At 43.0% G+C, this 67,325-nt stretch overlaps 8 protein-coding genes, 1 long non-coding RNA gene and 4 other non-coding genes across 37 annotated transcripts; 4 read left to right on the top strand and 9 right to left on the bottom strand.

Moving 5' to 3' along the window:
• Positions 1-18,011: 18,011 nt before the first annotated feature.
• On the bottom strand, positions 18,012-20,890 carry rpl13a (ribosomal protein L13a). 2 transcript variants are annotated; one of them, XM_078090004.1, is made up of 7 exons: positions 20,645-20,890; positions 20,031-20,103; positions 19,678-19,743; positions 19,369-19,470; positions 18,823-18,908; positions 18,582-18,641; positions 18,012-18,266 (listed from the first exon to the last, which is right to left on the bottom strand). In XM_078090004.1, the coding sequence occupies exons 1-7, from the start codon at positions 20,888-20,890 to the stop codon at positions 18,057-18,059; spliced, it is 843 nt and encodes a 280-aa protein (XP_077946130.1). In that variant the 3' UTR covers positions 18,012-18,056. The 2 variants fall into 2 exon arrangements, with proteins under 2 accessions (XP_077946130.1, XP_040055980.1); XM_040200046.2 differs by having other exon boundaries at positions 20,727-20,868.
• Positions 18,395-18,468, bottom strand: LOC120833465 (small nucleolar RNA SNORD50). Its single transcript, XR_005714334.1, has one exon. It is a non-coding gene; the product is annotated as a small nucleolar RNA SNORD50 (small nucleolar RNA).
• On the bottom strand, positions 19,001-19,074 carry LOC120833466 (small nucleolar RNA SNORD50). Its single transcript, XR_005714335.1, has one exon. It is a non-coding gene; the product is annotated as a small nucleolar RNA SNORD50 (small nucleolar RNA).
• Positions 19,546-19,629, bottom strand: LOC120833457 (small nucleolar RNA Z195/SNORD33/SNORD32 family). Its single transcript, XR_005714326.1, has one exon. It is a non-coding gene; the product is annotated as a small nucleolar RNA Z195/SNORD33/SNORD32 family (small nucleolar RNA).
• On the bottom strand, positions 19,820-19,901 carry LOC120833463 (small nucleolar RNA Z195/SNORD33/SNORD32 family). Its single transcript, XR_005714332.1, has one exon. It is a non-coding gene; the product is annotated as a small nucleolar RNA Z195/SNORD33/SNORD32 family (small nucleolar RNA).
• Positions 20,891-21,506: 616 nt separating the features above from the next.
• On the bottom strand, positions 21,507-23,095 carry atp5if1b (ATP synthase inhibitory factor subunit 1b). The gene is made up of 3 exons (XM_040200151.2): positions 22,787-23,095; positions 22,124-22,236; positions 21,507-21,979 (listed from the first exon to the last, which is right to left on the bottom strand). Exons 1-3 carry the CDS (start codon positions 22,853-22,855, stop codon positions 21,838-21,840), a joined length of 324 nt encoding a protein of 107 aa, XP_040056085.1. The 5' UTR covers positions 22,856-23,095; the 3' UTR covers positions 21,507-21,837.
• A 628-nt stretch (positions 23,096-23,723) lies between these two features.
• Positions 23,724-29,006, bottom strand: zmpste24 (zinc metallopeptidase, STE24 homolog). Its single transcript, XM_040199094.2, has 9 exons — positions 28,558-29,006; positions 27,754-27,900; positions 27,306-27,509; positions 26,640-26,792; positions 26,357-26,498; positions 26,018-26,178; positions 25,514-25,618; positions 25,243-25,386; positions 23,724-25,121 (listed from the first exon to the last, which is right to left on the bottom strand). Exons 1-9 carry the CDS (start codon positions 28,663-28,665, stop codon positions 24,897-24,899), a joined length of 1,389 nt encoding a protein of 462 aa, XP_040055028.1. The 5' UTR covers positions 28,666-29,006; the 3' UTR covers positions 23,724-24,896.
• A 608-nt stretch (positions 29,007-29,614) lies between these two features.
• Positions 29,615-41,525, bottom strand: rlf (RLF zinc finger). The gene is made up of 9 exons (XM_040199093.2): positions 41,325-41,525; positions 40,897-41,130; positions 38,909-39,063; positions 37,965-38,046; positions 36,872-37,007; positions 36,566-36,768; positions 35,790-35,926; positions 35,491-35,632; positions 29,615-34,922 (listed from the first exon to the last, which is right to left on the bottom strand). The coding sequence occupies exons 2-9, from the start codon at positions 41,074-41,076 to the stop codon at positions 30,219-30,221; spliced, it is 5,739 nt and encodes a 1,912-aa protein (XP_040055027.2). The 5' UTR covers positions 41,077-41,130; positions 41,325-41,525; the 3' UTR covers positions 29,615-30,218.
• On the top strand, positions 40,394-43,163 carry znf593 (zinc finger protein 593). 2 transcript variants are annotated; one of them, XM_078090002.1, is made up of 5 exons: positions 40,394-40,845; positions 41,502-41,597; positions 41,778-41,985; positions 42,516-42,578; positions 42,693-43,163. In XM_078090002.1, the coding sequence occupies exons 1-5, from the start codon at positions 40,824-40,826 to the stop codon at positions 42,817-42,819; spliced, it is 516 nt and encodes a 171-aa protein (XP_077946128.1). In that variant the 5' UTR covers positions 40,394-40,823; the 3' UTR covers positions 42,820-43,163. The 2 variants fall into 2 exon arrangements, with proteins under 2 accessions (XP_077946128.1, XP_040055029.2); XM_040199095.2 differs by lacking the exon at positions 40,394-40,845 and having other exon boundaries at positions 41,477-41,597.
• Positions 43,164-43,961: 798 nt separating this feature from the next.
• Positions 43,962-49,747, top strand: selenon (selenoprotein N). The gene is made up of 12 exons (XM_040199591.2): positions 43,962-44,520; positions 45,099-45,216; positions 45,335-45,465; positions 45,773-45,985; positions 46,070-46,194; positions 46,852-46,989; positions 47,076-47,157; positions 47,279-47,467; positions 47,556-47,661; positions 48,031-48,143; positions 48,237-48,338; positions 48,548-49,747. The coding sequence occupies exons 1-12, from the start codon at positions 44,332-44,334 to the stop codon at positions 48,713-48,715; spliced, it is 1,674 nt and encodes a 557-aa protein (XP_040055525.1). The 5' UTR covers positions 43,962-44,331; the 3' UTR covers positions 48,716-49,747.
• Positions 49,522-60,169, bottom strand: LOC120832903 (oxidation resistance protein 1). 15 transcript variants are annotated; one of them, XM_040199584.2, is made up of 16 exons: positions 60,016-60,150; positions 59,092-59,305; positions 57,960-58,126; positions 57,706-57,785; positions 56,984-57,124; positions 56,511-56,672; positions 54,472-54,603; positions 54,198-54,382; positions 53,766-54,109; positions 53,507-53,666; positions 52,487-52,667; positions 51,486-51,602; positions 51,171-51,323; positions 50,991-51,086; positions 50,726-50,799; positions 49,522-50,626 (listed from the first exon to the last, which is right to left on the bottom strand). In XM_040199584.2, exons 2-16 carry the CDS (start codon positions 59,250-59,252, stop codon positions 50,491-50,493), a joined length of 2,289 nt encoding a protein of 762 aa, XP_040055518.1. In that variant the 5' UTR covers positions 59,253-59,305; positions 60,016-60,150; the 3' UTR covers positions 49,522-50,490. The 15 variants fall into 15 exon arrangements, with proteins under 15 accessions (XP_040055518.1, XP_040055520.1, XP_040055521.1 ...); XM_040199586.2 differs by having other exon boundaries at positions 56,511-56,669; XM_040199587.2 differs by having other exon boundaries at positions 56,511-56,654.
• LOC144388440 (uncharacterized) lies at positions 56,640-58,621 on the top strand. Its single transcript, XR_013452831.1, has 2 exons — positions 56,640-56,776; positions 56,992-58,621. It is a non-coding gene; the product is annotated as an uncharacterized LOC144388440 (long non-coding RNA).
• Positions 60,170-60,716: 547 nt separating the features above from the next.
• Positions 60,717-67,075, top strand: mtfr1l (mitochondrial fission regulator 1-like). Of its 9 annotated transcripts, none has more exons than XM_078089989.1 (8): positions 60,717-60,928; positions 61,655-61,775; positions 61,960-62,046; positions 62,183-62,292; positions 62,610-62,821; positions 63,411-63,786; positions 63,954-64,115; positions 65,295-67,075. In XM_078089989.1, the coding sequence occupies exons 2-7, from the start codon at positions 61,761-61,763 to the stop codon at positions 64,069-64,071; spliced, it is 918 nt and encodes a 305-aa protein (XP_077946115.1). In that variant the 5' UTR covers positions 60,717-60,928; positions 61,655-61,760; the 3' UTR covers positions 64,072-64,115; positions 65,295-67,075. The 9 variants fall into 9 exon arrangements, with proteins under 9 accessions (XP_077946115.1, XP_077946114.1, XP_040055718.1 ...); XM_040199784.2 differs by having other exon boundaries at positions 60,725-60,873; XM_040199781.2 differs by having other exon boundaries at positions 60,725-60,873; positions 61,939-62,046.
• The last annotated feature ends 250 nt before the right edge of the window (positions 67,076-67,325 follow it).

Below are 67,325 nucleotides of genomic sequence, written 5' to 3'. Positions count from 1 at the left end.
AGGTGGGAAGATTAACCAGACAAACATCTGTGAAACCAACAGGACTAGAAACCGTTTTTTTATGGAAATTATTTATTCAATGTGTGGTAAATAATTGAAGGGTCTGTGTCAGAGTTTGGGCATATTTGGCTAAATACAAATCCGCTGTGATGCGATTTCAAGTGGCTCTAGTCCTTTGGACCCTTTTACCAGAGCTACAAACTGCAGTAGTGTGAACAAATGTTGCTGTAATGCAAGTCTCCCTTTGTCGTTTTTGGATGCTCAAAGGTCCATTAACATGCCAAAATGCCTTTGAAGCAGAGAAGCTTGACATTTGCATCCTCACTACAACTATTTGTTTGCCTCTTTAAAATCCTTCAGCTCTTGCTGGAGAAAATGGATTTTAGCTCAGCATTTAATACGATACTCCCTCAGATCCAAGCTGAAACAGGTGGACATGTTTCCCCATCTTAACATACCAGGTGCTGGGATGAGCACATTTCCCACTAGAAAACGTACTGTTTCATTTGGCAGATGGTGAACATATTTGTTATGTTTTGGAAATGATTTATAATTATAACAATTTGTCTTCATAATTACACAAATAATATCTGATGAAATAAAGAAAAAAAACACAATTTTTTCCCAAAAAACAAAAGAGAACAATGCAAGAGAGCCTCTGAGAAGATCAAGGCCGAAGCTGCCGCTAAATAGTCATGAGGAAGCGAAGAAGCTCTCGACTCACCAGTTTCTCTGTGGCTGCAACCCTACGGTGGTTTGAAACAAAGAGATCGTGAACAGAATCATGAGCTTTCTTCTCACAGCGACTCGTCTTAGGTCTTGCCCCGGGTAATGGGATCAGCTCGGATATCAGAGGGAACTCTCACCACTCACTGCATGTTAAACACAACCATTTGAAAAGTGTTTGGGAACTTGTTGAGGTATTCCAGGCACGCGTGGCGGAGAGAAGACCCCGGGGCGCCCGGCGCCCGCTGGAGGGGTTACACATCCCGCCTACTTAGGAAAGCCGCAGGATCCTCGAGACGAGCTGAAGGACGTCGATTTGACCTTTCTGCCGAAGCAACGTGGATGACAGATGTGGTAGTAATAAACACAATTGAATGAGCTTTCTGCGTCATTTTCTGTGTGCACCATTGATAACCATTATCTTTATTTACATGTTCAATTGCATACGATATATCTCCATTTCCATTGTCCCTTTATCACCTACTTTTTAAAACAAATATTACTGTGAACTTTGTGGACACTCTTTGAGATAAGGACGTACATTGCGGTTTATGTTTTCTTTTAATGAAGGGATTTATTTTGGCTGAACAGCCATGAAACTTCAAACCTTTTTTCTCAAATTCAGTTTCTTTTGTTTGCGTTGTTTGCTGCAGAGATGAATCGTTGTAGATAAAGTATGCTTTTTATAATACAGGAGAAAGACATGGTGAGTGGTAGCAATAGAATATTGATGTTATGTGTCTGCGCTTCTGCTCTTTCCCCTTCTCAAAGCTCAAAGCTGCCCCGGGCCTCCGCCTCTGATGGGGGAACTCAGAGCAGTTAAACTTGTGCAAACTGAGGAGACCCAAATGTTGGAGTATTTTATTGTTAACCTCTCATTGCCTGAAAGATTATCCCTGAAGAACATTGAATATTAATATTGTCGTATAATGATTTTTAGAAAAAACATTCATGAAAAACTTTGCATAATGTCGCACTTCACTTGCTTTGGACTTTCATAGCAAATGATTCTCCACGGCACATTATTTACTTCGTGTGAGGGGATTTGATACCTCACACAAGAAAAACAATGATAACCTCAATCACCCGTTCCTGCAGTGCTCTAATTAATTGCTCTATAAACAAGCCTGAGGAGTAGCTTCTGAATAGACAAATACCCAAAAGCTTTGAGTCAAAGTGTGTGTCGACTATAAATTAAAAGTGCCTTTTCAATGTGATCATTTTAAATTTAAATTGAGCACAAAGAAGCTGTTTATAAGACTGCGTTCCCCTAGTTAACGGTCCTCCCACTCGGTTCCTGGTCTGGAAACAGCACACACGTGAACGGGTGAAGAAGACGGTAACGTTAAGGTCACCGCGGGCGTTTTCTGTTTCCCACCCTTCTCACCCATCACTCGGCCGTCGCAGTGACTCATAACCCGCCGCATGGCGACTTGGCACGCTGGCGCCGCTGTCAGATCAAAGCTCCGACTTCCGTTATCCAACTGAGAACTTCTAAGGGAAATTAGAAAAAAATTAATTAACATAATTTGGGTCGGACTGCCCGTAACAGCGATGAGCATTTTGAAGTCAGACCTAAAGACTCGTGATGCAATCTGTGAAACACCAGCGCTCAGTACTCTGCTCCCCGCGCACGTACGATCAAACGGTCTCATTCAATCTACCTCAAGAATACGTTCAAAAGAGCAGTTTTTTTTTTTTATTGGCTCCTCTGTTTGTTTTTTGAATGCAATATAGCGATGGCAGACTCGTCCCTTAAGGCCCCGGGCCTTAGGAAAATAAATTAACCTCTATTCCCCAACTTCGTCAGTCAGATTAATCAGAAAAAAGGATCCGCGGGAGATCAAACCTACTAATGGCTCTTTCCTGTGTTTGTCATTGAAGATCCGGAGGGAAGGACTCCTGAGGTAATACATGTATAGCTTTGTACAGCTATTTGTCTTCCTCAATCTATTTGTGTTTGGCTCGTTAGCGAACAGCAATCGTGCACACGGTTTGGTAGCATGAGGACGGAGGATCGCACGAGCGGGACGAGCCACACAAAGGCGTTAAACCGCTGTAGAAGAAATTAACTTTCCAGATCTGTGTGCAAGTAAGTGAGTGGGTGGAATACATTAGCAAGTAGTTGACTATTTAGAGGCCTAATGGATACATGTATTTGGTGTTTTTTTGTTTATAGAGTTTCAAAATGGAAGCTATTAATACGAGTGTTTTTAATCAGTCCAGTTACCGGAGTTTTAGTTTGATGTTTTCCCAAAAAATGTACTTCTAAATGAAAAGCTGTCGATGGAATAGCAGAGAGACGCACATAACGGGTCCTGGATGGGGAGGAGCCAACAACAAGTACATCTATATGTACGTGCGGGGACGCGTGCTGTTATTGGTTGGCAGCTCCAGAGAAGAGAGCAGGGAGGATATATAATATAATATTCTGGAGGAGTAAAACTTTGCAACGGCAAATCACATCCTTGAGCTGTTTACTGGCTGAAAGGGAGTTCAGAGATCGTCATTTTTCAATTTGAACTTGAAACCCCGTCAGCGTTGCAGCCGCGGGAACAAGAGCTCCGCTCTGCAGGTTTTCTTTTTCGCTTGAACGCTTGGAACGTTGTGGTTGAGCGAAATGTTCAGAGACTGAATTGAAAGTCCGCGAAAGGACATCGTCTGTGTCGTCGCTCCTGACGAAGACTGCTTCTCTCTACTAATCCCAGTCAAAGGCTCTTTCTGGTCTCAGCGCCCAGTCTAAAGCAACTGGTCGCTATGAGGTTTTATCATGCATCATGAGTTGTCAGTCAAACTTGTTTATGGGTTTGTGCAGCATAGAAAATATCAGTACAGATGTAAACCTGCCCCCAGATGTGTGAGAGAAGTTCCAGTTTATAAGGCAAATCCTGCGTTAATGTTCATCAAAACAGAAAAATACCAATATGGATATATTTCCCTGTGGTATAAGCATGCTGCTAAAATGTTGTTTTACAACCAGATGATCAGGCTGGTAAAGGCTTAGTCTATAAAAGGTTATTTATGCTTACATAAAAAGAAGCTAAATCCTGGGATGATTTATCTCGCAAAGAGAATTGAATTGCAAAAAAAAGAAAAACAAACCATGGAAAATGCATGAATCTGCTTTCATAAATACCACAAGAATCAAAATAATAAACCTTCCAAAAATTGTAAAAACATTGAGCTTCAACAAACATAATCAGAAAGTGCTGTGCAGCCGGAACTGGATTTCCCTCTTATTGCTTGTATTCGCAGGCAGTGGAAGATGTATCCAGGGTGTTGGAAGATATAGTTCAACATTATCAACTGTATCAGGTATTTGCAAGTAAAACCAAGATTTTTTTCTGTGCATTACCTTCTTTCTGCCCAAATACTAATAAAAATCATCACAAAGTGATGATCAGGAGCAAAAACGAAATTAAACTATTTTAGCTTTCTGCACTCTGCTGTGGTAAGATGAGAAAAGACTCTAACTTCATAACCAACCAAGCGCAACCTACATTCAACCCAGACTGTGGTGATCCATCTAATACACTAAACGCTCAGCCAACACTGATGGTGTCATCTATTTCTATTACGTTATGCGATAAAAATGTATTGCATAACAAAAAAAAAAAAAAAAGTATAAAACTTATCTACTGGCACTTTAAATTTACTTTTCAATGAGTGATTTGATTAACATTTGATTTTTTTGGCCCCATTACAGTTAAAACAGTTTTTCTTTATTGAGAACAGCACTGAGATACAAAATTGCTTTTTGAATGTGATTAAATAAATAACTCATTGCTTTTCAAAGTCAACCATTAAAAACCCAGTCGCACAAAATTTGAATTATATACTTACAGATTTGTGTTGGAACTGAACACAAATTACCCTAAAAATCAATGTTTCCGCCAGCAGAAATGCAACAGTCTCACACTGTATGCCAACATGTCTGCATTGATCTGAGGATGATCCCCGCCGCTGAGTGGATTATGTTTGGCTCGTGTCTTATCTGCCTGTGTGTTCAGTATAATGCATGAGGCTCACTGAATCATGAATGAGGTTCATGCTTACCGTGCCAGTTCCACACAGCAGCTCTGATTGGCAACCCCGGCTTTGAATTGCTTTCACAATTAAGCGTCTCCAGATAAAAAATTCATGATATTTGCTCTCAAGCTCGTACGCGTTCTCATTTCTGTTTTAAGTCTGTGGTTGGCCTGCGTACTAATGCACTTAATCATTGAAGTAATGAGTCGACTTTTTGCTCTCTACAGTGGTCTTAGTCCGTTGGAGTGTGAAGTGGTGTTTCCATGACCCCACATTATTTAGGCTCGTAACCAAAGCACCAAAATCATAATCATCAAAGTAGGAGGGAAAACGTAGTCTGAAGTGTAGAGAGAAGCTCAGTGGTGGTTTAGCAGTGGTAGATCAGGAAGTCTTTCGTTTCTGTAGACAGATATACGTGGAGGAGAAGGTCACTGCTGCAGTTTCCAGGATCCTCCTTCTTTTATTTATCTTTCTTCCAAGATTTCAGATACTAAAAATAAATGGATCCTGCGCTGTACAAGATCTGATTAACATGGCATATTTTTCTCTTTGAGCTTAATAAATCACAAGCAAACACCACACTTGCAGCCAATGTGTGAGTATGCACGAGTGTCCTCAAGGACACGTGCATTTAACTGCTACTTGTAGGTGATAGTAATTTCTGAAGCATGTGCTTTTTCCCCAGGAGTTCCATCACGGACATTAAACTGTCTCACGCCTGTGATGAGAGGAGCTAATGGGGTTTGTTATTATTACTCAAGGTCACCCGCATGTAAATAATCTATTCAGTGAGCTAACAATATATTCACCCTGCATCTTCTCCCTTTAGCATTGTGTCCAGATTGAAATTGCCCCTTCGGTCCCCAAAGGTATGGCTGTCCATTGTTTATGTGGATGACACCCAGTCTCTGCCAAGCCAGCGTGATTACGTATTAACTATTGGGTTACTGACAGTGATTTTACTGTACTGCATTATGGGGGAAATATCTTTTGCTGCCCAAATCAAGTCACATGCAGAGAAACAAAAACGAAAGAGGAAGACGGTGATGAGAGGTGGACAGAGAAGGCCGAGCAGTGCTAACGAGAATGTCACAAACAGGAAAAAGATGCGAGACGTCCACAACAGACCACAAGCGGGTCGGTTATGATTCATGTCTTTTGCAAAGCAGCAGCAGTTCTACTCCGAGCTCCTCACGGATGGCTGAGCTTCTCACCCTATAGCTGAAGGAAACCTGTTTCGGCCGCTTGTGCCCGTGACCTTGTTCTGTCGGTCATGAACCCTCCTTCAAGACTTTAGGTGAGGGTGTGAACGAAGATTGGCCTGTAGATCGAGAGCTTTGCCTTCCGGCTCTGCCCTCTTTTCGTCACAACGCTGCTACTCACACTCCATCTTCCCCTCAATCGCGAGTTAAGGGCACATTCCCTACCCAGAGCAGGCCATCCATCGGTTTCCTGCTGAGAACAATGGCTTCAGGTTTAGAGGTGCTGATCCTCATCCCGACCACTTCACACTTAAATAAGTATGTTTATTAATTTATTTATTTTTAGTTTAAGAGGAAAGATACAGTTATCTTGTGCCTCCATAATAACAATAACCCTTTTGTGGAACGTTGAGTTGGTTTATTTATCCTAAGGCCTGAAATGAGATTAGTTATGTTAAATTATCATTTTTAAAAACTAGTTTGGTGAACATGTAGACCAATTCCTCCATGCTAGTTTGTGTTTTTGCTTTCTCTTCCCTTTTCCTTCTTTCCTGCACTTCTTATACATTTGCCGTAGTCTTTTCACTTTCTCAATCCTTTTTTTAGGGCTCCCCGAATCGTGTGTATATGTAGCTCACTATATCTCATATATTATTTTGTACTTCATGGCCCTTCTTGTCTTTCTCAAGGCTTACAGAAGCCTGATGTTGTTTGTTTCTGACCATTGGCCGTTTGGTAACTTCTGGCTCGCCTGCTGTTCCTTTATGCTTGTTAGTGTCGAGCGTACGAGTCTCAGAGGAAATTCATACAGAAAAGACTGAAAGCACAGAAATAACGACATAACACCTAAGCAGAGAGATGGACAAAGTAAATATAAATAGTGACGGTTGGAAATGGTGCCTTTTCGAGAATGGATCGCCTGCTGTGCGTGTCCGCGAGTGTGGGAAAGACATTAAAGGAGGATGTCAGCATGCCGATGAGTATTTCACCCATATGTAGTAAATATCAAGTCTTATAGGCGCATAGATGCCAGCACATCCTCCGCCTCCATCCCTCAATCTCACCTGTGCTGGCTCTTTCCCAGTCTGTTCCCAGACTTTCAATATCAACGTTTTGTGTCATTAGACTCTCATAGATTCTTGTCACACAGTGAGATAGAAGAAAGTGAATTGCAGACAGAGGAAATGAAAAGGGCAATGGGAATTTTAAGTATTACACAGATAACAAGTCACACAGTGACACACAGTTGATTATCTGCAGCCACCGATACCTAAAAGACCTGCACAATCTCTTCACTCCTCCATCCTTCTGTCACCCGTCTGTTTGAACATCCACAAAAATGACTCGTCACCGTGTATAACTCCATCTAACAGGGGCTGAGATAGCAAAGACAGACGGCTTCTAACTGGAGTTTAACAACACAAAACAGGATTCCCGGGGAATTGACCAACTATTTCCTGTTACAATAATATATATTAGGGCTGTCACTAGATTTGAAAAAATAACAAATGAATCGTACATTTTGAAATACAGTCGCGATTAATCGCGATTAATGTATTGTTGATATCTTGGTTTTTTACACAGTGGTGGTCGTCTGTGGTCCATCGGTGACATAAGAAGGCTCTGAAGACACAAAATGTACACTAAAACCAACGTGTTTGTTAGACGAGGCTGTTCTCAGACAAATCCAGGCATTTTCATATTCCTCAAAGCTAAAGCAAAATTCAAGCTGTGTGCAAACCTCATGCTCCCAATCAATCGGTTTATGTGTCACACAAAATCAAAATCAAGATAGAACTCTGGAAGTAATATATAAAGCAACTAAACAGGTTCGGTCTATGTCTGGACGTTACATTGTGGCCACTTGTTCCACATCTGAGCCACGTTTGAGCAAACCACTGAGGGTCCAAAGAAAAAGCAGTTGAGCCGTTATTCCAGTCGAGGGACAGGAACCAGGACACTAGGAACACACATGGTTTAAATACCATGGGAAGGTGCAGGTGAGAACCATAAGGGGCAAGGCTGACAATTACAAGGGAGGGAAAAACACTTGTGCAGATATTCTGATGATACAAAAATATGCAACCCTAACTAAGTGTCACAGACAGTACTAGCATGGTAAAGTTAGTGTGAATTTAGGACTTCATATATCATCATATAATCATATATCATATATATTTAAAATCCCTCATTGCGCTCTGAACTCCAGCTAATTTGAAAAAGAGAAAGTGCCTGCTATTAAAATCCGGAACTTGTAATGAGGCCTCGTTGCAGTGATGTCATTTTACTTCAGCCTTACATCTACATATCTTCTTTAAAACAAACACGGCGATATTGCTGGTTGCAATTTTCTCAGTAGCAGCTCATCCAAACTACTTGACACTGTGTGACTTTTGGGACTTGAACAAACACGTTTAAGTGTCAATCAAATCAACGGTTGCTGAGAAAATTGAAGGAAGGGAAGACAGACAGAGAATCCTTCCATTTCAGTTAGTTGTCAATAATTTATCAAGAAGTTGCCCAGCAATCTACCTGCTAATCTATGTGTGCAAACACACTTTACTTTTGAGTTTGAGAACTAATTCCATCTCAAGGGCAATGATCTCTTATTTTCTCTCTTTCTCGGTGAGTTCGTTCTCATCTCGGGGGAAAACTGCAAAGAAATGAATGGGGGCCAGAAGAAAAAGCTTTCCACAACAGTGATTTATTCCCAGCCAGTTCCAGGGGGAAATCATGAATAAATGCAAGAGTTGGGTCAGCATTGTTACATGCCTCTCTGATTGTTTCATCTTGTCATCTTAAAAGGGGGGCAGCGGTGTTACTGTTCTCGACACGTGTTCGTGTTTTAATCGTGAAGCTTCTGTGGCACATTGGATATTTTATACCGATCACCTCTGTTGTCGTTTTGTATTATGTTAATTAAGTTTATTTTGAGGGATTTTGCAACACCTGGGAACATGAGGTACACGATTCAGAGTCAGAATGGCACAGTGCATGACAAGAAACGGGCTGCCATTCATTTCCAAGATCTAAAACTTCAGGCGCCTGTCAGGGCGGAAGTACTGCTGTGATTGGACTTTATTTAAACATCCGTGCAAATGTTTGTCTCAATGTTTATATCTGGAAGCATATAAGCAGAAAAGTACGTTTTTATTATAACTTCTCCTGGTTCTTGTGTTTCATTGAAAGCACTTTTACAGCCTATATTCAGTCTTTGTCTAAGCTCAACTAAAAGTTATATTAAAATATTGATCCATGCCGATTATTTTTGCCAAGCAGGAACATGGAAGTGACAATGTGCTCTCATCATTCACAGTTACGGATTACCCGAGATCATTATAATAATGGAAACAGTTTGCTTTAAAATCTTTGGATTGTGGAATTTAGATTTGAAAAAGCTTTTCAGAAGACAAGCTTGAATATTAGAGAAAAGTATAGACACAAAAAGGTTTCACTTACTTTAGTTTTATTGGTATTTGATGTGTTCAAAGGAAATAAATCTAATTTGGAAACCTGCCCACTAAAAATATATTGCACGGTAATATCAGGAAAGCATGGACAAAGGGACCTTCTTCTCACAAGGTCCACAGAAAATGTCTTAATGCTGTTTGAAGAGAAAATATATATTTCCATTCAGGCCAACACTTTTAAAGGGTTTGATATGGAGAGGTAATTGCCTTCCTCAATATTTCAAATATCTTCTTGTCTTTGACTTTTGCTCACATTCTGTCTATCTCTCTCCTTCACAAGAAAAAAGACGGAGTGTGATGCTTCTCTAAAAATATATGAAACTGGCTTTTTAATGAGGTTTGAAGGAACCAGTAGAAAAACAGAGAGAAGGAAGGAGAAGGGAGAGGGGGTAAGGAAACAAACAATCAGAGGACTTTCACACAGAAACTAAAAGTTGAGCGATTCATCTACTGATGTCTCATGTCTCATGGCTGTTATGTCTCATGAGGCAATGTCAATGAGTCCCATGGTGAAACTTCTGTAGCTTGACTTATGTTCTAATTTGACCGAAATTTGTGTTTTTTATAACCCAAACCAAGTTGCTTTGTTGCCCTGTCACGCACCTTTCTGCAACATGATTGGCAAGATGGGAATTAGATCTTATTGACTATGAACTCAGGTCTCCACCACTTTATCCTCAGGTCACCGTGTCCTCACCATCCTTTCTGTAATGGTGAATGATCAAAAGAGAATTTGGAATGTGGATTCCGTCTGTTCTTTTCCCACCTCAAAGTCGATTGGTACAACTCTACCGCCTTTTTTTCAATGTTTTCAAATATTAAAAAGAATAAAAATGTGAAGGAAAAGAACCTCAGAAAGAGAGAACTGAAAAGGAGGCGAGGAAGGATACAGAGAACTGACGTGAGAGGAGCGGCAGTTGACTTTAAAGGCTGTCGCGACACAAACCCTGTGCCTATTGGAGAATTTATTAATGGAGGTGAGAACAAGGAAAGAGTCCCCTGATTGTGCTGCCGAACACACTGGTGACAGAGACTCTATTCGCTTGTACAGTTATGAATGATTTGTCAAGCGGAGGCTTCATGATGACAGGAGCATGTTACAGGAGAGAAAATCAATGGCGAGTCAATGAGCGTCATTACGGATGAACACTGTCAATTTACAACACCGGGAGTGCTCCGTTGCCTCTTCCAATTCCCGTACTCACGTCACGTTTATGTTTGTAAGAATCGAGGAAAAATTAAACTGGAAGACCTACTTTGAAAATCTTTTTTCAAAGTAATTTTTGCCAGCTTGCAGGTGGGTATGTGGGAGTGCGCCGCCTCATTAGAGATGTTCATCACTGTGTGGGTTTGTGTGTCATCTAAGACGCCCTGACAGGCCGAATGCTGTGAACGGAAATGAAAAGCCAATTCTTAGTACAACTCTTCTCATTGAGCTGCAAAAGCTCGGCTATATTGGGTTTGTCAATGAAATGTGCTCGACGTGTGTCTTTTTCATTATTAGACAAAATGTCAAGAGCAAAGTAAATAGCTTTTTTCTTATTTTAAAAAACCGGCCATTTCTAAAGATATTAAGCAAACAAAAGATTGCGTTATTCAGGATTTTTAAATGTCAGTTTCTAGACAAATGCCAGTAGGGTTTTGATATTGCTTTGTTTCGTTTCCAGACTACCGGTCAGGTGCGCTTCCATGCTGGAAAATATATATGCTATATATGCTTCACATATTACCATATAACAACCAATTGATTAACACAGGAACAGGTCTTAAGATTGAAGTGAAAACATCATATTTCATTTAAATGCATCTTCTAAATGCTCCAGTGATTAGTTGAGTAACTTACACATATGAAAGCCACATTTAGTGTATTCAGCACCTGCACACGAATAATTTAGCAACAATCTGCTGTTCTGTCGACAATCCGTCACACACTCGGGATGTCATGATGTGCTTCAAGTAGTTATGAGCTTTTAGGAATCAAACTTCTCAGTGAAAGTGAAAGTGTCAGTGTTAACGCTTACAAGCACGAGGACGTTGTTGACGTTGACGAGGACGAACATCTGAAGTCTCTGTCTATCCATCCAGCAGACACAGACAGGAGACGCTTCAGCCGAAAGCAGATGGCTGGAAGTCACAAGGACGATCATTATATCCGCCGCGGCTTACTGAGAACTTGGTGAACAGGGAGCGTATGAAAGCAGCTGTTGGGGTTATTGTTTCCTGTGGCTGTGTTGGACAACCAGCACATTCACGGTGATGTGTGCACTGACAGATTTATTTAGAGCAATGCCACAACTTTTCTCATTCTCCCAGGTGGGCGCGTATATGTCGATTAGTTCTGCAGGAGGAGGAGATGTCTGCATGTTTGTGCTTGTTGTTTACTCCACAATCCTCTCAACACTGTATACGTGGCCGACATACAGCACACATCACCCGGAAATCTTGTTTGTGCAAAAATCCTACTCGTGTCTGGACTTTCCTCGGCTTGTCTGCACAGTATTTTAATCAGAACGATGGTGGGTTTTGGATTAAGTATTTGTCCCCCTTGAAATGAACATTCTCACTCTGTATCTCTCATTACAGGGGATTTCACACCAGCAAAACAGCCTCTTCAAATATATATATATATATATATAGCTGTACAGGTCACATTGAGCAGGGTTCAGATTGACTAATAAGAGGTGGAATTTGTTCTGGACGCGCTCCATCAGTCAGGGTGGTTCATGTGTGTATATTAGTTTTGCTCCAAGGTGAAGGACTGCATCTGAAGCCTTACTGGGTGATGCGCTGCGCTACTGAAAGGTCTGTTGCGCGGAAGACCAACACATTCCTAAGTACATGTTTGAATTCCAGTTTCAAAGCCCTGTTCATGCTGAAGGAGATGGAAATAGGCAGCAGGAATGGCTCCACAATCTGTGTGGAATAAAGCATTAACTCACCGTGAAATGCGTTTTCCCGGCGTAGCTTCGGGGCAAAGGGCCCCTCGAAGATCAACCATACAAGGCACTGTTTTACAGATTTATAAGAGCTAAAAACTCCTAACTTACTTAGATGTATCGGTTCCTTTAGAAGTAATAGAATTGCCTCTTTGTTTGCAGGTATAATCAGAAGTCTGAAGCGTATGCACTCCTTATATATAAGTGTAATGAAAGTTGTCTCAAGGTCACGTGTTCACAATTGAATATGAGGCAGCAAGTGTGAGACCAATAATAAAAAATAGTTTCTCAACCCTCCTTCATGTGGATAATCAGGTTTCGCAATCAATGGAACAGCAGAGCAACTTGTGGACCCTCAAATAGTCCGTTTATTAACACGCAGGGCACGTTCTCCTCTTGTGCTTATAAGAATATGGCTGAATTGAGAAAAGCATTCCTTGTACTTGTACTGTAGGTATTATCTTTCTCTTTTCTCTCTTTTCGCGGTCATTCAGCATCCATATTTTGGGTTTCATTTCTAACCCTTATTTTCTTTCACATACTTTCATGAAGCTTTCTATGTAATTTTTTGCCACTCATATAACACTCAATTATAACACTCAAAAAGCTGCTAAATCGCCTTAAGAAAGCCCAAAATGAAGTAAGAAAACTGCATTCATGTCAGTTATAAGGGTAAGTGCTTGCAAGCACTAAAGACCTCAGAAATCACTAGTGAATTGAATCAATATCTTTGTGAAAAAGACGGCACACTGTGAACTTTACAAAGCTGCTTTTTGTGTGAGGAGAACTGAAATAAGCAGAATAAAAGTTGTGGCTTTGAGAAACAGAGAGAAAAAAACAATACAGTACAATAACTTTCCTTTCCTCCACAATCATGACGGGTTTACTTTCAAAGGAGGTTGGAAAGAATAATCTCACAGGAGTCAGTCCAATCAATACATTAGAACAGTGTTTGAACAAATGGGAGTATTTTACAGGACAAAGTGCACTATAACGTAATACCTTTTGTTTAATGATTTTTCCAAAGCCCAAGATGATAATGTGTTTCAAACCTCAGTGTTTCAATCCCACCGGGATGAAGAGTTAATCATTACAGACAGAACAGCATTACTTTCCTTAATAAAAGAATTTGACTATTTCACTCTGCACAGCTCAAGATTTTAAGTTTAATTTTAAGGCAGCTTTCAATATTATGTGAGGTTGTGTTATTCAACTGATGTGTCAACACTGTGTTGTGCAATCGAAAGATCTTAAAAAACCTGTGCAGTCTTTCCTTTTAGTTGTCAACTGCTTTTTTAATACACAATGAAACACATTTCCACATAATTCAGCCTGACAGATTGGGTATCTTTGGAAGCTTCGGATCCCCCGTATCAATTGCATGTATTATTGTTATTATTTAGCTCATTATAAACCATTACCACATTAATCGATCCCCTCAAATCATTGTGATTTTAATTCAAACAGCTTTAAAGCAGTGTATGAAGCCTCGTGAGAGTCGCTAACACAACGTGCATTTAGTGATTTGTTTTCACGCTTCCTGACTGTTCAACCACACCGGTTCCCGACGTGTAAAACTACTGAAGAAAGCCGTGTTGTTTCTGGACCCTGTGGTTTGTACGTACATGGGATGTCACAGAGAACGCAAGAGCCACTCTCCCTTTACCGTGTCCTGGGATATGAGCTTGTGTAAACGTTGTGTGTGTGTGTGTGTGTGTGTGTGTGCACGTCAGAGGTGCTTCACAACAACTTGATAAAGGCCCCCGGTGTTATTGGTCGTTACCAGATCTACGTTTCTGAATCCAAACGGTGCGTCTGCGAAGCCAGTTGCAATCTGTCACTGCAGCGGTGTTGTCTGAGCTACACAGCTGCTCTTATCTGGAAATGGATGTAATGACTTCAGCATGACTGGATGAATCAATTCAATTACTCTCAGAGGTCAGTGAATATAAATAGGGCTAATCCATTTCAGGTTGGTGAAAATGCATTATAGTGCTGCACAGTGAAACCACATGTCGAGAGGTTGTTTAGATGCTCGAACGAAATCTCCGTCTTCTGCTTGTTTTTGAAAAGTAATTACGAACCGAATTACTTGTATTCCCGATACTTCTTCACTTTCCAGAGGGTTCAGGTATGGAATCGTAGATCTCGATATTATGACAAACTAAATATATAATTGTCACATTCCTCTTTCAGTACTTTCAGTGGTAGTAGAATAAATAAAGATGATCAAACTGACTCAATCAGTTACGGTTAAAGTGTCTTTCTGAATTTTATCTGAGCTGTTACTCGTTTGACCAAACTCTTTTCCAAATCGTTTTTTCTTGCTCTTCGTCTTTTCATTATACTTTCTCAAAGCCGGCCTTTGAGACGAAATAAATGTGATCCCATTCAAGGGTGACTCCAGCAGAGAGCGGCAAAACTTCTAACCCTTCGAGAAAAAAGGGCTCCTATATGCGAACCTCTTTGTAAACCCGCACACAGACATTTAGCATATATTCATCACGAATAAATTAGGTATGATATTCATACTGTGCACACTGATGTGCTCCTTTTTCGCTAATCTGATTTTAAGGCTATCTTTGGTACCATAATGACTCGAGAGCATTAGCTTGAGACGGACTCAGCAGCAATGAGACACTGCTGAGACGTCAAATAAAGGCTCAAAAAATCTAATCAGCTCCTGCCGGCATGTGGGGAAGACTTTATATCTTCCTCATTACTCACACCTTCATGTGTTGAATGAAGACTTTGGTAAAAACCTGATGAGGTTTAATGTTGCATGTGTTTCACAACAAGAGCAGCTAAATAAAGGTTAGTGTCGATTGACTAAAATGAAGCGGGACCTGAAAGTTTCAACTCATTCTATGCCGGGAAATCAGTATATATTTTTGGGGGGTTTATAGTGTGCAGGAAATTTCTACTTTCCCCATTGACTATTATTATTATTATTATTTTTTATTCCCTTTGTTGCCAGGATAGTGACACACATTGGTCCCTTTGTGTCGCCATTCAAATCACAGAATAACAGCAACGGTTTACTGTCGGTTCTGACAGCTTTGAAAGAAGAAAAGCAAAGACTGGATTACCTCCGTCTTCTGTATAACAGAATCTATGCCAAACACAGTGTGTGGGAGCTGCCGATGACTCAGCAGGTGTTAGAACATAATTGACAAGGTAACATCTGGTAGAATTAGTGGACATATCAGCAAACAAAGCTAATCAGCCTCCACTTTCTGAATGGAAGATTCTCAGCGTGGCCTGCTGACTTCCACTTTGTGACATACTGACTGCAGGCTTTGTACGGCATTTATAAGCATGAAAAGTCGTGACGGAAAAGTGTTAAATTGCTGACAGTAGGAAGTCAGCGCTGTGAACGTGATGTCTGTAATCCATGTCTGCAGGCTTCAGAGCAATGAAATAGTGAAATGCACATGAAAGAAGGTTGACAGTATGTTAAGTAACACTGCAAGTAGCTGATGACGTTTCTATTAAAATAATGCATTTTAGGTATACTCCATGTTTCAGCTTGGCTTCAAATCTCATCCAATATGAGAGGGTTGATCTCCAAACATCAGTCAGGCAAAGAAGGAAGGAGACTAGGAAGATGAAAACGTTTCTAGTTTGTGATTGTTGGAGCCCACAGTCGGCCCGGGGCCGGTTTCAGACAGTAATGGCCTTTTCACTGTCTGATTGTGTCATTACAGAGCGATCCACTGCAAGCAGCTTCATTTTCGCCATCCCGCCTGATCCTAAGTGGGCCTGAGCGGGGCGGGAGCGTTGATATGATGTATAGTGTGTACATCTATGAGCACAGAAAAGCGGGAACAGACATATAGAAAGCCTGCGATGTCGCCGATGTCATCACTTGGAATCCCCTCAATACAAGAAATGCCATGTGACACGAACACAAAGCCCACACGTGGCATTATCAATTGAAGACATCACACGTTTCTTGGAGGAGGTGCAGAGGCAGGCGCATCGTGAGGTTTTTGTTAAAGGACCCCGATGGAGCATTTGTCTCGTTTCAGATTCCAGCTTCCGAGAAGATTGTTTCAGTTGAAGTATTTTAGAGACCCGTTGAGATAAAACTGTGTTCATGTGTTTATCAGATTTATCAGAGTTTACTTAAGGTTGATGTTCAGCAGAAAATCTGATGCCAGGCAGGTTGTTATTTGTTTTGCTGGTGGGATTATTAGGTAAAATATTGACTTGATGGAAGGAGACCATGGAAGCTGCAAGTGGTGCAAGAATTTCCATCCGGTGGTTGTAATTCAGACAATAATTGTGCATCTGTGCGACACGAAAATAGGATAAGTTGAGTAACAAGCAATGTTGTTTTTTGTTGCACAACACGTTTCTTTCCTGTCCTATCAATCATGTTTTGACCTTTTACAGAGAACTCATCGCTATTGGTGTGGAACCATTGGTCACAGACAGACATCATGAATAAAAAAACGTTGAACCTTGAAATGAGTCCAAAGAACAATCACAAGATGAATAAACAGATAAATATTGGTGTTCCTCTTCCTTCAAACCACTGGGATTGCAAGTGCAGAGCGTTTTGGTGATCCGCCCTGTACATGAAAACCTACAGCTGCATCAGCGGGGCGAGTGGTTCCTCTGCAGTGAAATGTGTGAACACGTCTAGTGATTGCTGCCTCGACGAGCACACGGGCCAACGCAGATGTGATTGAGTGGATCCATAAAACGTTCCTCAAAGATGAAACTAAAATAACGTTCATGAAAAGTTTACTTTAAGATCTTTTTGGCGAACCAAAACAAATATATTTTCTTTAATTTACCGCTTTTGTAATCCAATGCTAAAACTAATAATTTCTACCATGACACCTCACGAAGGTTAGTACAACACTGCCCCCTGCTGGTAGAAAGATGATCTGCAGGAGGTAATGTGACCAGATCATGATTAAACGCCAGTTCCAGTGAAAATAATCCTATTCTCATGCAACGCTACATCGGTTACAGATGGTGAAACAGTTAAAATAACGTTCCACATAAGGCCAACATAAAGATTAAAGAGGTACAAGAGAAGTTTATTTATCAGCACTGGACAAAATAACTGGAAAAGGTATGCTCAAACCTTAATTTTAACAAACTGGGGGAAGAAATATAACCTCACTTGAGATTTGAGTCCCATATGGTTACACCTTCACTCATGACATTACAATACTGTCTACCTAGTATTTTGTGAATTTGTTATTTTATTGTGCATACTGAGCATTCATTTTATGTCATACATTCAATGTAACAATACCTGCAAATATTAGTCCCTGGAAAAACTGTATACACCAATCTAGTTTGGGCATTAGAAGTCTAAGTCATGTCTTTGAATAATTCAATGGACGAACATATACACTAAAGTTTCCCTTCCAAACAGCTCATGTTGTACAGACTCAATCAGGCCTCTGGCTTGTACAATGTACATTTGATTTGTCAGAGCAGAATATTGAGCACTCACCATTTACAAGATATGGCTCAGAAAGGATGACTGCAGTAAGTGGAGCTTCGAAAGTATCAAAGAACCAATGAATGGGTGATGCAATTATAGCTCTAAAATGACTCAGTTCTTGGTTTTAGTTTTTAAAACTAGGCCCATCTTTTAAGACCGAAAGAAAAAAGCATCACACTTTGTATAAACATTTATTTCTCTTTATTGGCCAGAGACAAGCAGCTCAAACAAGGACTCCATACTGTTTAAGAACATCTGTGAATTTTGCAATTTTGCTCTCAACGTTCTTCTCTGCCACCTTGGTCAACTTGAACAGTGTCTTTTGCTTGGTGTAGCGGAGCTTGGACTTCTCCTTCCTCTTCTCCTCCAGCGTGGCTGTGATGGCCTGGTACTTCCAGCCGACCTCGTGTGCCAGACGCCCAAGGAGCGCAAACTGTCAAAGAAACGAGTGCCAGGTCTTAATTTACTGCAGCACATATTTAAGGGGGAGATTGAGAACATTCTTTGATCTTCCATTTAAAAAAGTTTAGTTTTATTAAAGGCCCAACTTTTATGCATCTTAACTCAGGAATCAGATCCGTAAGTTGTCTCATCAATTGATGATCAGTTTCGGGATAAATTTCTCATCATAGTCAAGAACCGTTGTGGCAGGTAAATTTAAGCGGCAGATTTTATTTGTGTAATTTGCAAATATTGACTAAGTGCGATAGCAAAGACAGTCAGTACTGAACTCAAATATGAGGCTCACCTTGCGAGTGGGTTTCAGGCGCACAATCTTAAGAGCAGCTGGAACAACCATGCGCTTCCTCTGTAGAACAAAAGCCGTAATTAGATAAAGAAAAAAACAGTATGCCAAGTCATTGCTATGTTAGCATGTCTCAGTTAATTAATTTAGTTTCAGTTGTTTTTCAAACAAGGTTAAGTAAGGTATTTGTTTAACATCACAGACTGCAGAGTTTGGGACTTTGTGGTTCATTGAGATCCATCACCTTGTCGTAGGGCGGAGGGATACCGTCGAACACCTTCAGCCTATCCAGAGCAGCCTGTCCTCGCTTGGTTTTGTGGGGCAGCATGCCTGGTCAGAGAAAATGCGTGCAGGTTAAATACGTTTTCAAATAGCAACTATTGAATTATTCAAATTGAATTTGCCCAAGCACAAATCTAGTCAACTCAGCAATCAGATCCGAAAGGTTTGTCTCATCAAAGGATTCAGTTTCGGGATAAAGTGCTCATCACTGTCAAAGAACTTGTGCTTGGTCAAATAAACAAATCCTCTATAAGAAGTCAATTTAGAATAATATTTTAATTTAACCCAGGATTATAGTTTGGTTCTTTTTATGCCCCGCTAAAAGAAGCGTAGCTACATTTTAGCAACACCCTTTGCACATTACCAAACAATATATGGCAAGAGTGATGTTAAATTAAAAGCCTCCATAAACTAAAGAACATTAACTCAGTGTTTGTGATTTACACTTTGCGAAACCTTTTGTCAGTTGTGCAATAATCTAATTTTTGTGACAGCATTGCAAGCTCACCCCTGACAGTCCTCCAAAACATCCTGCTGGGAGCTCTGAAGTGGTACGGTCCACGGGAGGGGTTGGTGTTCATCCTCTTGCGCAGAAAGGCCAGGTACTTCACTGTAGAGCGGCACGTGGCAGACATTCAATCTCAGCAACAAACACGTTGAGGCACAAGACATCACTTCGGTATGCCATGTCTCAGATGGTAGTGCATGTAAGGTAGTCTCATTGTCATTTAAACTCGAACAACAGGGTTAAGGAATCATCACTGACAGGCATAGATTAAAAAATTAATGTAATTTAAGTGATAAGTACCCTACTTACGCTTGTTGCGGTAGAAGTTTCCTGAGATGTTGATTCCTTCACATCTCACCACCACCACTTTGTGTCCTGAAAGACGACATTACGGTTAGTTATAGCGGGAGGACATCTTACAAATCCAGCCATGGTAATAATGGGATTGCATTCTGTCTCAGATGGTAGTGCATGAGAGTTTTCTCATGGTCGTTAAACTCAAGCAAAGCTGTAAATGTATCATCAACGACAGACTGAGGCCACGAAGAGCTTCTGCGAACACTCCTGCTCAGTAGTTAATGCTCATGGGAACACACCGCATGGCTTTAGCTAAAAACAGTTATTAAGTTAACGTTACTTTAATATCCTTACATGGAACTTACCCAGCAGAACCTGTTTAGCCACAATGGCAGCAAGCCGACCGAGTAGGTGGCCCCTGCCATCAAGCAGCAGAACCTGAGGATTAAGAGAAAGAAAGTTTAGCGTTATAAGCTTTGTTTCACCAAATGACGCTGGGTTTTAAGCGCTATACTCGATTACTTCCGCAAATCAAATCAAACTGGTACTTTAAATACATTTTCTTGTTTCGGCCCACATTGAATAGGGAACGCATACGTAAGCAAGAATTGAAACGTTCAATAAACTCGTGCTTCCGACATGTGCCTCTGAAAAATGCCGCATGGGACGTGTCGATAAGGACCTAGCATTAGCTTAGCATCAGCGTGACTTTGGCTTGGATTATTTCTTAAACGTTAAATAAAATATACAAAATGAAAGCTGTATGTTTAGTGCAATTATATAAGCGCGTAAATCGACCTACCTAAAACAGGCTTAAGGTAGCATGTTAGCGGCATTGAATTGTTAAGGTGGCTGCCACGATGAAGGCATGCAACGTTACTCGGCTTCTACAAGCCGTTTGAAAACTGTCGTGAAATCTTGTTTTAAGAGTAACACGGATAACATATACGATAACGCCAAGAAGTATCGTAGTGATCACCTGCAAAGTATCTATAAATCGACAGATTAAACTTCCACTAAACAGCAAAAAGAGACAATATGATTCCGCAGCGGTAGCACACCTTATTGAACCGGTCCGCCATGATGTGCGAAAAGAAAGGGCTACGGGGTTGCTCGTCCTAAAAGGCACGGGTAGGCGGAAGTGACGACATATATATTTCTTGCTCGTGGGAAGTGTGAGCAAACGTTCTATTGCCGCCGTTTGTATGGAGGTAGAAGTTGACATAGAAATATATCTATCCATCTATCCATCTATCTATATATCTATATATCTATATCTATATATATATATATATATATATATATATATAATGTAGTGTTCTCTTAATTCCCAATTGAGAATGTAAATGTTTGGCTATTTTCAAATTGGCAGTAATGGTCTAATATAAATACTCAAATAGGCTTTGGCTCAATTGAGAAAAATATTTTACTGTGTAACATACTTGTGTTGGGTCATGTATTGCACAATGGAGTTATACTTATGGTACTTATTTTGTTGGGAAATTGGTTTTGGAAGGATCCAGTGTATTTGACCTCTATCCTTCAAGGACAAATGACCAGGCCATGTGAGTGACTACTCCAAGGCCCTCACTGCGACACTTAGTCATACTCCTTCATAAAAAGGTGTATAAAATTATAAAAGATGTTGATCACAAGTTTCCAGAGGCCAAGGAGATATCTTTAGACTATTTGTTTGTCTGACCAATGGTTAACCTTCACCAGTAAATTGAAATTACAGAATGTTGTCATTTTCCATATTAAATTATAAAAACAAGTAATTGATTCTCAAAATCGTTGGGTCTTCAGTTTATCATCTCATTATCTAAAAGAAAAGCTATCAGTGCCATTTAATGTACTTATTTATTAATACATCAAGTTTCTGCCAAATGAAAGCATTACAAATATTTGTTTTTTTTCACTTAGGTGTTTTTGGCATGCAACACTACTGATCACCGACTCTAGAGGAAGGGAAAAGGCTGGAGAAAGTGGTACAACTTGAATCAGGTCAACACAATTCCTTCAATGAACGGTTTTAATAATTCAAGCTTTCACAGAACAACTACTCAGAATTGAATGACCGTCCTGGTGACACAGCGCATGCAGCCATCTGAATAAGTAGTAAAGGAGATTCGTCAGTTAGATGACAATACTGGAACCCCCAGGTGGTTTCACTCAGTCGTCGTGCTTCAACTTCCTGATTTTTCCCTTGTGGCGGTCGATCTCGCGTTGCATTCGTTCAATCTCCTTTTTGTGGTGGTCAATTTCCTCCTGGTGATGCTGCTTCAATGCAGCCAGTTGCTCCTTCTCCTTACGCCTTATGAGTAGGGGGGCAGATGAAGGAGGGTGGGTGGGGGAAGAGCAAAACAGTGAGGGGGGGGGGGGGTCAGTGGCTAATAAATAGATAGCGGGGCGAGCTTGGTGCACATTTGGTTGCTGTAAAACAAAAAGAGATGCATACTTGAAGTACATCTCCTCCTCTGCGGCCTGCTTCTTCCCCATGGCACCACCGGCCTCTCTGATGGAGCCTCCAGCACCACCACCTTTTCCTGCACCTTTACCCAGCTCGCCCAGCTGAGAGAGGGTGGGGAAATGTTTAGTACAGAAAGCAATGCTTTCTGGGGATTATTATAACAAAACAGTGACTTCAAATTACACAATTTGTGTCACTATGTGATTGAGGTTGAAGCAGTTGGACAATATTAAAATGGCCCTATTCTGAAGGTCAACAGTGCAACAAGATTCTTTGTTAGCTAAATGAAAATGGAGGCAGCTAGAAGAGAACAGAAAATGTTTAACAATGCAACCAAAACATCAGAGGACAAAACCACACACCTGGATTCCTTTCCCAAATAAGGCAGTTAAACATGCAACTGTTGGTGTTTTATTTAGACCAAACTTGCTGTGATCTAACGTTAAATGAATCCTTTCTAATTCAAGGCACTGCTGTAAAATCGTTAACAGATTGGCCTTAACCCATAATTCTTATGTCTACAGCGGTTTACCTACTATTCGGGCAAGCTTTTATTAGCTAAAATATTTAACGTAACGTTAAGCTAATTCCAAAGTGATGCTCACGCAGTAGTATAACGCTCGTGTTATGTGTTTCCAGGACGTGTTTTACCTGGTCGGATGACATTCTCAGCTGTGAGGTGAGAAAACTCCGGATGTTAGGCCTCAAAAACCTCGCCATGTTTGTTAATCACATGTGAAAACAACCACTGACAGTTGTCGAGATCGCGTCCTTCTCCTCATAGTACGCTAAAGGACGGAACCATTATTAGCCAGACAGGGGTCACGGGGGTGTGTGGGGGTGAGGACCAGCATTGCGTTGGTCTACACGGAGATATTACGGACGAATCATACGTCCTCGTACAATGTGCTGCCAACGTTAGGGTTGATATGAGTAGTGTCATTTAGTTTAATCAAAAACACCGTGTCGCGGTTTCAAAATGGTATGGTCTCAAAAAAGCCGACGTGAATCAGCACGTTCGCCACGTGACTAATGACATCGTGTTGATTTCGGATGAACGAAAACTTTCTTTACCATAAACAGATTTAGAATGTTTGTATTTTCTTCAAGCAATCAATATATTAAAGGTATTGAATAATCTATTTATACAAATTTGTCACCAATCCATATCTAACGTTTTGTATACTTTGTATTGTTTACCAGTTAAAGGAACATTCTTAAACGGTTTCTTTGTTACAAATTGTTTTTACATCTTCATTATTTTCCTCGGTATTTTTTTTCCAGACGTTTATACTTGATATTATAACTATATCATTCTATGGACAAAAGAAAGCATTTATTATATTTAAGGCTTATATTGCTAATCTAATTTAAATAGTTGCAAGTTACATGAAAAATCCTTTCATTTCACTGGCTAAGTAGCAAATGACTCACATTTCTAATGCACAGTTAGTGCATTACTTTTAAAGTATATCCCATATCACATGATTATCACTGAATGTTGCCATAATTGGACTGATACAAGACTGACACAAGCTTACTTTTTACTTTTATAACCGTATTAAAAAAAAAAAACAACAGTAAGAAATGCGTCAAAGGATTTTATTCAATGCAGTAAAGACAGTAAGCAGTCCCCTCGCTGAACAAACCACACACTGGCTTATGAGGTGAAAGGAACCTCGCGGACCCACTTCCCCACGTCCCCTGTAAATACTTTGCTTGCCAGTCAACTGTGGGCTCACACCGGCCCAAAACAAAGAGAAGAAACTAAGAAACACAGCATCAACTTAAAATGTCAAACCACATTCAATATTTTCCACAATTCACATCATACACCATTACTCTAACTCCCTTAAGTTACATATGTACAGGTACGGTTGGAACCTTGTCGGCAATCACATGCTTTAGAAAAAATAAAACAAGTTCCCCGCAGTGCGTGTAAAAATTATGTCTAACCTAAATTCAAATTAAATATTCTGCACTGCTCTGTTCATAATGCGTCCGTTGAACAAAAACAGATTATCAGAGGCACTCCCATTATTTTCACCATGTCTAAGCATCTACATGTTCTTATCCAAAACTGAGAATGATATTCACTTTTAGACTCTTGAGCTTGCTTGGTGATACTTCTTGAGAAGCAACAGTTGCACTTGAGACAAATACAATTATTGCCTGTTTATTTGCAAAACACATTATCTTGAGTTTTAAATAAAATCACTGAATTCTGTGGGATTAACCAGTTTTTAAGTTAAAAAAACTGTTGGATGTCATGTTTGCATCACAACCGAAACAATTCTTTAAGTTAAATGTCTGGCTTTTAAATCAAACTTTGCTTTATTTTCTTTTAATTGTACAAAGCAAATATTAAGAAATTGTACCGAAATAAAATCATTTCAGAAAGTAAACATTTAGGTAAATCTGCTAAACGTGATTTGTGCTGCAATAAGATCTTATCGAAATACAGATCTATTTCACCTCAGCTCCTGCATATAAGGTTTCTATGGAAAAACTGAAGACTTCAGTTCAGGCTTGAGATATGTTTAGGCTGGCTTGTGCTGATATATTTGGGTTTTGTTTAAAATAACATTTCAAAAAAGGAACCAAACAGAAGATATGGCAAGTAAAGAAATTACTCTAACAAGATTGGGTGGGGCGAGTGGGCAGATGGGTAGAAAAAGGCCAGGGAGCGTCAGAGGGCCAGGAGCGGTCTGCGGAGGCCCTTTGGGGGAGGAACCAGACGACCCTCCCCTTTCCAGCCCCGTCAGTCCTGCTTGATGCTGCCCAGTGCCCGCAGGCGCTCCAGGAGGGGAGGGTGGGAATAGTGCCACATGGAGAACAACCAGTCAGCCACTGGGAAGCCCAGGTTGTCCTTGTTGAGCTTGATGAGGGCAGAGCAGAGCTCGGAGGCCTTGCCCATGCCGCGTGCAAAAGCATCAGCCTGGAACTCGAACCTGCGACTCAGGACTGTCAGACAGAAGGACAGGACCTGCGGGGAAAATTATATTAGAAAAAAAGATGTCTTTAGTAAAATCAAATAGTATTAATAACTAATTTAACTCAACAGCTAAAAATTGTACAGAAACGATGTGAATCAATCCCACACTCGCCTCGTTGTACGGGGAGAAGATGAACTGGAAGATAATCATCAAGCCTATTAATGTGGGTTGGCTGTCATTAAAGCCGAAAGCTACAAACAGCTCCTTGCGTCCAATCAGCACAGCAAACAGGGAGAAGCACAAGAAGGAATTCATCTGCAGAAACAAAAACAAAAGATGTTATTTGCATATCAACTGACATCTCAATTGTCTGCATTTGATCACAATCAATAAAGTCAACTTCTAATTTTGTGTGAAGAAAAAAGAAGAAGAAATTAATCACCTGACTGATGCCGATGTTCTTGACCATGTGGCCAAGCTTCCAGTGGCCGAGCTCATGACCCAAGACAGCAAGGATCTCGGAGTTGTTGCAACCTTGTTTCTTGTTCTGTAAAAGTATATGTAAGGAAACAACTGTTACACAGACGGATATTACAAAAAAACAATGTGTGATCGGCGTCAATACAGGTGGTGGAATGAACCACCACCTGAATAGTTTTGTTTTTGAGCGCTACCAAACATGGAAGTCTCCTCAAAAAAAACAGAGAGCTTCCTTCTTGTCTTTGCAAAATATCTACGTTTCCTCAAAGAAAAAAAAAGATTTTTTACAGAAAATGTCTTCTAGACAAAATATAAAATTACATTTACGGGATGTGCATGTGAATGACTTTAGGGGGCTGTTAAAACAAAAACCAACAATTCTCAAAAAGACATAAGTTATGTAAGGAAACCTGGTCTGCATGAAGGCAATCAGGACATTTCTGAATACAGTTTATAGATATGTAACCTTTTGCTTGGCTTTGGATTCGTTGGATTCTTCCTCTTTCTCTGGCTCTCCGGACTGGTTGAGAGGCGAGTAGTCTTCCAGCAGTGTGTCAAACAGAACAATGCGTTTGTTCTTGAAGAAGCCGTAGAAGTATGCATTGCTGTGGGAGGAACGCTTAGAACCTGCATATACAACACAAAGTTCAAAGACAATTTAAAATAAGTTTATGTACTATCAACCTGTGGAAATATTCAATGCATCTTAAAAATAAAATATTCATAACGGGACAGTGACAAGTTGTCAGAATAGCTTGAAACGGGTATGTAGGTACAAATGGTCTATGAAGTTGTCCTACTTTACCTTCAACTACATAAACCTTCGTGAGGGGGAAGCTTATACTCTTGGCCATCGCCTCAATGTCAGTCTTCAACTCTCCTTCTGGCAATGGAGCAAACTTGTCGAACAGCGGAGCAATGTAGTCAGCATAGATTGTGACAAGCACCTAAGGACATAGGAGAAGTGGACATACATTGACAAGTCCCCTGAACCACAAAAGCAGCCAGAGTGCAATGCAGACGGAGCAAAATTGACTTTCCTTCACATTTTCTCCTCATTAACAGAACCTGTTGAACATGGCACTCACCAGAGAAACAGCCAGTGTGAAGAGCCAGGCATAGATGAAAAAGAAGTCTCCGCCAATCTTGATGATGTAGAGGAGCAGCGAGGTGACAGGCAGCAGGATACACTGGGTCACAATAAACTTCTTTACAGCATCTTTAAGGAAGAACCCCAATGTCTGAGGAGCACAGGACATTCATACATGAAATAAAGGATTTTAGAAAATAGATGTGTGTGCATTTAAATGCCTGAATAACAGTGGCTTGAGTCATACACTGGTGATATTTTAGATATATGGTAACCACACTGGCTTTCAGTCTAGTTCAGAGAGAAAGCTGCTTTGGTCTGCTGTAATCTATAATAGTTTGAATCCATTATAGAGCGAAGAAGCTTTCATAGTGAAAAATAATGAGGACGTTATTTCATCTTTGCTCTGCACGCTTTTTTTTGTTTCCAATAGTAAATGCTTTTCCAAAATAAAGCCAAAACAACTTCTATCGCAGGTTTGGATCTCATAAGAGGGTGATAGTGTGACACATCTACAAGTTGGTTATTATAGCTGTTGTGAAATCAAGATTATCCAAGTTGCTGTTCTTCCTCAGGAAGGAAATGACACACATTTAACGCATTTCAGGCCTACGGTGTGCGTGCGCGCGTGTTGTTGTTGTTGTTGTTCAGTCCGTCAGTGTACCTGCTGGTTAAAGCCATGCTTCTCCTCTATGACGAACGTGTTGTACACACTCCAGGGAAGTCCAGTAAAGGCGCTGAACAGGGTGGCAAGCGTCAGAAACACGAGCGACTGAGTGATCTCGTACTCTGAACCTAATCCCATACGAGACGTCAGGGAACCAGCAGTGTCCCACAAAAACGGGATTCCCCCCAGGAGCAGAATCAACTGAAAAGATTTGAGTACAGAATAAGCCGAACACATGAATCAAACACGTAGCAATGACAAATGTTTATTTATACGGTTGGTAAATTTGTAGAGAGGCACGAAGAAGAATTTGAAGCTACACACACACACACACACACACACATTGACACCAAGAGCTCACTTTCAACATATCCTCAGAATAAGGAAAAAAGTGTGAAAGTGCAAGTCAAGCGATGGATGGCTTTTAATCTGCTGGTTGTATTACCGTCCCCTCCGTCTCAGAATAGAGTCCAGACCAAAAGCTGAAGTTGCTTTTATCCAGCTGATAGAGACGTGACTTCTCAAATGTTTCAGAATCCATGATCCTCAGGAGTTCCTGCGGCACCTGTGTTGTTGATCTGTATGTCCTCCTCTGTGGAAGGGGAAGAAGTAAACATCCATGTTAAACATCAGTTCATTTATACCGTTACCTCAAGAGACCGAGGTCCATAACATCAGACATCATAAGGGGGAAAAGCATTTTTGATTTTGCTCCAGAAAGGATATATAGCACTCATTTCTTAATCATCTACTGCTCCTCTATTGCTGTTAAGTAAAACACAATTTTTACCACACTTTTGTACTTTGTTTCTTTAGGGAGATAACCAAACTGAAGAAACCACTGCAACCATGCCATTTGTGTACACGATTCAGAGAGTAAATGTCTCTCTTTGAAGATTCAATTTAAAATGGGATTGAACACTTCCAAACATAAAGTGGAAATGTTATTTATAGTCATTGCTTCACCTATGAATACATACTACAAACTATTTGTTACTGACAAGATAGATACAGATAAATAGTTGTGTAACTATAGGTTGTGGGGAAAACGTTGCATAAAAAGGGTCATCAAACCAATAGACTACTTTCAAATTAACTTCTACTATCAAGGACACAAAAAAATGTCAGTTACCAAACGGTAGCTCATTTAATCACTTAATTAGATTTAGTGGGTTTTCCCCTCGAAAAACACATACAGCAACAAAGAAGAACAACTTCCGAGCCCGATGCTGTCAAACGATTAGCTCACCTGTCTGTAAGAAAGGTATGCTTCCCACAGATACACCGTCCATGAAAAGCCCAAAACAGCATAAAAGATCTGCTTCTCCACCGGCAGGTCGAGTATATGTTCGACCATCTTTGCTGCGTTTCACGTCTCTGTTGTCAGAGCAGGGCTGGCTAGCTCGCTGGCTAACGATGAGGTTAACGTCACCTAGCCTGACTGCTAGTTTCAGGCTAGCAGCTATTTAGCTTGCACTCTTTCCCACAAACAGACTATAACACTAGAACGTTGAATAAATGGAACACTGTTTCCACGTTAAATCGACAGATAACGACTAAAATGTCAAACTACAAAAACTATGCGTTCAGTTTACATTTAAATTAAGGCTTTTACAGTTAATATCGCTCCATTCATGCGAGACGCGAATCTAACGGCGAGGTGTGTGGCCACAAACTCTGCCCCTGTGGAAACCGCAGCTAGAGTTTTAGTTCCGCCTTCGTTTTATTGTAATGATGTTTACATTAACCACTAGTTAGTAGTAACTGATCAGATCATTTTTACTTGGGTCTCAATCAAGACGACTGAAGAAGTTGTTCCCTTCTAAAAATGGTTGAATAAATTAAACAAGAACAGTATAAACGATAAGGTAAACTTCTTTCCATACAGAGCCCCCAAACGAATATATAACTCAAACAAATTAACACTTTAATTTACCGTTTAAGGGTTGGATTTGGGAAGATTATTGAGGTTGTTAGAAAACAATGTCAACAGTTTTACCCAAAAGAAAAAAATAACCGTTGTATTATATACGTGTTCGTGGTGTTGTGCATTGGCATTTTAAATGCACAGCCTTTGATGTGAAATATATCTCCCACTCTATTTAATATTTCAATGCTGCAATATCGTATGGCTTTGGATTTTATGCGTAAACTTTTAAATTCAAACATTTTTGTAAAAGAATGTGCACCAACCCCTAACACACAAAATAGTATACTCTACAATTCTGATAATAGCACCATATTTCATATCGTCTATAGTAAATACTAAATGTCCAGGCAGTGGAATAATTGACATACAAAGTATATTTTAAATTACTTGAGTGTATTTTCAATTTAGCAAACAGCTCCTATGCTACAATTTCATAATTACTTTGTATACAAAACAAGTTACTTACATAAGAGTAAAGGACTATTTTTCAACATGTAATTCATTAAAACGTGTCAGATACATGTCTGCCATTATCTGTCCGCTGCATCCAAACACTGATTTAATACAAACTTAAGTGAAAAATATTCAAACATATTCCATGAGTCATTTTTTTAATCAGGAAGTGTCTGTTTTAGTCACATTTTCACACAACTGAGAAGGCCTTGCAATACACTACTCAACAATTCTAACGATCTGAAAATCTGTACATCATGAATAACTACAGTATATACACTTTCATAGTGAGTTATTATAACAACAGGTGTTATTTGAATGCTTTCATATAACATTTCTAAAAATGTGCACTGTTGAAGCTTGTTATCTTAATATAATTATATAAATGTTATTAGCACTAAATTTGACAACTTAAAAAAAAAAAGAAAAAATAGCCAATACTAATATTTTTGGGAGAAATATAATTACTGGTAGAGAATGTGAAAATACAAAGCAATTTGTCATATGTTAAAAGGTGCTCAGTTCAACTAACTTCCAAGAAGCAGCTTGCTGCTGTTGCTGTCCGACGGGAAGAGGTCGGGCAGGGTGGCGCTGCACACTGGCCTCCCCAGGACCACCACGGGTCTGAGGTACTGAAGCTGCTTGATGGCCAGGTCCCCGCACCCCGCCAGCGCTTTGTCCAAGATGGACTTCAAGTTTTGGATCGATGTGACGTCGCCGGTTATAGTGTGAGGCTTCAGCAAGAGGGAATGGGTGCGCCTGCTGCGGGTGTGGGAGACTCCCAGCTGGTTGTTCTCCTTGACGGAACAACTGCGTCTGAACGAGTCCCGCCGTCTGACCGCCGCCGCGCCTTTGTCCTTCGAGCTCGTCTCCTGTATGAACTTCAGGAATGAGGACTCGAAGCCGGTCGGCTTGTAGGCGGTGATGTTGGCAGGGCTGCGAGGCAGAGGCTCCTTCAGGTTCGAAGGCGGTTCGGACAACTCGTTTTTCCGTTTTAACGGCTGCCGGACAGGAGGGGGCGGCGGGGGCATCGGTGGCGGCGGGGCCGAGCAGCTCGACGCCTTGCCGCCGTCTTGGACGACGTCCTCGGGGGTAAAGCGCAGCGAGCACGGCGGAGAGAGGTCAACAGTGAGGGGACGGAGGAGCGGTTTGATCTTATCCAAGCTTAGTCTCTCCTCTGGTTTCTGGCTGCTCAGCGTGGCTGCGGAAGTGTCCTCGGGGTCCCCGCCTGTGCTCGGCTCGCCGTACAGCACCTCGTCCGCGCCAACGAGGACGCCATTTGTCTCCACGGGCGGCGGCAGCAGCGTCGTCGTCGTCTCCTCTCCTTTTTCCTCCTCCTCCTGCACCTGGGGGAACCCCTGTGGATCACAATTAGCCTCCTCTTGTGCGTCTGCCTTGACGGGGTGTAAGCTCACGGGGGATGGCAGCCCGCCCGGGTTTTCCGGCTCCGCCTGATACTCCATTTTGTGGACTCCACTCGGGGAACACGCTCCTGGGGCCGGTGGCCTGGCGGACTTCCTCTGAATCAATTCCTCCAGCTGCTCGGCGTTGAAGACCAGCTCCTCTTTATGTCTGGAAAGCTCGAGGGGCCGCATGCCGTGAACCCTCAGGTAGTGCCGGTGCAAGCTCTTCAAGTACGTGACCACCGAGTCGCAGTCCTGGACCATGCACGGGTAGGCAGCGCGCATACAGCGATCCTGGCACATCTGCAGCGCTTCTTCGTGAGATCTGAAGACGTAACGGCTGTAAGTTCTCGTCTCTTTCGGCACTTTCTCCGCCGACGTCACCTCCGCCTTTTCCTCCTCGCCGCCCTCCTCCTCCTTCTCCACCACCTTCTCCCCGTCCTCCTCTGACCGAGGAGTCCCGTCGGCGGGCGGACTAGATCCCCCCGCCCGTGAGGCGTCAGAAGCGGGCTCTTCTCTCTGAGGACTCTGTGGGGCGACGATGAGCTTCTTTTGGCATCCGCTGATGGACTTTTTGTGAGTGCTCTGCAGACGCACCACCAGCGAGTCGTAGTACTCGCAGTGACTATAGAGTGTGTGTTTTTTAAGCGCACTGTCGTGGCTGAACGCCCTCGTGCAGCCTTCGAAATCGCACCTTATGGGCTCTGGCGGCTGGGAGTGCGAATCGCGAGTGTGACGCACTAAGCTGCTTTTTAGGTGGTAGGAAGCGTGGCAGTTGGCAAAGTGACACTTGTACTGGGGCTGAGGTTCATCAGAGTTCGGGGGAGGCCTCTTCTTGGCAGGCTCCTTTCGGGCTTCCAGACTGGGATTCGCGTCGATGTCCTTTTCTAGCAGGAGCTGAGAGCGATTGTAATGGTGGATCAGCTGGAGGTGGCGTACCAGGCCCCCCTGGGTGGAAAAAGCAGCGTCGCAGTTTTTTGCCACACAATGGAAGGGTTTACTGAATTTGTCCAGTATGTAGCAGAGATTACCTTTGGCTACCAGGCGTCTGGTGGTTCGGACCTGTTGTGTGGTCGAGTCCTCACTTTTTCCCCTCTGCTCGTCGTCTCTCTCCTTTCCCTCTGATTCCTCCTCGCCTTCCTCCTCAGAGGGAGAATGATTGTCCAAGTTTTGTCCATTTTCGCTAACCCGGGACGGGCCTTTTCCCTCTTGGCTGTGCAGCTTGGGGACGTCTTTCTTCCATACTTTCAAGTGCTGAGGTGCAGTTTTTTTAGCGTCTTTTTTGCCCTCAAACCATGTTGATGTACAGCTTATTTTTTCCACCAGAGTCTCACTTAGTTTATGTTTCTGAATATAGTGGGTCCTCAAAGCATTTTTCTCTCTGACACTCTTGGAACAAATCTGGCACACATAAGGCTTGAAATACGTTGTGCTCAAAGAAGTCAGCCGCTTGGCCTGCTCGACCGTGCGGCCGTGTTTGGTGTTGTAGTGTCGCCGTAAGCTGTAGCTCTGAGCGGTCCTAAAGTCGCAACCTTTCATCTCGCAGACGTAGGGCTTAGCGGCGGCTAATGGTTCACCGCTGCCTTCTCCATCGGCGGCTGTGGCCGTTTCCATTTGGACTGTCACTTTTTCCTCAGGGTGGGACTTCTGCTGAATCAGCACCACAGGGGGCCTCGCCATGGTTGCCGGAGAGATTTCCGATGCAGGGGACTCTGGGTTGGACTGAGGCGCCTCGCTTTTCGGACTGCCAGGCGATGGGGAGTTCAGGTCCAGCTTGCCGAGCCCAACGAGAATTTCAGTCAGGACATCTTTTTCAGCCTGAAGGCACAAAGAGTTTGTGTCGTTGCTTTCTTTTCTTTCTTTGTCGGCCTCCGTGGGTTGAGGTGGAATCGTGTCCTCCTCCCTTCCCCTCTGCTTACTGTCTGGCTCCGTTTTAGCCTTTGCCCCTTTGGACTTTGAGAAGCGCTCTTTGTCGTGTTTGTGCTCTTTGTTCTCCAGTTTAAGGTGTTCTGGGTGGGCGCATTTCAGATGCCTCTGGACGTCTCTGGCTCTGGAGAAAGTCATGCCGCACTTCTCAAACCCACAGGTGAACTTACTCCCATCAAAGCACACAGCGACCAAGGTCACCGTGGTTTTGGGCTCCTTGCCGTCATTTCCTGCGTCTTTGGGCTCGTTGCTTTGAGGCGCCGGCAGAGAGGAGGCACAACTTACTGCAGAAGCGCTCGGGGTTTCGACCTTTACCGCCACTTCTGCATCTGGCTTATTAGAGTGGACCGTGGCTTCAGTAACCGCCTTGAGGAGTTTCCGCTTTGCCTTCCTCTGTGCCTCAAAGTCTTCCTCGGAGAAGGTGATGTTGTGTGTGGATAAATGTTTCATGAATTCCTTTTTGGACAAATAGTATTTGCCACATTTGGCGCTGGAGCAGGTAAACGCCGCGTCTCTGAAATGCTGCGCCTCGTGGTGATAGATCTGCCCCAGGTCGGAGTAGGTGACGTAACAGTCTTTGAGCTCACACTGGTAGTGGAGGTGGTAGCCATGGGTGTGCTTGTGCGTGACAAGTTCATTGGAAGTCTTAAACTGAGCGCCGCAACCCATGATCACGCACGTGTAAGGCCGATCCCCGTAGTGAACTCTTCGATGTTTGCGGTGATGGTAGGCGGAGACAAAATGCCGTCTACAAAAAACACACTTCTCCCGCATGTCCCTCACCTGATGGAAATGTTTCACATTGTCGTCGCCTTTGTGCTCCGACTTCAAATGCACGTACAAGTACTTGGAATGCTTAAAAGTCCGAGGGCACCCGGTTCCTGGACACGGGTACTCCTCCCGGTTCTGCACACTGAAGTGTTGGTCGATGTATTCGAACGTCACGTGCTCGTCATTGTCCACGTTGTTCTCCTTCACGGTTTTGGCTTGTTGCACGATGTGGTGCAGCACGTCTGGATCATGCGTGGATTCATAATACTGCATTAAGGAAGGGTCAACGGTGATCTCACCGGGTTCAATATCGTCGTCCTCATCCGGCCGCCTCTGACCGTCCTCCTTCTTCACGCTGTTCTCGTGCGTTTCGCTCTGCACATGGTCCTTCAGATGAGGAACGAGATCCCTCCTTCTCTTAAAGTTCACGAGGCAGAGGGGGCAGGGGTGGCTGTCGTCCCCTGCGTGCCTTTTGGAGTGGTGAACGATTTGGGTGTCAGCGATCGATCGCTTGCATATCTGACAGCAGAACCTGGGCTTCTTTGTCTCCGAATCACCTGGAATGTCTGCCAACTCGGAAGACTGCGTTTCCTCAAGCTGCTCGTGACCATCGACACTTCCATTCATCGACCTTTCATACTCAGATTCTACTTTCACTGTGATTCCCCGTGAGTTGTGTTGTTTACCAGTGTCTTTTTTGTCTACAACTTCTTCTTCCTCTCCTTCTTCTTCTTCTTCTTCTTCTTCTCCCTCGGACTGTGACATCAACCCCAGAAGGGAGATGCAGTGATACTTTAGAGTTTTCCAGTCCCAGAATTCGGGGTCAAAGGGCCAGTATGCTTTCAGAGCTAGGAGCAGCTCGCAGCGTAGTGAGTTGGGAATGATCTCATTTTCCTGGTCATACTTCTGGTCTGGGCGTAGGTAAAGCTCCCGAAGGGACCCAAAGATGTCCTGGCTGGGGCCAATCAGGAACTCTGTGAGTAGGCAGGCTCGCGATACTTCGAGGTCCCGTGGAAGTAGGCAGGACACAGACTTACAGACAGAGATCCTCGATTCAGAGTCGTCCTGCTTTGGAAGTTGAAGGGCCTTGACGCAAAGTTCTACTGAGGCAGGTACCCCTATTTCCTCCGTCTGTAAATAAAGTGATACGGTTTTAGCATTAGTCTCTTTAAATAATCATAGGCTAATACGAAATAAACATGACTTAATGTGAAAGCCTTTAGCTAATAGATCATAGTACTATGTTATAGTATGTTCAGTTCAAATACAACTTCCAGGCTGGGGTAACTTGAATATATCATCATTTGGAAACATTAGGACTTATTCAGTTTCACACAACAAATCATCTAGTTTTCAGCCTCCCTTTCCGCATATGTGTGTCCCCATTATCATTATCCCTGAACAAGCGTTAAAGATCAAAGACTCAAATGTTTGAAAATGAGTGCATCATTTAAAAAATGACATATCATTTTTTTTTTTCCTTTTCCGACACTTCAGATGTGGTGAAAAAACAAACAGGAAGTGCACGATAAGGCTTTTAGTTCCTCTGTTTACTTCCTGTGGCTGCTCAGTAAATAGAACCACTCCTGTTTCCACTATACGTCTCTGCTCGACTCAAACGCTTAAAGGGGGGCCTTATATAACCAATGCACGCACTAAAGCAGCGTATAACAATGGACAGTGTGGATGTTGGGCTGACCTCAGTCTGAATGACACGGACCAGGCAAAGCAAATGGTGCACGGTTTTGGCAATAGCACCTAGCTGAAGGCACCGTTCCAGAAGAGACATCGACGAGGGGTCGATCCTCTTCTGAAGCTTACTCCACAACAGAGTCAACTCCCTTTGGATAGAAAAAATGAGACATTTGAAATTGCTCTTAAAACTATATCCACCACACTTGACTCACTGATGACAACAACAAAGAAAACACTTATTTGAAGAGCCCCTTTATTGGACTTGAGGCATAAATACATAATGTACACGGGTTGTGGACTCACCAGGAGCAGTAAAGGCTCTGCTGCTGAAGCTGCTGTGTCAGGAAAGTTGTGCACAAGATGAAGGCGGTGTTCTCCTCCCCCTCAGTCTCCAAATTACACGTGATCTCCAGCACATCCTTGCAGTCGAGTCTGGATATCTGGTCGAAAGAGGGGAAAAAAAAGAATGTTGACAGCTTAGAAAACAACATGACAGGCAACACATGCTGCGGCATCAGCTAAATTCAGGCTTGCAAATGAAATGTGTGATATGGGGTGTAATCAGTTCCTCATAAAAAAAAACTAAGGTAGTAAGATATTCAGTTCAATCGATGGCATGCGATCTACTCGTACTGCTTTCGACCTATTGGGCACCTCTGCCTTAAACCCATCATCTTCCAATTCCAGCAGCTTTTAGAAAAACATTTATATATTACCAATTGGGAGATAATTACAGCTGATGTGTATGTGTAAGTTAGTGTGTGTGAGAGACTACTAACTATAGATTGGACTCTGACAGCCTGCCGTGAGCGCTCCGCACACCCTGCCAGAACCATACGTCTCTTCATGCATGTTCAGCAGAGGCTGGCCATTTCAACCATCTCACTATTACTTTTAACGGTTTAGACCTCACGGTGCAGGTAGCAGGTTTCACGGCAGGCTCGAGACGTGGATACATATTTTTAATGCCACATTTAAATCGCAGCTGTCAAATTGGACAAAAGGATGATCAAATGTTTGAGCGACATGTCGGTAAGTGGAACTCTGGTGCAAGTATTTCTCCCCTTGTGTTGTAATACCTCCATGATGGCCTCTTCGTTGGGCAGCAGGTGACAAAGCAGGGAGACAAATGTTTGACGGAAGGTAGCTTGGTTGGAGATGACGCTGCATTCGGTGCAAGCTTTGGCCAGCACCACCGCCTTGGCCACTTCGCCCATCTTCTCCAGGTGCTTGACCCGCATCTCCATGAAGCCCTCGCCCTCCAAGCTGATGTATGCATCAACTAGCGACAGAATAGGACAGACGGGATGAGCAAACTGCCACGACGCAGCGAGCAGTCATGGAGCAGCGCAAAAGGACAAAAGGCATAGGAGAGTTTTTCCAACCTTCTTGTGGGTTGGTTGGCTGACCGGTGAGGAGAGATGTAAGGACGGGGTTGCTCCAGGCTCCTCCCTCTCCCGTGATCTGGAGTAAAGCTTGGAGGTCTGTGCTTCCGTACTGTAGCAAGGTATCATGGGCAATCTGCAGTAGACACACACACAGCGGGAATAAAAGTTCTAAATGATCTAATAAATGAAGCCGTATTTTGCTGGTGTGCTACACACACTTCCACTACTACCATAAGGGGAATTTCATGAGATAACAAGCTTTATACATAAATATTTAAAGGGCCATTAGTTCACATTACTAAAAAAAAAAAACTACCTTTATCTGAAATTAACATCAGGGTCCTGTTTTAATGAAGCGAAAAGTGGAAACCTTTTTTAATCCTCAAAAAAAAGGAAACTTTTAGTTCCAAAGAAAGCTGGAACTTAAACTTTAGTTACCGTGGTAACAGAGAGTTTAACCTGGTCGCTGTTTGGGTTGTATTTAACAAACCGTGATTTTATCTCAGACTTGCGGAGCCATTTTTATTTCCTCTTTGATCCAGTTGATACCTTCTCTGAATAGCTGTCAGTCGATTCCAGCTGTCACTGATGGAACAGTCACTATGTCCATATGTAGAAGAATTGCAGTGCAATGTAGTTATGAAATCAGTTGTTTTTTTGTAAATAGGGTGGTAAAGTTTGAACATATATTAACCGGATATCAGTGACTATTTAAGTTAACTACATTTCTAGCTGAAATAAACGTTTCCTTTTTTGTCAACCCCCTCGGGTTCACATGGCTCCTCATACTGTGTCGGTTATGTCCGGCAAGAATGAATTTATATAAAACTGCCTGCCCAGGATAAACTGGGTGTTATAATCCCCGGAGGTTTAGACTCAACAAAAGGGAAACACTGCAATCTGCACCAGCGCCTGGCCCTTTTTTCTCAAGCTTCTCTAGCAGACTATCACAAGGCTTTTGAAACACCTGCTGAGGCCCGGACAACCAGAACGGCATTTTGAATCTTCATCTTTAAACAAGCTTATTCTTTTTTTCCGAGGAAAGTCAGCATCCCCTCAGGAAACAATGGTTTGAAATGAGGTCGTCTACCTGAACAGAGTGGTGGAACTGAACCCAGGCTTGATATGGGATTTCATTCTCAGGCACTGACAGCAGCAGCTCAAAACAGCTCCTACAAGAAATGACAACGAGATCAAAGTAATCTCACTTGGTTGCGATCATTCTGGAGAGTTTTATTAATTGACCCCAGCAAAAGAAAAAGAAATAAAGTCTAGACATTTTAATTATTTTATATGTACATTCAAAGATTTTGTATTCAGCTACAACAACCAACATTCCTCACCCAAAAACATCTGCTTAGGGAAGGAGGTTAATGGCAGCAGCAGTACATGTGTGGTGATTAAGAAATATACATTATGAATGAGATTTTCCAATGTTCAGAAAAGCGGTCATTTACAGTATGAAGCATTTCATGTAAAACAAGAAACACCACCAACTAAAAGAAGAAAAACATCAGTCTGTATATCATCAATATTGTTATATCAAATGTTAGCGCTGTCAGAGGACTAACTATTCCATGACCTGTAACGCATCCATGCGGTTTATCACAAGTACTTGGGGGGAAAAAAAAGAAAAAAAACACTTCAAATTCAAAACCTTGATTGGCTTGTTAGTTTTTAAGAAAGTGGAAATCTGGAGGAGCCTCGTCTTTTGAAAATGGATTGAAAAGAAAACCAACAACACACTAAGCTGCACATCCATCCTTGCAGCTCTGTGAAGGGTGTATAAGGATGTCAGGGTGAAGAACAGAACCGTCTATCATCCAATTAACAGATAAGTGAAAGCAAATGCATTAACTAACACATACTCAGGCAAACTAATGACTGCATGCTTGTGTTAACTTGTAAACTTAATGAATACTTTAATGCGACAATCGCTTAACCTTGAATCCAGACGGCGAACAATTAAATGGCTTCACCAAACAGGATAAACTATAGTCACTACTACACACATATCCGTTTGTCAGTACTTACAAAGCTAGTCTCTTCAGAACAAGGGCCACTCGGTCCGACTCTGCGGTGAGGTGAGATCGGGCCGCGGCAAAACAGTTAATGGACAGACAGTAGACCTCGAGAAGAGGCAGACCATGTTCCATGGAGTTCCTGCTCCCAGCATAGTGCATCAGTGCCTACGAACACACAAAAAGCACACAAAATGACGAAAAAGCAAAAATGCTCTCAAAAAAAAAAGCTGCAATCAGAAGAGGACAGGTCAGCGAGAGATCCGGTTCCACCTGAGGGAGACACCGGTGTACACCTGGTTGATGCCAGCTGACATCGCGTCTGGTGTGAGATGCTGCTGATTGGGCCCGGGGGGACTAGACTGTACAGCATGTGACAAACCTATTCCTTAAATAGTGAGTGAAGGTGCACTAAAAAAGAAAGGGACTTTAACTTATACACCAACACAATTCCTTCCTTTAATTCAACAAAACCCAAAGAAAAAAAAACTGTCTCAAATGTCCCCAAACACAGAAGAGTGAACATATGCGTCGGTTTGTAGCCTGCTGCGTCGCACATGAACTCATCGTCTCTGTCAGTAGCCCACGAGTCCTGTTTCGCAGACAGAAGAACCATCGGGGGTTGCTGCTTGTGTCTACAGAGGCAACACCTTCATTCCCTTCAGTCTAAATATACGGCGCCGTCTCAAAGGGAGCCAGCAATAAGTCTCAACCCTGGAGACCCATATATCCGTGTACTAATTACATCCGGGCCACTTCCGAGTCCAACAGAATATTAATAAGACAAACTTCAACCCACTGTGTGAGCATGCACACAATGTACATATCCATAAAAAAACTGTTAAATGAATCATTCTATATTTATTCCAGCATATTTGTATTATTGTTTACAATGTTCACAATATTTGACTAAACAGACATTGCACGTTGTTGTTTCACTGTATGTATACTTGTCTGACATCATTCATCTACAATGAGGGGGAAAAGAACGAATGTTTTGGTTTAAATCCCCAAAAAGTTGTGCTAATATACCTGCACTTGAGCCGCAACACACCAAGTGAGAAATGCCTCAGTAGCGATGGTTATCTCATTCAATGAAAAGATGTATTTATGCAGGTAAATCTTCTGGCTAAAGGTAAAACATTCAATCACAGTGAGCTGGCTAATGAATAACTATTATCTAACGTACAATCCACTTTGGCTGGTCACCAAGTTTTAGCCCAATACAGGTGCTTTGCCTTGCACATTGAAAATCTAAGTGCTTTGTTTACATCAGTTAACGTTACCACCAGAAAGTGGAAGTTCCCATATTTTCACCGGTAATAAAAAAAAAAAAAAGAACCTGTGTTTACACCTGCTGTGATATGGAGAATGACAACGCCTCCATTGTTAAGAGACGAATATCACGTCAGGTCGGCAACATTACACAGTAACGTTTGACACAGCGGATGATCACACGGTGACTAACAGAAGAAAAAAAACCAAAATGCAAAATGATACACAAAGAAGCAACCATGAAAACGAACGGAACGCGCTTGTGTGTCTCGCTCCACCGTTAGATTGGGATAAACATACCGTGACGCCGCCCCGCCCCACGCACATGCAAACATGCAGCAATATTACGTGTAAACAAGCATATGTCAGGTTTATCTTTACGAGTGTGTTTGGAAATCGACAAAGTCACAGCTCAACCGCGATAACTTAAAAACCAGCAAACAGGCAATATGTGTCTCAACTGACAACGCAACGTTGCAGTAGCATTGGCCCACTGATGTCCACCTATAGCCGGGTATTGAAACGTGCCATTAGATGCGTACGTCAACGCCAACGCCAACGGACAGCTCCGCGGTTGTAGAACCAACCGTAAACTTGACCAGGCGGATAGCGGGCCAGCGGCCGTCGCAGAGCAGCTAACGTCAGTTAGCGGGATGCGAGAGAACGCAACCCTAGGTGAGCTAACGTTAAGCTAACCGTAGCGTCGCTGCTGCATGTATACATTACCTGACAGAAGTTGTCGCAGTACTCCGTGGAAGATGCTATGGATATTTCCTGTTGCCTGAGTACGTCTTCAAAGGCTCTCAGTGTGGCCAGCAGGGTTTCCATTGCAACCAGAGTGTCATCGGCCGCATCTAGGGCCCGGTCGCTCCATTCGTGCTCTGGTTCGACATTATTCTCCGCCATCTTCGCACTCCGCCACGGCGCGTATGCAGTGCAGTCTGACGCCGCGTTCAAGTGCTGTCGGAATATTTCTATACGTGTCAGTTAAACATCAACCCCGCACACTGGGAGAGATGACGATCTGTACAAATTTGATTTTTACCAATTTTGTATTATTTGTTTGCACGTTGCTGTTGTTTATTAGACGTTTATATTCATTCAACGCATCGTATACTCCATAAATTATAGTGAAAGACTATTTAATTACTTACCTGTCCGAATATTCATAAAGAGGGTGTTCTCCCCTCCTTCAACTCCCCTTGATCGTGAAGTTTTCTTTTATATGTTGCAAATTGAACAATAATGTTTAACTTGACCAAACATTTGGCATACTTCTTATATTTAATGGCTATAGCGTGACGCCATGTTATTTCCTATCATGTTCGCAGAATCGTGGTGTTTAGCGCCCCCCTGTGGTACTTTTGTTTTCCTACTTTCCGTGACCCGGAAATACATTTCAGTCCTCTCGGCCACGCGTGTGAAAGGTAAGAAATCCTCACTCGATAAACAAGTGTGTGTTTTTTAGAAGGAAATCTGCTATATCACTCATGTCCCTGTCCCGATTATTTCTGACGGGCAATAACTTTACTCCACCACATCCGATTTGATGACGTGAACGTCTACATTTGCTGATATCTTGGTTTCCCACGTCTTCTGCTAATCAGGATCCGCCATGGGGAAGTCCAAACAAACGGGAAATCACAACAGCGACAAAAAGAAGAGCATCTCAAAGACATGGAAGACTAAACGCAGGACCAAGGACCTGGACCAGATCCACGCGGACATGAAGCCCGAGACCGCCGCCAAGCTGCTGCACCAGAAGGTCGACGTGGATGTGACGGGCTGTGCGCAACACTACTGCTTACACTGCGCGTAGGTTCACATGCACCTTATCAGTTTGGTCCTCAAAGAGGCCTTGAGTACAGTTGATTCCCTTGTTGTTGTTGTTGTTTGGCAATTGCCCTGATTGTAATGTGTAACAACCAATGATAAGGGTGCGTCTGGTTATTGGTCATTTGGTCTGATCAGTACAAATTGTGGTGAGATGATCGTTGGTCTTTTTACTTAAGTAAAAACCTCCATATCGCAGTGTAAAATCCTTCTGCTCCAATAAGAACGCTGTTATGAAAATGCCTACAAACGCTTCCAAATGTTCTGTTCAGCTGGTAACAGTGAGGAAATTAATTTGCAGATCCTAAAAGCAACTCACCTCGTGTTGCCCGGTTGGGATTCTCCTGTGTGACTTATCTCTGTTCTTATTTCTATTCCTTAAGTCACGTGTCTCATGCAAAATCAATCTTGAACTCATTGAGATTAGCTGATTAGATAACGGTTGTAAAAAATAAAAAATAAACAGTTGGTTGCGCTTAGCTTTTAACAATGTGGCCCTTCATGTCCTGCAGGAGATATTTTGTGGACTTGAGATCCATGAAGGAGCACTTCAAAACTAAAGTGCACAAAAGACGGTAAGGCACCATATGTCTGAAAGTGGTTCATCTGAATTCGGTCCCTGATAACTATACAGTAGCCAAGTGTACCTGCGATTTTCAGAGATTCCCTTCTCTTATTTTTCCACCCAGGTTGAAAAAGCTCAGCGAGGAGCCCTACACACAGGCGGAGGCAGAGCGAGCAGCGGGAATGGGCTCCTACATCCAACCAAAAAAGGTTGAAGTGAAGACACAGGCTGTGGAAGAGGACATGGTCTGAGAGCTGCTTACTGAATCTATGGACTGATCAATTAAATTGCAGAAGCATTTACACAATTGCTTATATTCTTTCTTGCTGTGACAAATGTTCAGTGCATTTTAGGTGATTTTTTTTTGACACACTTCTTTTGTCTGTGTTTGTGCAGTATTTTTAGCTAGTGGTCATCCGGCAATCAACAAAGCAGGAAAGTCTCATCTTAATCTGGCCAATGTAATGTGACATGTGTCTTTAAAAATAGTGATCATTTGTGTAATACTAATAAGCTTTAACATATAGTCGATGGACTGCATTCATGCTTGACTACAAAGTTTGATTAAAACATTGTTTCATCAGTTATTTTGAAAGCGACTCCAGTCCACTTTGTAATCCCCCCCCCCAATTTTTTTTTGCACAAACTCCAAAAGGCATCAATAGCATTTCTTTATATATTAATTCAGCATTGTAATTGGCCAACAAATAGCCCTGATTATAACTGCAGTCTGAACCTAATTTGGGTTTGTTATTGCATATGGCTAACACACCCTTTGTGCATGCCCATCTTTCTACTTCTCAAAAGGTTATATGAAATTTGGTTATCGTCACCATTGCATTATAACACACCCCTGCTGTTGACGTGTGGAAATACCAACGGCAAGTCAAGCAGAAACAGGCCCTTCACTTCTACTGGAAATCATGGAACTACAAGGCAATAATCACAGCGTGCATTGGCACACAAACATATAGTTATGGGGTTTTAGGCGTCATTCCTTGGACGAGCAATGCTGCACTGCCCCTTTAAATCTGGTTACTGTTCCAGTAACTCATCAAGTTAGAGGGAATGTAAATAACAATTTCCGGTTACTACCTTCAAAATAAAGTAATCAGCGCCGACGCCTCAGAAAACGGGAAACGTTCATTTTATTACCGGGCATATTCATTTAAACTTCTCAATTTTGCAAAGTTATGAGTAAAGGAATACCATGTGGTTTGTGTGGAAACGTAATTAACCGTTGGTTTGTTCCCGGAAAAGGGGTTTACAAACGGTTTTCTCATTGAAAGTATGTCCCGGTGAAATCCTAACCATACATTTTAAACACAACTACTAGGTGCTTTACTCATATAACACATGTAAGAAATAACGTTTTGCCAATTTACCTAAAACGCGTACAATGAACACACCGAATATCGGCGTTCAGAGTGCGGATGAACACGCGGTGCTTTTACTTTGAAAACGCCAACGGCAAATATCCGGTTGCTCATCCTGGCTACTACTTGCTCACTTGACGCATTTTAACCGCATCCATATGTTTCAAGACTGAATGTGGGAAATAAAGCGGTGCTGCTAACTAACATTGCACAGCTGTTGCCAGCGATCGCAGCACCTCGGCTGCAGGAAAACAGAACTGCCGCTGGGTTCTCAACACTTTACAGAAAGGGCTTTTTACACCGAACGATTTCCCTGCTGGCTTCTTTTTTCGGGGCGTCATCCGACGACCATGTCCCCGTCCAAATAGTCGTGGTTGGAGGTCGAGGATGGCCGCGGACGTGGATAAAACGCCCCCCGGGAATGAGAGCAATTCGTCACGGCGGGGTGGGCGCCGGAGCCCGGGCCGCGGATCCTGGGTCTCCCGCGGGGTCTGGACGCTGCTCGTGGTCGCCGCTGTCCCGCTCCTCGCCTACGGGATCAAACATTACCAGGATGCCCAGCTCCTCCAACGTCATGTGAGATCTACAAAAACCTCTTCTGATTAACCGGGGACCTAAACTAAAAAACAATAAAAACAAAAAAGTAAAATTCCTGTCTGTGTTAATAGAAAGTTTCTATTACATTTTATGACCTAAATTTAGTGATGCACGTAATGCAGATCTAATCGTTATAATTCGATGCTGTTCAGTCAGACACTCAGTCGCCACGAAACACATCCTGTGCAGTTTTTCCACTCGTGGTGTTTTATTAGGTGAGGTGGATGCGAGTCGCAGCTGGTGAAACACTCTTGTTTGGCTAAGCAGGGGTCTCCTGCTTGCTCGTGTCCTTCCCTCCCCCTCTTCCTCTCCTTCTCCCTCCATTGTAAAGGCGCCAGGAGGCACGCATCGGTCTGAGAAGCACATGTCTCTGCCTCTGGGGCTGATCTGTTTCCAGACAGGACACTGCTGAGGCTGAATGAGGCACAAAACACTATAGTCACGTGCTTTTATATGGGCGTAGATAGGCTGCATCTACAGCAGTGTTTTCTTTTCCTGTATATCGGTGCTTGATGTGATGAGATTGCTCACTAACGCATGTGCACCCCTCCAAATAGGAGGAGAGTGTTCGAACCCTGGGTGCAGAGGGGCTCTTTCTTTTCTCCTCCTTGGACACCAACCACGACCTTTATCTCAGCGCAGAGGAGTTTAAACCTATTGTTGAGAAGCTCACAGGTACATCACTTCAACTTTTCTTGCTCGGTGTCTCATTTATTATCAATGCCGTTTCCTCGTCCACCTGCAAAAACCTCAGTATGAAGCTGCGTCTGTGCTCCCTGTGCCTTCCTCACAGGAATTACACCCCCGGTAGATTTTGAAGAGGAAGAGATCTATGACCCCGATGGAGAAACTTTGACCGTGGAGGCCAAAATGCAGCCTCTGCAGCTGGACTCCATGACGAAAAGCAAAGATGGATTCCTTGGGGTAGGACGAGGCCAAACTGCTCTCCATCTCTCTCGACAACTTGATAGTAACGAGTCTGCATCAAGGGTTTAGATAACGCCACACAATGAATTCTTAATTACCTTTTTTTCCGACGTGTCGTTTTTGTCAACATCAGCTCTTTGTCGATGGAGTTCATTCAGATTCTGTAAGCAGTCGAGAACTACATCAATAATAAAATAACCGATTGATAACTTTTAATGACCTTTAGAATTGTAACAGGTTTTTTTTTTTTTTGAAGACCGTGAATTGATTTAGTCTCCGGTCTCCTTGCTGTCCGGTCTTGCAGGTGTCTCACAGCTCTCTGAGCGGGCTGCGCTCATGGAAGAGTCCGGCGGTGCCCTTTTCCTCCTTCTCTGCCGGCCAGTTTAGGGCCCTGCTGCCCCCGAAGAACAAGGTGGAAGTGGGCGACACGTGGTGGGTCATTCCGAGCGAGCTCAACATCTTCACCGGGTACCTGCCCAACAATCGTTACCACCCTCCCTCACCAAAGGGCAAAGAGGTATCCCAAAGAAACTCCTCAGGGTTTCAGAGACTTTCTAGGTTCTCCGACTGTTTGTTGATGGCTGTTCTCCTCCTGCTGCAGGTTCTCATCCACTCCTTGTTGAGTATGTTCCACCCGCGGCCCTTCATCAAATCACGTTTTGCTCCTCAGGGCGCCGTCGCCTGCATTCGAGCCAGCAGCGACTTTTATTATGACATTGTGTTCAGGTGAGAACCAATTTGCGAGGAGACAGAAAAGGCCACCCGGGTGCTTTCCCTTCTTTGGGCCCGTTCAATTCCACATTACGTTTGCTTCACTTCAGTGCCGCTTAATTTCCACAGTTTATTGTTCATTTTAATATCCACGCTGTCATGCGGCCACAGGTTTCCTCTTAAAATCTGCGTGCTCCGCTTGACTCCACTTTACTTCGTTCTCAATGTTTCATTATTATTAAGTGCTTAAGCAGTTTTGTCTAGTTTGTTCCGGTTTTGAAAGCTCTTGTAAGGTAAAAACACACACGAGTCAGCTGCCATAGAGCGACTTATTTAAATACAGAAAACCTCCCGATGTGTTCTACATGCTGATTGATTTTATTTTGTTGTATTAAGTTTTTATCTGTAGCTCCAAATGCCAACGTCAGAATTTTGAAGAACTGCATTTCCATGTGACAATAATGTAACTCTAGCTAATAGAAAGCAGTTTACAAAGCCTACAAATGGAATCGATCTACAATTTCTATAGAAATTAGTCAGCAGTAACGTGAGGTATTACAGACGCTTACATCTCTTGTTTGGTCCCAGAGGTCGTACCAAAGTTTCCTTTGTGTTACATTCTGACCCCTCTCGCGATACAAACCCATCTCCTCGTCCTGTTCACCTCCGCAGGATTCACGCAGAATTTCAGCTCAACGATGTCCCGGACTTCCCCTTCTGGTTCACTCCCGGGAAGTTCACGGGCAACGTCGTTCTTTCTAAAGATGCATCTCACGTCCGTAGCTTTCACCTCTACGTCCCCAACGACAGGTAAATCCCCCGGGACACGTAACCGTCTCCTCTGTCTGTGCTTTTTTTTTCTTTCCCGATGCGATGAATCCCGTTTTGTGTGTCAGGTCTCTGAATGTGGACATGGAGTGGCTGTACGGGGCCAGTGAGAGCAGCAACATGGAGGTGGATATCGGATATCTGCCACAGGTACGGCTGCAGGGATCCGCGGATCACAGGCCGCAACATAGGAGATGTGAAATAATGAAAACAATATAAAAAGTTTTATATTTCAGACGGCTTGTGTTAAAATTTCTGAATACGTGCACAGTTGGAGCTGCAGTCCACGGGCCCGTCCACTCCCTCCGTCATCGTGGATGAGAAGGGCGACGTCATCGACAGGCGGGAGGGCGGAGGTGAGCCCATCCAGTTCGTCTTTGAGGACATCCGCTGGAGCTCAGAGACGAGTCGGCAAGAAGCCGACCGGCGCCTGGAGGTCGCCCTCTACCCCTTCAAGAAGGTAACGGCGCGTTCGAGCGACGCATCGTAGGCTCAAGCTCTGTGGGTTCCACAACCGTTACGTCGGCCTCCTCTTTCTCCCTCCCCAGGTGTCCTACCTGCCCTTCTCCGAAGCCTTTGAGCGCGCTGAGGCAGAGAATAAACTGGTGCATTCCATTCTGCTTTGGGGGGCGTTGGACGACCAGTCCTGCTGAGGTGAAATCATGAACACGTGTCGTCATTGTTAAAAGGAAAAAATGACATGTGGAGTCACTGTTGTCTTCAGCCAGTGGAAACATCTTCCCTGTTACTTTGAAGCCTCTCAAATCGTTTATATCAACTTACTATGAGTGAATGAGAAATTCTGCCATGTTGCGTTTGCGTGTTCGGTAAAGACTTCTAATGGAGCACAGATACTTTTATAGAATGTAATGAATTAATAGGTCTACCTTTTACAAATTAAAGGTTGAATTCACTACTACTAAATCTTTTTAATTCAACATGCGGACATCAGTGTGAGTTAATGTTCAGTAAAGATAACTTTGCTGCCTTTTCAACATCTCTGTCCACTCGTGCGTCCTGTAGGTTCGGGGCGAACTCTCCGGGAAACAGTTCTGGAAAGTTCGCCCGTCCTGGCTCTGCTCAACCAGAGCTTCATAAGCAGCTGGTCTCTGGTCAGAGAGCTGGAGAACATGCAGGTGAGCAGCGCAACACCCAGAGAAACTCAACCCCCCCCCCAAAAAGTATTCTCCATTTATGTTTTCACATTTGTCCTTTTTTCTTTTAACCAGGCTGATGAGCAGAACCTTGTGTTGAGTGAAAAGGCCCGATTACACCTGGAGAACTACAACTTCCCAGTCGAGATGATGGTGGCGCTGCCCAATGGAACTATTGTAAATATGTAGAACAACTCCTGCTGATTTGAGTGTAAAGTGATTTCATTTAAACAAGTAGAATAGGGAAAGCAGTTGTACTTATTAATGTTGCTAATCTTTCCTCTTTATAAGTGTGCCTTTGTGTTGGCAGCCGCACGCTCAGGTCAACATGGGCGCGTTAGAACGTCAGACTTAAAACTTTTCATCTGCTTCCCGTTGGGCTTTAGATCCACCACATCAATGCCAACTTCTTCCTGGACCAGACGGCCATGAAACCAGAGGAGGAAGGCGCTCCGTTCAGCTTCTCTGGAGGGTTTGAGGACCCGTCTACATCCACGTATATCAACTTCCTCAAGGAGGGGTTGGAGAGAGCCAAGGAGTACCTGGCACAGTAGCTGGTGTGAGTGCGCGATAAGAGGCGGAGAGACCAAGCGGAAGGAAATGATCATCATTCCTCTGACCTAATGATCCAAGATAAGGAAAAGCCGCCAACGGTTACATAGAGAAGCTTTCTCATCAGTGTCGGCAGCTGACATGTTTTTTATTTTTGTCCGGTGACAAACTTAACGGGGAAATATTGCTTCTCAAACCCAATGATACTGTTAATGTAGCATATTTACTTCGATACAGCAATTAGAGCGGGTCCCTGAGTGTGTAGCTTAATGCACAAAAGTCCTACATCTCTTATTTTACACCCAGTTTTTAATGACTTGAGTTTGCCCACAGACGGGGAGGGAAGAGGGGCAGCCGCCGCGTTGCCTTCAGTTGTGTTTCAGCAGCTTGTGAAGACGTTGCCTGAAATCTCTTTGGGCCGGGCGACGCCTGATGTTATTGCTGAGACTGCTGGAGGGAACCAAGCAACGCCGCCCCCCCACCCCGACTCAGGGGACAAAAGCAGCAGGATAAACATTACTGTGGCGCTCAGAAGTATTTCAGTTTGCTTTAAGTTGAAACCAAGTGTTTAGGGTTTTTTTAGGCCGCACCAAAGAGCATTTGAATATGTGCGGAAGCTCGGTGCAGCTGGAACAGCTGTCACGGTTCATATTTATACATGTAAAGGGAACCAAACGGTTACAGGTTTCATTCTGGAACGTAGAGCCACACAATACTGGACATGTTTTTTCCGCTTTAAGAATTTAGTCAAAACACGTAATAAAGGCAAATTCTCAATGTTTTAAGGAAAAAAAGGTGACAATCTGGATCTAGTATAAGCTATTTTATGTCTTTCTTTTGATTCATACATACAAACGTTTCCTCTACAGATCCTAAGCACAGGAATCAACAGAAGTAATGTTAAACAGAAACCGCAAAACTTGATGTGTGTGAATGGTCATAGATCCTCTTACACATTGAAGCCTTTAGGGAGGAAAGTTATTCTGTAAACTACCAGTGCCATTTTTTTAAAAATTAAAATGTTTTGTACAAAATGAATGGTCTTTGACATGTGCTACACAATTAACTGTTTAAAGGCTCACTTGCTGCTTTTATGAACTATAATACAATGTAAGCGTGATTTGTTTTGTTCTGGCACGGATACAGTTGAGTCAGCACTTCAAATGAAAAGCGTTCATTGTAAGTGCAGCCGTTTCATTCAATTGAAAAGCTTTTCTTTAAGTGGAATGCCAAGTGTTTGCACGTGATCATTTCCAATATTCATTTCTGCCATCTATGGCAGTAAATGAAAACCCATAAAAATGATCGGTGTGCAATGACAGGTGCTTGTGTAGTTTTCACCAGATAAATCTATTCACAAGAAGACAAATACGCTTTGTGAACTTTGAGCTTTAACTAAGCACAGCTATATGAAGGCTTTAGGCTTGGCGTCATATTCACATGCCAAATGTTAAAGATATCACGAAGTTACTGATTCACGTCAAGAACAAAGTGCAGTGTTTGAGACTTAATTCCGGGACTCAAAAGAATCCAATTCAGTACAGAGTTCACAGCTTTTCTGCCAAACCAAAATGAATGAGTCAACCATAAAACCATCAGACATTAAACCTCCACACTGAGCGAGATCGCATTGCCTGGTCAGTTCAGTTCCTCCTCAGGACTAAATCACACGGATAAATCCAGCAGTTCATGAAATGAGCACACGGCTGCATCTGTGTGATGCGGTCTCGACGAAGCAGGCAGCGATGGGAGTCGAGGGGGAAACCCGGCGACCTTTTCAGGTGAACGTCCACACCTCCAGCTCCATGACTCGGAAGTCGTTGGTTTCCGAGAGGCAACAATTGTTGAAAGTGTAACAGGGGTTGCTGCGACCCAGGTACAGATTCTCATCCACCCAGAGACCAAAGTGACCACTGAAGGTAAAGACGGAAGAAATTGCTGAAATGCCTATATAGTTCATATATTTTAGACTAAAAATGGTAGTTTGTTGGGAAGTTGTGAAAAGGCATTACCTGCCTCCGCCAATAGCGAAGGAGTCCAAGTCGCCTTTAATAAAAAAGGAGTTGTCTCCGGTCCATTTGAAGCACTACAGAGAAAAGGAACAACCAACCATTCACCACAAAACCATTTCAGGGCCTACGGTCAAACTTTGTCTCGTTGCTTTTACTAAAAAAAAAAGTGTCTCACGCACCCAGAAAAAAAAAAGGAATTTGATATTTAGCGGATCTTTTACAAATTGGCAGAACTAAAAAGAAAAGAGATGATTAGTTGTCTCACCTTGAATCGAGGATGCAACATGAAGAGGAACGTTTCTCCTGTGCCGTAGAACGTCTCACTGAGCCTCAGGGGGTGAGAGAGGAAGGCCCCGAATGTCTAGATGAATAAAAGTCACAAGAGAATTCAATTCATGGAACATGCAAAATCAATATTAGAGGAAACATCAGTGTTTTCATTCACCTCATCTAGAGCGTCCTTGATAACAACGAGCACAGGGGAGTCCGTGGCGCCGAGTCTCCTGTAGAGGGACTTGAGGCTGGCGCCGTGACGGGACGTACTGTAGGTCAGCTGCCAGCTGTAGCCGACCGTCCTCGCTGGAAGCTCCTTACACAGCTGAAAGAAGATTGAAGGAGCACAAATATGAACGGGACCAGATGCTGAGATCTAAATCTGTGAAGAAAATCAGTGACCAAAACTAAGTGTCGGATTTATGAAGAGCTGCTGCATTCGTGTGACGGGTTTGTGCGTATATGTTTGTGTGGGTTTGTGACCCACCTCTCTGACATGCGAAGCCTCTAAAATACGGCTGCTCTGTACGATATCATTGAGTCCATCTGGTTCCCTGTCGATGACCAGGCCTGGTTTGTCCCCACTCTCCTCCATTAACACCATCTGCAGAAAAACATTTGGTGAGGGTGTTACACTCCCAACCAAAGTTTGTGATATACTAGTATTTTCACAACAAAAAGAAAAAAAAATGACCAGGATGGGATACAGAGGTGCAGGTGGGACGGTCTGATAGGGCGAAACAGTAACCTGACGTACATGATCACATCATTCTTCATGTCTGGCGAGAGGAAACGGTGAAACACCTGATCAAAATGTCTTATTGACTCAAAGATGGCCGACGGGCTGATGGTCATGAAACAGGTTTAGGACGTCACATGGGATTCTAAACCCGACCAGAACCAGGGTGGCTTAAAGTGTTCACGGTTTACGCATAAGCCAACCGCGTTGGACCGCTGCTGCTGCCCTCCTGGACACGCTGGCTCAAGACGATCCGACCGGTTACGTAACAGAACTCTCCCCAAACACTCGTGAACGAGTACATTTTCCTCTGCAACAGCTGCAGCGTAGAGACAACTTGTACAGCTTTCCGCTCACTCAGATAAGTGGCAGCTCGTTTTTTTAAATGTCATCTTGGTACCTCCTCCACTCTGCTTTGTATATTTGCAAAACATCAACCGATAAGAATCCAAGCGGGTCTCAGTTCGCTCTCTCCTCTGTCAGTTAAAGTTGTCCCGACCCGTTTAAAGAGAACTCAATATCAATCAATGTTCCTCAACAACTCAAATACATCTACTCACAAGGACCCATGAAGAGCACAAGACTCTCTTGTGAGAAAGAACAAGAGGCATTTGTGCCTTTAAAGACGCTCACCTTCAGGCGAGTGTGTTCACAATCAGAGTTTGATTGTGAACACACTCGCCTCAAAGGCCGAAATGTTCAAAGGAAAAAAAACGACCTTCCTGCGAGAGTGAAATGGACCCACTCACCTCCCAGTCGTCCCCTGAGCCGCGGTGCCTCTGGAACACCTCCGCGTCCTCTTCCTCCTCTTCGTCCTCAATGACTACAAACTCCTCTTCGTCCCGGTCCGCCTCCCTCTCGTCCTCTCCTCCCTCCAGTATACACAAATCTGGTCGACAGTGGGTGAGGTAGGCGCACAGCTCGTTAGAGCTGCGGGAGGGGGGGGGAAACAAAGCGGCCCCTCAGACACGTTGAAAAAGCAAACAATCCCAACAGCTGCGTACACACGGCCAGAAGAGACGCCAGCAGGAGGAGCGTTTGAAAGCTTTTAATTGACTCGTGAATTTATTGGCAATTATATTTTTAACTGAGGGGTTGTGAGTTCAAATAATACTCAAGTACAGTGTGTGGGTAACTGTGTTTAGACAGTGTTAAATAGTTACTGTTTGGGTGCCCTTTCACTAACCTTTGTACTTTTACTGAAATGTTCACGGAATGAAAAGATTGGTTGACAGGGAAAGTAAATATTCAACTGGAGTCACAAGTAGATGAAGTGTCCTCTTGTCCGGCTTATACAGTTGATCTGTGGCTCTGGAGCAGCTTTTGTTTATGTGGCGACATCTAGATGTGATGTTTGAACAAAGTTTGTATTTGTGGGATTGAAATTAAATATTATATATAGGTTGCATTGTGGGAAATGTAGGATGAGGTGTTTTCAGGACACTAGAATTGTCCCAGTCAAGGTTACCAACATGCGCAAAAGCTCTAATCGGACATTAGTGGTAACCAAGCAACACAGTGGAATCCAAAAAGAAAACCGGTATAAATGTTTTCAACATCAAATCATTCACAATTATTTAGGTTTCAAATTAAAAACTGACATAATTTAAAATGGAGCACCATACGGGAAAATTCACATAGGAAATTAGGAAAATATTCTGCCAAACCAACAGCTGATGATGAAATGACCCTGTGCACTTAAAATGACCCTCTTGCCCCCTATTGTGATATTAAATGTCTGGAGTATCGCTTTAAACCTGCTGTAGTACCTCTCCTGTGAAAGCGCGAGCCAGGCATCTTTTCTATGGATCGGTTTTGACGCCCCCATCTGAAGGCCCCCAGCCCCCTTTGTCTTTCCCACAGACGGCTGAACCCGCAGCCGCAAAAACATCAGACCCCCGGCGTTTCCAGCTGACGAACTCCAAGGCACTGGAGGAAGTAAGCACAGAGGCAGCGCTGACTTACGGTGAAGACACATAGAAAGACAATGAGCCTTCCTGGAGACCTCTCTGGATTCACATCCATTACCTGCAGTCCAACTCTTCCCAGACGACGTCTCCGCCTCTCGATCGCCAAAAGAGGAGGTCGCAGCGCCGCTCGGGGCTGACGCTCCCAAGTCGCCGGCAGACGCCTCTGGCAGCACCTCCGGAGGGCCGCTATCGAGCTCCACCTCAGCCGCCGACACGTCCACGCTCTCGGCCTCCTTCTCCTTCTCCCCACAGACCTCTTTGGTCCGGCAGAGAGCCAGATGGGACAGATCTGATGAAGCCACAGACACCCGAGCTGGGAGCGACTCCCCCTTCGGGTTCGGGAAGCCGCCTGCTGGTCTTTTGGCGGTGTTCAAATTCTGGACATTTTTTTTGCCTTTTTTCCTAGTAAAAAAAAAAAATCTTCCATTGCCTTTTCACGTAATCCGTAATTCATGCGCGTTAGGCTTAGGAACAGTGAATCATTGCTGACCTCTGCTGGGACGTGTTGAATCGAACGTGTGAGATGTCCGAGAAGAAGGCGACGGATGCCAGACTGTCCACAGAGCAGGAGAGGAGGTATTCCTCACACCCATGTTCCTTCACAAGAGCATGCGTCTTACACGGGTCGAAAAAGATCTTGTTGGACGTCACCAATAAGATCCCCGAGACTACCCCCTAAACAGAGACAGATGTGGTGTTAGTGTACAGATGTTCTTCTTCTTAAAGGGGGCCAAAGCCGGAGCAGGAGTGCTGTTCACAGCGACCTTTCTGTCCGTGATGTAGCGGCAGAACAGTTTGAGGTACCGCATGGACCCCGGTCCCTCCCCCTGGCAGCACTCAGGGGGCAGAGCCAAAAGGCAGAGCTGTCCGTCAGGCATCGGGACCGCCTCCACATCCTGCCAACAACACAAATCGTATCGGCATTAACAACAACAACAACAAAATCAGAGCCGGAATGATTGGTCAACAGACGTGGATTTGATTAAGCCTTTAACTCGTCCCTACATCAATTCTGAATATTTATTGTTTTAGCTTTGCCAATGATAATCTTAAATTATTAAAACTATGTGGTTTGGACAGGCAATTCAAATAAATTGGCCTTGTAAATTGCGATGGGCATTTTTGATTGATTATTTTCTGACTTTTTTAAATGATTACTCAAAACAATTAGTAAATTAGTCAACCATTGTTAGTTTCAGTTCTGTGTCTATTTAAATTAGGTTTAAGGCATTTTCAAACATCACAGTTGAATGCTAGATGTCGGTATTATTCTGTGAAATAAATTCAGGTTATGTTGTGATGACCGTTCTGTGATCACTTAATTCTTTTCCACCACAGCCAATAACTGACCAGTAAGATGACAGACAGATGTGACACCATCTGTTTAACTACAACGTTATCTCACTTTTGCTTCTGCTCTTGATTCCTTTATTTAATAAATTAACTGTACTAAAACGTACAGTATGTCAGTAAATTTGAGATAGCGATCACTTTTGCTACATTGCCGTGTCAAGAGTCACTGTCAAAAGATAAGCGGTGCCCACAGATGATAAAAACCCTGTCATTCAGGTTTCTGTTAAGATCTGTTAATATCTTCTCATGCATGTTTAAATGTGTGTGTTGCACGAGGTTTATGTAACGCTCTTTGAAGTGGCACTTTGTCCGGTTGCATTTAGAAGTCAATCTGTTTTATTCATCTCCCAGAAATGCGTCAAAATCCCCTGAAGATTGTTGACGTACTTATTGTAAAAGTGACAATGCGACAGATTTTAAAAATGCATCAAGTCCTGCACGATTAACAATATTATCAGATAAATGCATCTTATAGGATCAAATTAGAATGACTCCTTATGGAATAAATTGTCCCCTGTAACCTATACGCTATCACATTTTACATTATCATATTCGGAATATTGATGCATCAATATAATACATTTACAATTGGGTAAGTTTAGTTTACGGGTTCCCAACCAAGGGGAGGAGTCCGCCCTTCAGAGTCAAAAGATAATACAGAAAGTCAGATCATGAACAGGTTGAAAAAACAGGTTCACTTCTAATTGTGTTGTGAAACAATGGATCTATTTGACCACTTTGAACATTAATCCTGTCAGTCTGGATCTCTTCCTCATTCCTAGTGGGTTTCTGTGTGTCTTCTTTTGTCCGCTGTCTGTCCTTCCTCTGCCTGCGGGTGACTCTCTCACTCTCACTCTCACTCCTGTCAATCAACCCGCGCACCCAAGATTTATCAAGCTTCTGCTGTACAACTACAACGGCTTTACACTTTCTGTCAGTTGGTCAACCTGGTTTCAACAGGGCTTCATAGTGTGTTTTTAATATGCCCTTTTCAAAGCAGCCGTGTTGACATGTTATTGAAGGGTAAACACAGGTGTAATGGATACACCTGATAAAGTTCCCATTCTGTTTAGTGTCACAACACCTGGCCCAAGCCCACTAAAATGGAGCCGCACCACAGTTATGTTTTTAAAAAATGAAACGTCTTTGTTTACCGTGCAGTTACATATGTGGATGGCTGATCTGTGAATTCATGTGTCTCAGGTCCATCCTCTGGCTGCCCAATGCCTCTGCACTCTGCTTTCCCTGCAAACTTCAAATCTACTCACTCATGAACACTAATAAAGCTGCTTAAAGACTTTGTTTAAACCCTTTGTTCAGATTCTGCTCTTAATCCCTAAATTACTCAATTTAACAACAACAATCTCAAACTATTTTTTTAAGCGTCGCTTAATTTGGAAATGCAGTTCATGCAGAAACAGGAAGATGTTTTTGTTTATTTTTAGCTTACCAGTAGTTTGTCATATTCTGCTTCTGGTGAGGGAGGCTGAGTTTGAGCAGCGAGTGTTTCCAAAGACTCTGGATCCGCCTGTCGTTTAGCTTTACAGTCCAGTCCTTGTTGAGACGATACTGGACCAGCGGAGGGGCTTTTTCCCTTCGGGACGACCAGCTGCTTTAGAATGGAAGCCATGATAAGAATAGCTCTGACATTGAAACACACACGACACGGTGATACGAGGGACTACTTCCTCTTTCTACAGGCCAGCGTTTCCCGTAGTAAGTATTGATTCCATAAATGGGTTAAAGGTGAAAGAAACGTCCTTTCCGAAAGTTAAACACGTACAGCTCAAGCAATAAGAGACATGGGGGAAATGTTTTGTGTCAGCCAAAGCGGGGTGAAAAAAAAGCTGATGGTTTAATATCCATCCCTTTCCACACGTAACATTCCCACTGTCCCATCACGGGCTTACAATTCATTTGTACCTTTCTAGGAGGGCGGGGGGCAGAAGAGGAGGGTGAATCTGAAGAGCAATTGGAGGGAGCAATATTCCCGTCTCCCCCTGAAGAGGGACTATGGCTACTGAACTGAGATGAGACGCTGAATACCGTGTCCCCACTGAGACCCTGAAACAACGACACGGGAGAAGATTCAGATCTGATCACGAACCAAAATCAAATGTATCAAAACGTTAATCTCTTCCTTCGTGCACAATATGTTATCTTCTTGCAAGCAGTAATCTATGAGAGACGTCAAGGGAATTCCGTATGAGAAGAAAATGGATGACACATTAAATAAAAAGGATTACCTCGGCCGCAAAATCTTTAAAAAAAATCACAAAAACTTTCATATTTAGCATCCCAGCGGAACAATAAAACACCCAGCAGGTAAATACCTTTAAATAAACATCTGAATGTTCATTCCTTCGGCTGTGTTTGTTGTAGAGGCGCTGAAGCAGACTCTGCTTTCCCATGACGTTTGTGGACGTCTCCAACAGCTTTGACACTCAACTCTGAACCTTGGACGCTCTTTATCAAACTTCTTCAAGCCCATAAATTGTGAAACCGACCATAGCGTACCTCATCAGACGGCGTCTAGGTTGCACCAATAAATCCAAGTCTGTCGCTTCCCCACTTCCCAAGACCATGTCTCAACTGTTCTCACAAGCCACAAGCTGAAAACAAACAAAAAAAGACGTGTGACTCACCCTGCTGCTTGTGCTGTCACCTGATGGTCCACTCGAATGCTCTTGCTTCACTGCAGTATTGTTCAGGTCCCATGGAGTCCCTGTGAGGGGAAAAAAAACAACTTGTTTTGTCACACAAAAACATCCCGAGGTCCAGCGCATCGTCGCTGTTTAGTAACAGGAGCGACGCGCTTCAGCCCGCTCGCCCCTGCGTTCGGCCTCAGCGCAAACCGCCTGTTCCCCTGCCGAGGGGACGACAAACAGAGCAGGCGCACCTTGCAGGTAGTACTGCCGTAGTTTGGGGTTTCGGATGTGCGGCGTGTGGTCCAGGGGTCGGCTCTCGGCGGCGTGGCGCGGACGCTGGACGCCGGGGGGAGTCTCCCACGGCCGCTTCGCAAACTGCGGAGGCTGAGAGACGCCGGGAGGAAGCTTGGAACCCAGCCTGAGAAAGAGCAAAGCATCAGATGGGTTTTACTTTTCTTGAGAATTGATTGTAGTTGTTTGAATGTACTTCCTCTTAAAGCAGTTGTTTAGACTCAGTTATCAAACAGATTATCTTCAATAAGGTCCCGTCTGACCCAGTAGATCTATTAATAAGCATGTGACGTGTTTAATTTGTATCTAAACTGAGCAAAACATCACTGGATCATTTACTCGTCGTCTAAAATTACACCACAAAACTATTGATCCTCAAAAAATGTCAACTCACTCAAATCTCAAATTCTTGAAACTTTTCACCCAAATATTATTAATAGTATGTAGCACAGTTATAAATCACTGGATATTAATGCAACATCGGTCTATAAATCAGATACTAAATGTATTATTTTGTGTTATCATTTCTCAATGCATTAGTTATTAGTTGGTGTGTAAAATAAAACACCTTTCACTATACAACAAAAACGCAAGGGTGTCATCTTTTATAAAAAACCATAAAGATATTTGATTTGATATCATACAAGTAAAATAAAAACAAGAGTACACATTTTCAAAGCATGGAAAATGAAATCTGAATTCAAAGTGCCTCTTTCTGTTTTTTTTCTAGTTTTCCATTATGATCATTCAAGATGGAAAGTCCACGCTACAATATACATTATATTCTTTAATAACAGGGGGAGAGTAAAGGATTAATTTGTATTAAGAATTTGAAGAGTGAGTGAATAGAGCAGATTGGAGATATTTATAGGGAGGAGTGGGTGCTGTCTGAGGAAATGTCCATGTTCTCCCCCACATGATGCTCTTTTGATGGAGCTCGGGAGTCTTTCAGTGACGCTCGACGCAACCAGAACTGAATTGTATCGTGCTTAATAAATCTGAGAAGCCATTGCCAACCAAACACGTCACATGTCTGCTTAGAGCTTTTCACCTCATTTTCTCTACAGTAATCCATGTATTTACAGGCCTGACCTGGTCTTGACGTTGCCGAAGTAGCCGGTCCTGGTCTTGTCCCTCTGGGACTCGTGGTCCATGGCTCCTGGAGTCTCCTGCCTCCTCACGGACTGAGCCATCTTCTGTCTTGCTTTAGTCAGAGGCCGGCGTTGGTTGCAGAGGGATGAGGGGCTCAGCATGCATCCTTCCTCCTTCTTTTAATCCCCATGCCTGGCTTTTGCCCCAGTTACACCTTCACAAGACAGGAGGTCATATGTCATTGGGGTACTTTTAAAAAAAAAGATCTAGGCCGAGGGAGGGAGAAGGGATGGTAAAAGCTATATGACCCAATCAGGAAATAAGCTACACATCTTGCAGGGTAATGGAGACAGGTTGACAATCGATCCATATAAACTGAGTGTGCTATCATATTTCAATTGTGAGCTTCTGATCCAAGGATGCTGACTTAGTACATGTTACACTTTTCAGTAGCTTAATATGTCTGTAATAATGGAGTAAAATAATATTACACATAAAAAGGGCTGTGTTTCTTTAAAAACAAAAGGACAACAGGCTGACTAGGTCTCTCCTAGCGCACAGCTTTGTCAAAACAACCTCAGATTATGTTCTGATCGAGACATTGAGGAACGCAACCGGGCTACATTCCTGTTCATCTCATTCCGCATCACAAGGCTTACACCCTGTTACCTCTGAATTAACAGCAACGTGCTGCTGTCCTGCATCCTTCACGTTACCCATACAATCATATTATTGACAGGATCGCAGGCTGGTACCCGGTGCATGATCGGCGTGCGTTAATCACCGTGACAGTCAGCATTTCAGACGACATTACAGAACGACCGAGTCTGCTGCTGAGGCAGAAACCAAATACGACATCAGCGGATCAACAGAGACGAAGAGTTCACGCAGGCATCGTGTTAACTGAGCGGTATATTTACCGACCCGTGCGTTGCCCAGGGATGGAGACGGGCGGCGGTCATCGGAGCCTGTCCTCATATTGCAGTGTTGTGATATCATTGCAAGTAAAGAGTAAAGAGTTACAATAGTCAAGCTCCACCCAGTCAAGATGCATCCCGGTAGGCCGGCTGATACAAGCGGAGGCGGAAGTAGGTGGGAGGGATGCATCTTGAGTTATATACAGTCTATGTTGAGGACATTTCAAAAACTTATTTACTTATTCTTAAGTCAATATTATTATTTTTAATTATTTCAGATATAATTTTCTTTCTTTATCACTTATCAGATATATATTATTTTCATTGTTTGTCTCATGTGATGTCCCTTGTTGTTCCCCAACAAAGACTACTATCTTGCCCTCTACTGCTCTAGTGCCACACAGAACAACAGAGCCTTTACAAGCATAGAAATAGAGATAGTCATATTTTGAGAATCTCGTGCTGTTGTGGAGGGGTTCAATGGATATTTCATTTTGTGCTGTCTACATTGTTGTGTATAATTATTTTTTTATTTATAAATATATAATTATGTAAACAAAACAAAAAATGAGGGCGAGATTTCATCCCACCGTTTGACCACAATAACACATTTTTAAGTTAAATGGCATTCATTATGCAGCATCTCCTCATGTCCGCCTCTGGGGGCGCTCGTGCACTGGTTCCGAATAAAGAAAGAAAAAACTGACGGGGCTCCAGCCAATCAAATCACGGGGAAGAAAGGCACGGGTTTTCCGGCCTAAAGAGGAAAAACACACATCTCCAAGCCGCAAGACGAAAGAGGAGAAGCGGCTGCTCGTGAATAATTAACCCGCGTTAACGTTCCGACTTATTGGCGTAATCTACCGTAAATTACGCGCTTGCGGCGGTGATTGCATCTCCGCGAAGGGAAGGCCGACACGGTGGGAAGTTAGCGTTAGTGTACGTTGAGGGTCAACCGGGGGGCCCTTGGTGCTGCTGCTAAAGCTAACTGACGGTCACTCAGTGGCGGATGCCCGTAGCGTTAGCTACCCGCTCACTGAGCAAAGCTATAAGGAAAACTACGCGACCCGAGCTATTTTTCTGACGATCGTCATTCTCCATCACCGGCGTCTTTGGTGAAAACGGCCAGTAGACGCAGCGTCGACACAATGAAAGCTAACGTTAGCTGTTTAACATGTAGCGTTCATGTTAAGCGGTTAGTTAGTTAGTTAGCTAGTCAGCTAGCTTATATTAGCAATGGTGATCCTCACCCTGTTGTTTAACATCTTTAATTCATGTATGACCAGCACCGATGGCGCCAACACTGTACTTTTGAAAATCACTTTATTCCCTAGCGTTAATCATTTAGTGTCTTTGAAAGTTTTTGTAGTTGTTTAGCCTCTAAAGTAAAACACAAGAATCGTTGAATGTTTTGTTGAGACCCATCATTCTCATGCTTTTTGTATCTAATGGCTTCCGTCGTCGATAGCCTACTTGTTTCTATCAAAGTATGATCATCAATCATGAAAATAATCACTACGTTTTCCTGCTTCTAATCATACTAAGCTATTTACTCGTTTGTGTGTCAAATACTGCAGTGTCCGCCTCCTGCTTGTGTCTCTTAACAGATGCTCAAACTAATGTAATAATAATTTATCTCCTGGCAGTCGATGTGCCATGGCATCCGTCCACTGAACTGCTCCATCTCAGCCGCTACAAGCACCGGGCATTGGTGTGCACCTTCCCAGTGAATGAAACTGATAGACCGTCACCATGGAAACGGATGCAGTAAGTTTGATTGCTTTGCTGTTAATGATGTCTGTTAACACTGTTTCACTTAACACTGCCTTTCTCACACGTGACTGTGCAAGTATGCAAATGCTAGACTGAGAGACTGACATTCAAGTACAACACTTTGTAGAGCGACCGTTTGAAAATATGTGCTTTACAGGAAGTTATTCCTATCTGGCAGAATAAGCCTCATGGATCCACCCGTAGTGTTGTGAGGAGAATAGGTTCCACTCTTCCGCTTAGACCTCCACAGAGAGCATGCTTCCAGGTAAATATCCAACAAGTCCTGCATGTAATTTTTTCATTCAGTTAGTTCATTTTTAACCTATTGATTTATTTGTCTTTTTTAATAATAGAGACGCTTGTAAATGCAACATTAACTGGCTGTTGTTCTTGTGCATCAGGAACTACCGGGCATGCCCAGTCTTCGGCCTAGAGATGGCCCCATCGTGCCTACCTTGGCCGACATAGCCTGGATTGTTGCAGATGAAGAAGAGACGTATGCCCGAGTGCGGTAAATATCCACTGACGCCCTAAGACACAACCAGTAAGGTTATGGAGTACAGCCAAGTCACTGATCAATATCTGCAGCTTCCACCTTAATAAGTGCACTTTCACAGTCTAAAGAAACTGTATAAGCTGATTTTTGCAGTAAAAACTGAACATTTACCAAAGATATGTATTCTTCTAGTGTTATAAGATCGGGTTGCAATTGTAATAAACCGTTATTAAAGTATTCATTACTAATAGAGTGTTTACTGCAAAGTCTGTCAAATGAAAGAGACGTGAGATTACTGTTCAGCAACACTTATCGCCTTCTTCTCTTCTCAGGAGTGACAATCGACCTCTGAAACACGAATGGCGGCCCACGCCTCTCCTGGTGCTCCACAGGAACTCGTCTGTACCCAACTTCCGCCGTGAGGGCAAAAGGGTGGAGGGGCTTAGGAAGCCTGGGGTGACGGCCATGAACCGTACCACTGCCCTGCAAGACGAGCTCAGCAGGCTGCGCGCACAGATCGCCAAGATTGTGGCAAGCGATTCTGGTAGGCAACCAAGGCAGCAATTAAAGTTTGCCCACAATATAGACTTGTCCACTGTAGGTCGTGATCTTTGATTTTAAGTGATCAAAGACGGACTTGAGAACTGTTTTTTACGTAACTTGACATTCTTTATTCATACTTCACACTAGGATTCGTAAAGCTGCTCATAATAGTGTTGAATGTTTCACCGCTGACATACTGTCTTTGTTGCCTTCAGTTGCCCTGATTCTCCTTAAATTATACAGCCAGGCTTCGAGGTAGGTAATAGGATCCCAGAAGCATTCAGGCTTTTAGGTGAGGAAACCAAGAATGGGTGCTTGCCTCATGAAGAAAGCACATTACTGCTGAAATGTGATTGATGGCAGTGTAGACTCTCCCAAAGCACTCTACTCCAGATATAATTGCGGAGGAGATCCACATAATGCTACAATAGCTCAGGCCAGAAATATACATTAGAAATGGCATCTGAACTGTGTGCTTCTAAAATTTATATCGGCTCTGCCTCTTTCTTTCACCACTGTCCAACCCAAGCCTCATTAAACTGCTCCAGACTGTTATTTCTTCCCCGTTCTGGTTCTTTTCTTTTTTTCAGACTCCAACCCCGTGACCCCTGACCTGCTCTCCCCTGACGACACAAGTATGAGCTTCTCCATGGCGCCTTTCGAGACGGCGCCCTATCAGCCGGCCGCTACAGCTGCCGCTTCCTTTGTCATCAGTGATGTCACAGAGGAGGAGGAAGAAGAGGAAGAGGAAGAAGAAGGAGATGTGGTCTCTGTGGTGTCAGAGCTGGTCCCTGACCCCCTTCCGCCCGTTTCCATGACGGCATCAGCGACCTTTGATCTGGACAGACCCAGCATGGAGTTCCGGGAGGCGGAGGAGGATACAGTGTCTCTATCGAAATCGACCAGCTTTGCTGATGTTATGGACATCCTGAAGGACATGAACCGCATGAAGATGAGCAAAGACAGGTACGAGTTGGCAGCTGGACTTCATGTGTTTGTCTTCGTCTAAGGTCAGCGAGTGGTTTCTGTCTTCTACTCAAATACGCCTATTCACTAAAACGGCCTGTTTGATTTATTGTTTATATGCACAAATGTCGTGAGTATTACATCGTATACACGCTGTGTCATTGCAGGTACAACAGAGGCTGTACGTCCCTCAGAGAGGAGGACTCCGCTTCTCTAATTTCAGAAGTTCTGAGAAAAAAGTTTGTCCTGAAGGAAGAAGATACGGAAGCTGTGAAACGGAAGTAGCCTGATTACGTGTTCATCATCAATACCCGATCCTGCTGCTCCATGTAAGTCATGAAGGGTTCTAAAAAGCATTTAGGTTTTTTTATATTTGGTATGATGAGCTCCTGGACACATGTGGTAGGTTATCATTGGGGGGGATGCGTTCAGTGGCAGAATGTTTTAGCTCACTTGTGTGTTCTTAGTAGGGGTGTAACGATTCATTTTAACAACGACTCGATTCAAATCGCGATTCATGGTTGCCGATTCGATTCATGGACGATCTGGGTTCATTTAGAACGGTTCGATTCAGTGACTTGAAATCGATTCAGTAACTTTACTGGACAGTGCAGGCAAAGGTTCCGAGATCCCTGTTGTTTCTTGTGAGGAAATCAGGTTTAAATTAATTATGGATATTATAAACAACAATTGATGGCAAATGTATTAACCTTTTTATTTGAATCAAGTGCCATTTTCAATGTAAACATTACACAATAATTACACAATGTTTGGACCAATTCACAGAACCCCGGATTTTCAACCACATTGTAGGGTCGCATGTCTTTACAGATAAACTTTACAATTGTTACTGTGATGTTGAGTTTGGTGCTGGCGAGGCCTGAGGAGTCTGCAGAGCTGGAGTTACCTGCTGCTGCAGCGGTATCGCTGCTAGAGGTGCCTGACTGTCGGCGTTGTTTAATCCCGCGCGGCGCCTTAGTAGATGGCCGGAAAGATTCGGCGTGTTTCCGTGGTTTTTATTTGTCTTCTACATATTCTACAAACAGCGACCGACTTATTTAGAACACCTCCGTGTTTGCAAAAGCCAAAATGTTTCCACACGCTGGATCGATAAGTTGGTTTGTAAATATCTTGCTCGCAGTCGTCTCCTCCACGCTGTGTTTTGTTGTTGTTCCGAGTTTCGCGCGGCTGCCGCTGCGTACTGATGACGTCACAGACAGGCAGACTGAATCGAGTAACGTTTAACGTGTCTAAAGTGCTAAAAAACAAACGAACAAACACACATCCATACCGTTTTTGTGCTTAAATCCAATGTGCAGTATCGATACAATCGATTATGTACCATTTCAATCGATTTGTAATCGATATATGTCGTCCGGAATGCCGATTTGTGGAGCACAGATCGATTCAGTTGGATCGCAGGAATATAAATCGATTAATTGATTCAGTGGATGAATCGTTACACCCCTAGTTATTAGTTGTCGTTGTTTATTTTCTCATTATTTCAGGCCTTTGCCTGTGGAATATGTACCCGTGGATCCACGACTTTGCTCCTCAGGCCCAAAGCAATAGCTGTCGGCCGGAGGTGGAACGAAGCCCCTCTGTCTCAGACATTCAGTATCTGTGAGGAAGATCTTCCAACTCTTAACTCTAACAATAATCCCATATTGCATCCAGTTAGTTTTTCTCTGGAAAAAGGACTTTGGTGCTGCATTTATTTTGAGTAAGTTCTCAACAGACTTCTTTCCAGAAACTTATTATGTCTGGGCAACTTTTTTTTAATTTTGTTAAAGGACACGGTGGAGGGCCTGATTTCCAAACAAACATGACTTAAAACAGGAATGTCCCTTTTTAAAATGTGCTTTATTCATCCCGTTACGAACAGTTATTTTTTTTATAAATTCTTCATTTAGTCTCAAATAAACATTTTTGTTTTTTCAGTGTCAGGAAGCCCTCTAACAGTTTTATCTACAAATGACAAAGTGATCAGAAATGTACTGTGTCTGTGTGTGTGGGAAACTTCAGATTTTTGCTGTTATTTGCATTACAGGTGTTTACAAATGTGCACAGCATTGTGTACATGCTGTTGCTTGCTCCATTGCACCTCTCATGCCTGTCCTCTTTTTTGTGATTAATATATATATTAATAGTCACAGAACTACAGGACCTTTTGAAAACCCAAACTGAAATGCGAATATAAAAGAGTGAAGTGCGACGTAAAAAAAAACAAGCAAATGTGTGCATGAAACCCATCGCTGTTTGTAGTCATGCGTGTTTCCAGTAAAGAGAATGACGGACACAAGCAGATTTCTTTAGACACACATTTTTGTTTGCCACCTGGTGTACATTGTTCTGCCCAAAACCACCTTTTTTTATGAGCCGACATTATATCACATTCTGTATGCAGAGTGTTGTCAAAGCCACGAGTAAAAGCATCGACGATGGCGATGGATATTCTTGTCTGTGCTTTACCTCGGATCTGTTGTCTGATTTTACTCCCTTATTGGTCTAAGTGCCATGGGTTTGGTTAATCAGCCCAGCCCTCTTTGCCTGCCCTTATCTAAATGTGTCCTCCATCCTCATCCGCATTACGATTCCCATATTTACCTCTCACCAACGTACCGTGTGCGTGCGTGTGTGCGTGTGTGTGTGTGTGTGTGTGTGTGTGTGTGTGTGTGTGTGTGTGTGTGTGTGTGTGTGTGTGTGTGTGTGTGTGGGTGTGTGGGTGTGTGGGTGGGTGGGTGGGTGGGTGGGTGGGTGGGAATGCTGAATATTTGATTGAAACACCCCCCAACCAGGAAACGCTTTCCCTTAAGTCAGTTTTACCTCCACATATCACTCGTCTTTTTTTCCTGACACGTTAATGCCTGCATGACGGAGTGTCGTTTTGCAGTGTGGAAAGTGGAGTGTGTGTGTTAACTTATGTTCTGTCCTGCTAGAGTTGCCCGTCAACTTGTCCTGGGAGATTTGTCTCGGTAGTTATACGTTTCCTCTTTGAACAGAGTGAAGTATAAAATGACTGAATGAGGAAAAACTACTATATGCAAGTTTAAATATATTAATCGTGTGTCTTTACCTAAGATGATGAACCTTACACAGCATACTCTGCCAACTGCTTCACTAGTCCTGCTAACTTATCGAGTGGAGAATTTAGTTGAGGATTTAACGCAGTTTTCAACTTAAAATGTTGGTTTTTACTTGCGTTCAGGACGGAACCCACCACCACCATATGTATGTTTATTTTATTGTCATAAGGACTTGTAAATAAAGATTGGCTGATGTTTTAAAACTGACTGTTTTGTCTTTGGGAAGAGTTCATGTTTCTGCAGTGCCAGCGTTCACCACATGAGGGCGCTGGAGGTCGACCAAAATGGAAAATGTGGGTTTCTATAATATAATTGAGACACTGAGCAACCGTGGTAAACTTGTGCAAACGTACCAAACACAATGACACAAACATCTATAGATCCATCAGATGTATTAAATGAAAGCAGTAGGTTTGGTCCTTAATGCAGATAAAAGCTTTTACATTGACTTAA

Source organism: Gasterosteus aculeatus, chromosome 15, assembly GCF_964276395.1.
Source record: "Gasterosteus aculeatus chromosome 15, fGasAcu3.hap1.1, whole genome shotgun sequence".
Lineage (NCBI taxonomy): Eukaryota > Metazoa > Chordata > Actinopteri > Perciformes > Gasterosteidae > Gasterosteus > Gasterosteus aculeatus.
The sequence above is the reverse complement of the archived record's forward strand: the minus strand, read 5'-3'. Positions and strand labels throughout refer to the sequence as shown.

What these genes read in the sequence shown, in the direction of transcription:
- rpl13a (XM_078090004.1), bottom strand. Translation starts at nt 20,890, where the DNA reads ATGTCAACTTCTACCTCCATACAAACGGCGGCAATAGAACGTTTGCTC. An exon ending in GGCTAAACAGGTTCTGCTGG is followed by an intron (nt 19,744 to 20,030) that starts GTAAGTTCCATG and finishes GTCGTCTTTCAG; the next exon opens with GACACAAAGTGGTGGTGGTG. An exon ending in AAACTTCTACCGCAACAAGC is followed by an intron (nt 19,471 to 19,677) that starts GTAAGTAGGGTA and finishes GCCGCTCTACAG; the next exon opens with TGAAGTACCTGGCCTTTCTG.
- zmpste24 (XM_040199094.2), bottom strand. Translation starts at nt 28,665, where the DNA reads ATGGTCGAACATATACTCGACCTGCCGGTGGAGAAGCAGATCTTTTAT. An exon ending in ATTCTGAGACGGAGGGGACG is followed by an intron (nt 27,510 to 27,753) that starts GTAATACAACCA and finishes AAATCTTTTCAG; the next exon opens with TTGATTCTGCTCCTGGGGGG. An exon ending in AATCCAAAGCCAAGCAAAAG is followed by an intron (nt 25,619 to 26,017) that starts GTTACATATCTA and finishes ATACTTTTACAG; the next exon opens with AACAAGAAACAAGGTTGCAA.
- LOC120832903 (XM_078089992.1), bottom strand. Translation starts at nt 59,252, where the DNA reads ATGCTGAGCCCCTCATCCCTCTGCAACCAACGCCGGCCTCTGACTAAA. An exon ending in TTCGGCAACGTCAAGACCAG is followed by an intron (nt 58,127 to 59,091) that starts GTCAGGCCTGTA and finishes GCTCTTTCTCAG; the next exon opens with GCTGGGTTCCAAGCTTCCTC. An exon ending in TTCAACACGTCCCAGCAGAG is followed by an intron (nt 54,110 to 54,197) that starts GTCAGCAATGAT and finishes TTTTTTTACTAG; the next exon opens with GAAAAAAGGCAAAAAAAATG.
- rlf (XM_040199093.2), bottom strand. Translation starts at nt 41,076, where the DNA reads ATGGCGGAGAATAATGTCGAACCAGAGCACGAATGGAGCGACCGGGCC. An exon ending in ACTGCGACAACTTCTGTCAG is followed by an intron (nt 39,064 to 40,896) that starts GTAATGTATACA and finishes GTGTGTTCGTAG; the next exon opens with GCACTGATGCACTATGCTGG. An exon ending in GCCAACCAACCCACAAGAAG is followed by an intron (nt 36,769 to 36,871) that starts GTTGGAAAAACT and finishes TTCTGTCGCTAG; the next exon opens with TTGATGCATACATCAGCTTG.
- mtfr1l (XM_040199781.2), top strand. An exon ending in GATTGTGGCAAGCGATTCTG is followed by an intron (nt 62,822 to 63,410) that starts GTAGGCAACCAA and finishes TCTTTTTTTCAG; the next exon opens with ACTCCAACCCCGTGACCCCT. An exon ending in ATGAAGATGAGCAAAGACAG is followed by an intron (nt 63,787 to 63,953) that starts GTACGAGTTGGC and finishes GTGTCATTGCAG; the next exon opens with GTACAACAGAGGCTGTACGT.
- znf593 (XM_040199095.2), top strand. Translation starts at nt 41,477, where the DNA reads ATGTTATTTCCTATCATGTTCGCAGAATCGTGGTGTTTAGCGCCCCCC. An exon ending in CTCGGCCACGCGTGTGAAAG is followed by an intron (nt 41,598 to 41,777) that starts GTAAGAAATCCT and finishes TCTGCTAATCAG; the next exon opens with GATCCGCCATGGGGAAGTCC. An exon ending in ACTAAAGTGCACAAAAGACG is followed by an intron (nt 42,579 to 42,692) that starts GTAAGGCACCAT and finishes TTTTCCACCCAG; the next exon opens with GTTGAAAAAGCTCAGCGAGG.
- atp5if1b (XM_040200151.2), bottom strand. Translation starts at nt 22,855, where the DNA reads ATGGCGAGGTTTTTGAGGCCTAACATCCGGAGTTTTCTCACCTCACAG. An exon ending in TGAGAATGTCATCCGACCAG is followed by an intron (nt 22,237 to 22,786) that starts GTAAAACACGTC and finishes ACCCTCTCTCAG; the next exon opens with CTGGGCGAGCTGGGTAAAGG. An exon ending in GAGGAGGAGATGTACTTCAA is followed by an intron (nt 21,980 to 22,123) that starts GTATGCATCTCT and finishes CCTACTCATAAG; the next exon opens with GCGTAAGGAGAAGGAGCAAC.